Consider the following 72,089-nt stretch of genomic DNA (forward strand, 5'->3'; position numbering starts at 1 on the left):
GTGCAGTGAGGTTTATGGCTGGTGAGGCAAAAAGAAAGAAAGAGGCTTTTGGCCACTCCGGCGCTATGTCCGACATAGAGGCGGGACGTGTTCCGCCTCTATGTTGGACATAGCGCCGGAGCGGCCAAAAGCCTCTTTCTTGACAGTGGCTTTTGGCTTTTGGATGCATCCCACCTCTATGTCAGACATAGCGCTGGAGTGGCCAAAAGCCTCTTTCTTGACAGCAAGCAAAAGCGCCGGAGTGGCCAAAAGCCGCTTTCAAGAAAGAAAGTGCCAGCCCGCCAGCAGAGGCGGGTAAAAGACCCGCCTCTGCTGGCGGGCTTCCCCGACACAGAGAAAGAAAGCTGGCGGGCTGCCTTCCCTGCCTCTCCCTCTGAGTGAAGAAAAGCACACACACACACACACACACACACACACACACAAATTACTTACAATTACTTACAAATTACATTAATTTTGAATTCCTCCCCCTCCCTCTGACCCACATATCTTTTCCAGCTGTTTCACAAAGGATTTCAACTCTGCTCTTGTCTGCCATGATGAAAATGTAAAAATATAAAAGGAAAAAGGCAAGAGCTGTGGAGGTCAGGCTGGGTAGCTGCTGCCAGAGTCCCCAATGGATGACTCTGCTTAACTGTTTAAAAAAGCCTCTAAAAAACGCCCTCTACAGGAGGAGGCAAGAGAACCACGTGCCTCATCTACATAAGGAATTTTTTGGCTTTTAACCCTTGCTTAATTTTGCTCGAGTGATCGTAAAGTCAGACTAAATGAGGCACGTGGTTCTCCCACCTGCTCCTGTAGAGGGCACTTTTTGAGAGGCTTTTTTAAACAGTTAAGCACTAAGCAGAGTCATCCACTGTGACTCTGGCAGCAACTACCTCAGCCTTTTTCCTTTTAATTTTTTTTTATTTTCATGATGACAGTGGTGAGGCTCTGCGTCCCCTGCCTCCCCTGACTGCACGTCACTGATGGCTATACATCTTTCCATACAATCTCCCCTCCCAGTTTCCCAGAGTAGAATATGTTTGAATATGTGGCAGGCTTGAGGCCTACTGTAAAAGATGGCTTCCAAGCCTGACAATAGCATCATTACAGTTGTTGTTATGCATCTTATTGCTTTCCCTTATTATTAGTTGCCTTGAGGTTATAAAGCTGGAGAATGATGTTTGGAAAATATAAGATACTTGTGGTATTTCTGGAAGCAATAATGAAGCCAACTGAAAACCAGTTTGGGTTTGTTGTGAAAACATGTCTCCATATGCCTGTCATTCTTGTGGACTGTCTCAAGAAGACATTGAACAAAGCTAGCCTGTGACATAGGTATCGTGAATATAGAGTTCCACTTCATTACACTACTTTCTTTTATTAGCAAAATAGTCACCTTTTGAAATAGAAGAAAGCTGGTCTTTAACATGGCAGGGCCTGCCATGTGTAAAATGCTGTTTTTCAAAACAGGGATGGCTTTCACCTCCTGTTTGGCATAACTTTCCTTTTTTACTCTGAGCATCAGAAACAAGGTGTTTACCTTGACATGCTCTGATGCATATGACAGGCACAATAAATAAAGGAGGGCATCTTCTCTGTCCCTTAAATTTGACAAATATGGGACAGGAAAGAACTGGGAGTATGGTACATTGGTCTTCATGTGTAAATGCAAAATGAAGCTGAGATAGCTGTAAGAAGCAGCTTCTTTCTGGAAGACACAACATTTAAAAAGATCATTTATAATTAAACATTGAATGATCATCGCATTACATTCATTTTCCATTACGAGTGAAAGTTCATGTTTATTGTTTGCCCAGTGAAACTGTGGAATTTCCATTGGAAGTATTTAGGAAAAAAAGCTGTCAGGAATGATTTAAATTATATATTAACACCTCATCAGTTCTGGGTGGTTTTACTAAAAACACCTTTTCAATGTTAACATTGCTACGGTTTTTTTAAAGCTACAATCTTTTAAGCTCATTTGTTTGTGATTATATATTTTTCCAAGTGGGATACTCCAAGTCCTGAACTGTCAAGAGATAATCTTATTTCATTTCTTGGCTATATCAACAGAAGTACAATTTTTAAATTTCTAAATACCTAGACTTAACTGTTGTAGTTTATTCTGCTTTTAACATAACCCACTTCAAGTTCTATGTCCAATTTTGGGCACCACAGCTGAAGGATTCTGAGAAATGCAGACAAATTCAAAGAAGGGCAATCATGGCGATCAGTGGAGTAGAAACTTAGCCTGAGAATGGTTTGAAAGCTGGCGATATATTTACTTTATTTCTAGGTTTGAGAAAGGGCAACTGAGAAGGTTCAGATGGACGTCTCCCAAAAGAAGGCCTGCTTTCTTGCTCTAGGGTTCAGGACCCAAAACCACAGTTTTACATTAGAGAAAGATTGCAATAGAATATTTAGACAAATCTATAAGAATAAAGAAAGATTGACACTGGAACCAATTATCCATAAAGGTAATAGGCTCCCCTTCATTGGATTTGTAAAAAATAAAATAAAGTAGTCACTATACCTAGGGGTGGGCTTAAAAAATTTCAACAATGGGTTTTCTGCCTGGTTGCTGGTGGGTGTGGCCATGGTGGGCATGGCCTAGTTGACCTTCTGCACCATGGTAAGGGGGGGGGACATTTTCGCCTTCCCCAGGCTCCGGAGACTTTTGCTGAGCCTCTGGGACGGTGAAAACTACTCCCCCCAGGCTCCGGAGGCTGGAAATAGGCTCGTTTCTGGCCTTCCAGAACTTTAGGGAGGCTCATTTTCCCCCTCCCCAAGCCTCTGCATTTACCTTGCATCCAAAATGGGCTGCGTGGAGACTCCTGGGAGGGGAGGGGAGAGGCAGGTGGGTGGGGCCAGCCAGGGGTAGGATTTGGAGGTTCTCTCAACTGGCCATAACATTTGCTACAGGTTCTCCCGAACCCGTGAAAACCCATAGCAGCCCACACCTGACTATACCCACCCCCAATAGTATTGAATTTGAACTGAATTACATTTATGTGAGAGAAATTTTCAAGGGAGATTTGCTGAAGCCATATTAGCAAATGGTGAGAATGATTAATTTCTTGCTGCAGAAAAGAATATTATGTACATATTTGAAAATTGGTATGATTATCCCATAAATGAAAAACAACGAATTAGCATTAAAAAATTGAGCAAGTTTTCCAAATCTGTGGTGGCTTCTGTTTATCCAAGGTTTGCAAAATTTTAAAGGCTTTTATTGCTGTTGTTTCTCCTGCAGCTGTTTTGCATTTTTGTATTTCAGTGCATTAAAAGTACTTTTAACTGCAGTATTAAACTTCCGGGGAAGAAATGGCAGACCGAAGATGGTTCCATGAAAGGTGGAGCTGATGACCATGGCAGAATGAAGGCCTAGCAAGTAGACCGGCTTTTCAGAATTTATTTCCAGACAAGGAGAAGACTAAAGATTGCCACAAATGTTCCAGACAACTGCTTGTCACGAGGAGATGGCAAAGTAGCAGTCTCTGAGAGGGTTTAGATTTCTGGAAGATTAGGGTATAGCCATCTTGTTCAAACCGCCAGCAGTGCCTTTAAAAGGACACTAGGTTTGCATACTTCCTTTTCTAATCACTTTCAGAAATTGCTTATTAACTGCTTTTCAGCTATTAGTAATCTTTGGATCAACAAATTTTACAGCACTGGCTGAGCTTCCTTCAATCCTTAGCGAAAGGAGTTTTAACGACGTTTAAGAACTTTAAACACTTTTTCTGGAATAAACAGCAAGCGGGTGATTAAAACTTTACAAACAGATTGATGGCCAGATACATTTGAAATAAGATTTTGGAATTAATTATAGAGAATCCTTTCCATGGAGAAATCCTTTTGTTTTGAATTTTCCAAAAATCATAATAGGATAAGGCCTTAAAAACTGGAAACTAGAGGGAACTAAATATTATAATTAAAGGAGAAGAACACTCAAACCCGATTTACAATTACAGAATAAAGCAAAATATGTTAACATTGAAAATAAGATGAACGGCTAAAGGAACTAGATATGTTTAGCCTAACAAAGAGAAGGCTTAGGGGAGACATCATAGCAGTGTTCCGATACTCAAAGGGCTGTTACAGAAAAGAGGGTGTCAATTTATTCTCCATAGCACTTGAAGATAGTACAAGAAGCAATGGGTAGAAGCTTGTCAGAAGGAGATCCAGCCTGGAAATAAGGAGAAATTTCCTGATGATGAAAATGAATTTAGAATTTAGAATAACAGAGTGGGAAGGGCCCTTGGAAGTCTTCTAGTCCAACCCGCTGCTTAAGCAGGAAACACTACACCACTTCAGACAAATGGTTATCTAATCTCTTCTTAAAAACTTCCAGTGTTGGAGCATTTACAACATCTGGAGGCAAGTTGTTCCACTGATTAATTGTTCTAACAGTCAGGAAATTTCTTCTTAGTTCTAAGTTGCTTCTCTCCTTGATTAGTTTCCACTGATTAATCAATGGGCCAGTTTGCCTCCCAGAGTTGTGGATCCTCCATCATTGAAGGTTTTCAAGAAAAGATTGGACAATCATTTGTCCAGGATGATATAAGGACTCCTGCACTGGGCAGGCAGTTGGATGACAGGACCTCCAAGGTCCCCTCCTAGCCCTATGATTTCATGATAGTGAAAGATACTTTTGAACAAATGAGCCCAGAAGTTAATTTTGTCTTCCTCTATTGGTGGTTTAAAAGGTGTTATAGAAGAGAAACAAGTTTTACCTGACAAAACTGGTACTGAGTTGAAAATGGATATACAAATGACAGGCTATAAGAATCACATGGAAAAAGATGTTATACTGGACATAAAAAGAAACAATCTAATATCTTAATAATTTAAAGTGATATACAAAATAAACTGAGAGTGAATTGGTTAATTTTTCTATATTGGATTTACAACAGAGGTTTGTTAAAGTTTTGAAGAGTTTTGTGAGAAGAAACAAATAAAAAATGAAATCAAATTCTATAACAGCCAAATCGTTAGTTCTAACTGCAAGCTAAGAGCGAACCGGTTCTCTGTTTCCATGAAAGTGGGCCCGCCTGTCCCTGGGTTGTACTGACCTTTATTTCTGCTTCCAAAGCCCAGCTGATCAGTGGTAGCAGATTGAATTGCTGCCCCTCAGCTGTTTCCCTTGCTCCCTTCATTGTTTGCAATGCAGAAGTTCAATTTTTGCTAAACTGCGCACGCGCACACAGCACATATGAAGTGAACAGATTGTTCAGCTGTTAAGAACCCACCCCTGGATCTATAATAGAATATAAATAAAGGGACTAAGGAGCAAGATTGAGAGAAGTAAAAGGAAGGAATATAAAGTTAGTTTATTCTATCAATTTTAAAATAGATGTTTTTTTTAATCTCTGAAAACACTTAATGGACTTTTGCTGGAAAGTTTTTAAGGACAATTTTTCTCAGCCTTAGCAGCGTCTCGACTTCAATTTCCTAAATTCCCTAGCAGCATGCTAGTGGATTCTGGGAATTGAAGTCTACACATTTTCAAGTTGCCAAGGTTAAGAAACCTTTAAGGATTTGCTTCTAGATAAGAAATGGGATATGGGAAGAAGAGATCTACAGATAATGCCACTTCCCATTTGCTAACTAACCTGTTGTGGCTTGGTAGGAGCCTTTGGAGCTGCTAGCAGACTCTGACACAGAAACCTCCTGTGAGTGGTTTCAGGATGCTCACAGGAGAGGATAACAAGCAGCTGTGGCTCGTTAAGGATCTCCTCCTATGGATAAAAGACTGATGGTGCTACGCCCTAGTTGCAGAAGTCAACATTCCATTCTGTTCCATTCCGTTCCATTCCTGTTCTAGTCAAGTTCTCTGTTTGTTTGCAAGTATTGAAAAAAAAGCATTTGGATAAGTGATTTGATTTATGTAATTCTGTTTTGTATTAGTTTGAGTGAAGACTTTTGCCAGAGCCTTTTATCTGTGTTTATTTTGGGTTCGCAGCCAGCCCGAGCCGGGACTGATAAAAATATTTCCTTTGAAGTTCTGTCTGGCTGTAGTTTTTGAACGGGCAAGGTGGGGGTCAGAACAGTTTGACTTCTACCCAGACAAATCTCCATTCATAAAATTATGGAGCAACTTTACGCTGAGAATGCCAGACTGGCCCAGCAAATAACAGTATTGGCTGATCAAATTTCTCAGCTGCAGAGATCTGTAACCCCACCCCCACAGCCAAGGAGAAAGTGCCCAGTGGCTATGCCGGATAAGTTTGATGGAAATCAAGCCATGTTTGCCGCGTTTCTGGGACAATGCCAGCTGTTCCTGAGTTTGAGAGCAGAGGACTTTCCCACTGACCAGACAAAGGTGGAATTTATTATTAGTTTGCTCTCAGGCACAGCTGCCTGTTGGGCTACCCCCTTGTTAATTCAGCCTAGCCCATTGTTGAATGACTTCCAGGGTTTTTGTCAATACTTTAAGCGTATGTTTGAGGATCATATTAAGGGGGAAACAGCAACCAGATGTCTTAAATCACTGCAGCAGGGGAGTGGTCCATTGCAAGACTATGTGAGTGAATTCAGCTGCGTAGCCAGGATTCAGCATGGAATGAACCAGCTCTGATGGACACTTTCCAAGACGGGTTGTCTGATGCCTTGCAAGATGAACTGGCGAGGGTGGAAAGGTCACCGACGTTCGACGTGTTGGTCCACTTGTGCCTCCAGATAGACGCCCGGCTGGAGAGTCAGAGGCCTCGCCATGCATTCCAGGAGACCACTAGCATGCCGGTTCATCAAGAGACTCCAATGGAATGGGAGGAGCCCATGGAGTTGGGTGCTGTCAGACCTCGAGTGTCACGTCCAGAGATGGACAGACGATGTACTGAGGGGTTGTGTTTCTACTGTGGGGATCCTGGACAACTGGCGGGGAGTTGCCCCAAGAAGAATAGAAGTGTTGCGCGGACTGCGGCCATCCCTCAGCAACGAACTATCGTGTCAGACAACTGGCACGTTTGTGCAGCTTTGATACCCCGCTCAGACAATATAGTGTGCATTCGTGGAGTGTGGAATCCAAGGGCGGATGCCCTGCCTAGGAAATCGGAGAACTCTGACCCTGTGGATTCGCTTCCACCCCGGACTGTTCCACCCATCGCATCCTGCGCTGCAGTTTATCATCCTGTGAGCATAGAGTCTCTGATATGGGATGCGCAGCGGGGTGACGAATAGGTGGAGCGACGAAAGGAGGAAGTAGGGCTGGCTTCCCTGTGGACTTTGGAGGGGGATCTTTTGAAGTATCGGGGCCGGCTCTATGTTCCCGCAGAGCCCATCCATAGACAGGTGCTCTTCCAGGTTCATGGCACTTCTGCAGCGAGACATTGGGGGTTTTTTCCGGACATTGCACTTGGTATCCTGTACGTTTTGGTGGCCCCACTTAAGAAATGACGTGCGGAAGTGCGTGGAGTCATGTGTCCAGTGCCAAGGGGGCCAGGTCTGCGACGAGGGCTTCACCAAGATTCCCACCCTTGCCGACCCCGGTCCCCGTAGCACAGGACTTCGTTTCTAGGATCCCGGCGGGGCACCAGTATCTTGAACTGTGTTCCGTGGAGGCCGTCACCCACCCTTCCGGGCCGCATCCTGAGCGTCGGAACCAGGGGACGTGCCCTGCAGTGGGGGATAGTGTTGTGGGCTGGCAGGAGTTGTTGGAGCTGCCGACAGACTCCGAAGGCAAGGGGTCTTATGAGTTGGCCTTGGAGGAGGTGGAGGACCCTGGACAGGGTGTTGTGGCCTGGCAGGAGTTATTAGAGCTGTCGCCAGACTCTGACAGTATGGGGGTTGGTGGGTTGGCTTTGGAGGAGATGGAGAACCCTGGACAGGGTGTTAGAGCCTGGCAGGAGCTGTTGGAGCTGCCGCCAGTATCCGACAGTATGAGGGGCTGCTGGGTTGGCCTTGGAGAAGGTGGAGGACCCTGGACGGGGTGTCAAAGCCACACAGGGCTGGAAGAGACGTGGTGGCCACCGGATACCGGGGGAGCATTGGATCAAGTGGAATGTTCCAGAAGGTATATGGGAGTTATATAAGGAGGCACACCTGCTGAGGGTTGCTCAGCGTAAGAAACAAAGGAGGAAACACAGGAAATGATTGCAGGCCTATCTTATGGACAACCCATCCCGACCGCATCCCGACCGTCAGACCCGGGGGAAGGGCCCTGCGGTGAGGGATAGTGTTGTGGCTCGGTAGGAGCCTTTGGAGCTGCTATCAGACTCTGACACAGAAACCTCCTGTGGGTGGTTTCAGGATGCTCACAGGAGAGGATAACAAGCAGCTGTGGCTCATTAAGGATGTCCTCCTGCGGATAAAAGACTGATGGTGCTGTGCCCTAGTTGCAGAAGTCAACATTCCGTTCTGTTCCATTCCGTTCTGTTCCTGTTCTAGTCAAGTTCTCTGTTTGTTTGCAAGTATCGAGAAAAAGCACTTGGATAAGTGATTTGATTTATGTAATTCTGTTTTGTATTAGTTTGAGTGAAGACTTTTGCCAGAGCCTTTTATCTGTGTTTATTTTGGGCTCGCAGCCAGCCCGAGCCGGGACTGATAAAAATATTTCCTTTGAAGTTCTGTCTGGCTGTATTTTTTTTTTTATATATATAATTTTATTTTTTATTACATAGACAACATCACATAACAATAGAAAAAAAAACAATGGGAAAAGGAGAAGAAAAAAAGGGGGGGGGGAAACCCATCATCACATACAATATGTCATTTGATCACAGGTGCATCCCTACTACATTTATACATCCCATATCTCTCTGTTGTATATTTAATAAACACCACAATAAGCTAGGGTTTAAAAAGGGGGGGGGGGGAAGACAAAAAAGACAAAAAAGACAAAAAGGAAAGAATCTTATTTTTCTCTATTCTGCTGTCTTTATGTACGGTAGCAGTCCCCAACCTTTTCAGCTCTGTGGTGGGGATGGTTTTGCACAACAGTCCACCACTCATGTGGCCTGGGTTCCAATGGGCCATGGACCAGTACTGAGCCAAGGACTAGGGATTGGAGCAGGGCCATCTTAACAGCATTATGGGCCCCAGGCAAAGCAGTGTACTGGTTTGCCTGGGACCCATAATGACTTTGACAACTACTCACAGGAATAAAAATGTAAATGGTCGATAAAATTAAACATATATTTATTTTATTGGCACTTTCAACAAAATCAATGTTGAAACATTAAAAACATGTGGGCTAATCTCATCATCTATGGAAAAAAATCAGTGTTAGTATCTATTAATGCATGTTAGTATTAATAAAAATGCAGTAAAATGTAATAAATTTGTTGCTGTATTTATATGATACAAGGTCTATTGAAGGTTTAACTTAAACAGATTAGTCTGGACCCCCTATACTTGTGGACCCCATGGGCAACTGCCCTTCAGGCCCATGCATTAAGACAGCCCTGGGTTGGGAACGATATAATATACAGAGCTGGAATAACCAAAGACCCATCCCTTTGGAATTATTCATGCTAATTATTCCCTGTTTCCAGTGGCTCTGAAAAGTTCTGTACCTTTTGATAAAGATATATAGGTAATTAAAATGTTATCTGTTGTTTGTGTCTCTCTCTCTCTCCCTGTTCTTGCTTGCCTTTTGTCTCATTTTTGTCAGTTAAGAGTTTTGATATTTGCTGAGGTTGAATAAATACATTTCTGCTGGCTGACCTGGGTGACTTGATGAAAAACATGTGAATATGTCATATTGCAAATGATGCAGGTACTTGTGTCAAATTCAGGTCACGGGTGTAAGGTATGTGATGCTAGCACCGCAAGTGTTGTATTATTCTGGCAACACAGCAGCTTGATGTGGACAATATTGGCTCAGTAACATTCAGATGTGGAGGATTTTAGCAACTGGTTTTCTTTAAAAGAAGCAAATTTGTCACATTCAGATCTAATAGAAAGTTTCTCACCACTGCTGTTTAGATAATACTAAACTATCAGTAATTAGGCAATTAAAATTGTCCAACAACCTACCTTTCACAATGGATTTTCAAGTATTTGTACTTATATATTTATTTTGGCCTCTTGGTCAAGATCACGTCTGTCTGTCTGCTTGTATGTCTGTCTATCTTGCAACCAACCTACTTACTTGCCTACCTACCCAGATGTGGTATTCAGCAGGTTCTGACCAGTTCTGGAGAACCAGTAGCAGAAATTTTGAATAGTTTGGAGAACTGGTAAATTCCACTTCTAACTGGTCCCACCCCCATCTATTATATGCCTTGTGATTCCCAGCTTATCGGGAGGAAATGGGGATCTTCCAGTAACCTTCCCCTGGAGTGGGGAGGGAATGGAGATTTTACAGTATCCTTCCTCTGCTACCTCCACCATGCCACACCCACACCACCGGTAGTAAAAAAAAATGAATCCCACCACTGTACCTACCTAACTACTTTCCTGGCCTTTCAGCCCAGATCTCATCTGGATCTTATAGTTCCTGGGCTATAAAGGGCAATAGTCTTGTTTATGAATCAGGTTAACAGTCAAAGGTTAAGGAATCAGAGATCAAAACTACAGTGAAAATTTATATCATTTGATCAAACACAAAGAAATGCATCTGCTAAGATCAAAATAGAACGACCAAATTTATAGTACTATAGTACTATATAATACTATAACCTATAGTATAGTTTATAGTATATTGAGCAAAGATGGGAAATAATACTATTGTTTCCTATATCACATTTCAACCAATTTATGACATTCAACAAGTCCCAGAATTCAAAAGTACAACTATTTAAACTAAACAATAGAGAATCTGAGGCAGAAATGAATCACCTTGTTCTTAATTTAACGTAAACATTCCACTTTATGTTTTGATCATTTAAAAAAATAACAAAAATCTCTTTAAAAACCACATGCTAGACTCTTCAGCAGTCAATGAGATATTATGTAATACTCATATCTCATAAAGAAAAACTTGTAGGATACAATCAGAATTACTTCTGGCCTCCTTTAATTTTTTCATTATATTACTTTCTCAGCTTCTTTGTATGTACCATAATCCCACTGTTTTAATCAGATGAGGTAGAATAACTGTATCACTAGCGCCCTCCAATGGTAAATCTTGATTTCCCTCCCCCAAAGTGAAGATAAATTTGAGTAAAGAGCTATCCTTGCCTGACAAAGAGCTTGGTTCCACTTCCAAAATTTGCTCTGTCACCTCTCACTTCTTTTCATCAGAACTCTGTCAAACACCTTCCTAGACATGATTAACAAAATAATCTCCATTTTTTTTGCAGTCACTTTTTCTTTTTCTCCCCTCCATATAATAGAGCTTTCTCCATATAACAGCTTTCTATAAGTCATCAGTCATGGTGGAATCTTCCTAAATTAAATAAATTATTTAACTATAAGCAAGCCACAATCAACTTTTAACATTTCTATGCTGACTCCATGTATATATGTGGTCTTACAATTTTCTTTATTCTAACAATATTTATAGCATCTTTTCCTTGTACATTAACATTTGTAACACTCATAATCAAAACATTTCAACAGGAAACAAAATCACAGAAATAATCAGCTTAATGTTGGTTCAAAATCTGGCAAATTTATAATTCAATGCTAATATAAAATAAAGCCTTACTCACTGCCACTGATTTCTGTGATATGAAATGTTACATGTTTTATTATCTTATCTCAGGTTGTTGCATGTGTACATTCCTCTTAAAAATTCAAGGATGCTATCCATTCATATTTTTTCTAGATTAAACTATGGAAATTTCTCTGAATCTTACTGTGAATCTACAGGTGAAACTCAAAAAATTTGAATATCGTGCAAAAGTTCATTTATTTGAGTAATGGAACTTAAAAGGTGAAACTAATATATGAGATAGACTCATTACATGCAACGCAAGATAGTTCCAACCTTGATTTGTCATAATTGTGATGATTATGGCTTACAGATCATGAAAACCCCAAATCCACAATCTCAGAAAATTAGAATATTGTGAAAAGGTGCAATATTTTAGGGTCAAAGTGTCCCACTCTAATCAGTTAATTAAGCCATAACACCTGCAAAGGGTTCCTGAGCCTTTAAATGGTCTCTCAGTCTGGTTCAGTAGGAATCACAACCATGGGAAAGACTGCTGACCTGACAGTTGTGCAGAAAACCATCATTGACACCTTCCATAAGGAGGGAAAGCCTCAAAAGGTAATTGCAAAAGAAGTTGGATGTTCCCAAAGTGCTGTATCAAAGTACATTAATTGAAAGTTATGTGGAAGGGAAAAGGGTGGAAGAAAAAGGTGCACAAGCAGCAGGGATGACCGCAGCCTGGAGATTATTGTCAGGAAAAGGCCATTCAAAAGTGTTGGGGACTTTCACAAGGAGTGGACTGAGTCTGGAGTCAGTGCATCAAGAGCCACGACACACAAAGTCCTCTTTTCTGATGAGAGCAACTTTTGCATCTTATTTGGAAACCAAGGACCCAGAGTGTGGAGGAAGAATGGAGAGGCACACACTGCAAGATGCTTGAAGTCCTGTGTGAAGTTTCCACAGTCTTTGTTGATTTGGGAAGCCATGTCATCTGCTGGTGTTGGTCCACTGTGCTTCATTAAGTCCAGGGTCAACACAGCCATCCACCAGGAGATTTTAGAGCACTTCATGCTTCCTTCTGCAGACGAGCTTTATGAGGATGCTGACTTCATTTTGCAGCAAGACTTGGCACCTTCCCCCACTGCCAAAAGCACCAAAACCTGGTTCAATAACTGTGGGATTACTGTGCTTGATTAGCCAGCAAACTCGCCTGACCTGAACCCCATAGAGAATAAATGAGACATTGGCAAGAGAAAGATGAGAGACATGAGACAGAACAATGCAGAAGAGCTGAAGGCCGCTATTGAAGTGTCCTGGTCTTCCATAACACCTCAGCAGTGCCACAGGCTGATAGCTTCCATGCCATGCTGCATTGAGGCAGTAATTGCTGTAAAAATTGCCCAAACCAAGTACTGAGTACATATGCATGCTTATACTTTTCAGAGGTCCGATATTGTTCAATGTGCAATCCTTGTTTTATTGATTGAATGTAATATTCTAATTTTCTGAGATGGTGGATTTGGGGTTTTCATGAGCTGTAAGCCATAATCATCACAATTATGATAGATCACAGTTTGAACTATCTTGCTTTGCATGTAATAAGTCTATCTCACATATTAGTTTCACCTTTTAAGTTGCCTTACTGAAATAAATGAACTTTTGCACAATATTCTAATTTTTTGAGTTTCACCTGAAGGTATGAGTTGGCCATTTTGATCCCAGATTAATCTAGAAAGAAGGACTAGGAGTGACATGATGGCAGTGTTTCCTGACAGTTAAAACAATTAATCAGTAGAATGACTTGCCTCTAGAAGTTGTGAGTGCTCCAACAGTGGATGTTTTTAAGAAGCGTTTGGGCAATCATTTGTCTGAAATGGTATAACGTTTTCTGCTATACCGTAGAAGGTTGGACTAGAAGACCTCTGCCTCTTCCAATTCATTCTATTCCATCCTATCCTATCCTACCCTACTCTACTCTCAGCTGTTTCTGAATCAAGTCTCTAATGTAAATGTATGCTCACTCCTAGCTTGTAATAATTCAAGTTGTGATTAATCATTTTATTTAGTGCCAGAAGTGACAGTGACTGAATTATAGGATTTCTGCTATTATCAAGTATGATATAAACCAATGCAGAATAAAGCTACACTGCCCAGTCAATGTCCTAGATATTCTGTCCTGATGACCTTACCACCCATCCAAAATGCTGCATCAGATGGTGGACCCCATAAACAGCAGAACCTTTGATGACCTTTGGAAGAAACACTAGAGAGGCAATCCTTTTAATTGAGTTGTACCTGTACAAATTTATATTCCTAGATGAAACATGCAAACATTTCTTTTATTAGATTAAAAAAAATATTTAGGGTCCTTTTAAATTGAGAAAGGACCAGTTCTTAACTGTATCCCTTCCTCTTTCTTATTTCCCTATCATGACATTATTATGACATTTATGCAAGTGCTTTGTTCCTTTGTTGGTTTTTCAGGTATATCATTGTCACTTGCAACATACTCTGTTGAGTCAATCCATTTGTTGGCCAGTTACTTGGTTACTTCACTCCTCCTCCGGCCAGCCACCTGTGAGAATGCTCTTGGTTTCCGCAGGAAAACTTTATTGTTTTGGCTATCAAACTCCCATCTAGCTATTTCCCCCTTCCCTCTGTCGTGTGGCAAACCTGAAGCCTCCAAGATGGTCTTAGCCAGGTTCACTTCAGGGTTGACATCTGGACTATAATAGGATACATTAGACCAGTTGTTCTTTTCTTTGATAAGATTGCATTGAATACCACATTATCCAGTTCTATCCCAATTACTTGAATGCATATTCCAAATTTAAATTGGGAACTGATATAGGGTAGGGTTCAGAGTGGATTTAAATTTAACTTGATTGATCAGATTGATCATATTCTTGTATAGGCTTCAGGGAATAAATTTGCAGTCCTTTTGAATTCCTGTTTTTGTGATCCGGACAATTATAGCATAAACAGAAAAGAAACATTATTGAATTTTGCTCATCATTTCAAAATATCACTGTAATAGGAAAACAAGAATGTCTGAAGGGAAATTAAACCACTCACAGTACATAAAGTTCCCTGTTGCAGGCTCCCACAAGGAGTACTAGTGAGCAAATATTTATTTCCTAAATTTGGGTCAGCATGAGAAATATAAATATTTTTCATGTTACTTAGCATCAAAACATACCCACTTTCAGGATTTGTTCAATCATGTGAACAATGTGCCCAATATTTAATTGATACTTTTTAAAATAATGGATTTTTCTGTTACTTATAGAATGGAAGATCACATTAGAAATTGAGATACTCCTTCTGCTAGACTTCCTAAACACTTTGGCCCTTGGTCAAGGCCATTGATTAATTAGGTTAGCTTAAAACAGGCCTGTCAAACTGGCAGCCTGCATGCCTCATGCATAGGCCACGCCCACCCTGGCTCTGCAAAGGGGGGAAAAACATCTCAATACATCACGATACGTCATGTGACATGATCAAGTTTGACACCCGTGGGTTAAAAGATCAGAAGCAGGTTACAACTTTTAGAAGCGTTTTCTCTGCTGAATCTCTTTCTGACTCAATTTTATCACTATCCCATATTGTTATCTTCTAGCAATTCTCCTTCACACATAAGAACACTTGAATACATGGATACCTGCACTCCTGTCATTCATTCATCCATTCATATAGAAATACAATGAGTATTTCAAAATTAGCAATGTTCCAGCTAATTCATGCTGTCAGAATGGACTTCTCCCTCTGCTCCCTATTCTTCTCCTTCTTGTCTGCAAAAACATAGGGATATTATTTCAGTGTTGGTTATCCTTCTCACTTTAAACTCTGTGCAGTACTTACTTTGAGGACAGCTATGTTGCGAACACCATGAGGTTCCCTCCCAGCAGCAAAGACACAACATTTCAGTAAAAAAGGAAATTTGCAAGAATGTGGTGCATTGGCTGTGGAGGGGGTTAATCAGTATAATTGTATCCTGGAGATTAGATCGGCTAGTAAACATAATTAAAACAGTCAAGTTCAACTATGACAATTTAACCAAACAACAATATATCAACCTCACATAACTTCTGACAGTTTAAATCGTTATGACTTCTTAAATAGAATTAAGAATATGGGCTCACTGGGGCAAGCATGAAGAAGCCAATTAAAACTATCTAGAATCAGACACATAAAGGCTAAAAGGACAAGGGTGATTTATTAAGGAAGTAACATGCTGTGATCAAAAGTGGGCATCTCTGAACTTTCTTTCCTTGTGGTAGGGGAAAAGAAAAGGGGAAAAAATCAAACAGGATAAAGGGGAGAGTTTAAGCATATCAGCAGGAGCATCTCCAAGGGGAGCTAGGGGATAAATGAAGTCTCATGTCTAATAATATAATTATTGAAAAGCTGAAGCTTACATTCTTGCATTAGACATTGTGGTGAAAGCAGGCAATGTAAGTGGTATGTGGGAATATGTATAATCTTGAAATTAAATAGTCAAAAGCTAAAATAGCAGGGTAAGAGGCCCAGTTCCCCATTCAACAATGGGGTGATATTAATTTGGCTATTAATATTAAAGCATTTCTGCAGCTTTTGAAACATAAAATATTAACCTGGGTATAGCTTTTCCCAGAAATCAAAATAGCTGGTATGTTGCTGAACTATGAGCTCAAACCATTTATTTATTTATTTTTACTAACTGCATTCATGATGCAGTTATTTTACAATTCCTGCTCCCATCCAAAACAGCCCACAATTCTGCTGAATAATAATAAAAGGAGATATTGATTTGGAAATACCCTCTGTTGAGGTTGAACAATTATTCACATTTACATTTATGTCTTTTACCATAAGGTGGCAGCATTCATTCACAAAACAGTCCATTTATAACCTATTTCCAATGAATTCTATCTCTGAAGCTAGAAATTTGTGTAACATGAAAGTGAATGTATAGTATAGTGTATCACGGGTGTCAAACTCGTGGCATCACATTGCCATCAAGTGATGTATTTCAACATTTTTTCCCTGGGTAGATGAATAGAGAAATACAACTATGTATTGATAAAATATAGATGGGTAGCAATATGTACCATCCATATCTATGTCTATATGCATATCTATATCTGTGAGAGAGAGGGGGGGTGGGGGGGGGAGATTTTAAGAGAAAGTGACTAGCCCAAAGTCACCCAGCCAGATTTTATAACTAAGGCAGAACTTTCTAGTCTTAATCATAAGACTAAATGATAAGACAGCACAAGAATCTGCAGTTTTTCTTTATGTGTGTATTCCATTGTAAGCTCTGAATTCTTGATAATTGTTCTTATTAATAATTTACATTGGACTCCACTCCTACTGTAGCAGAGAGGATAATTGATTGACTGATTATATGCCATCATCTTTATCCATTTGTAGCAACCACATTATAAGATTTTCTCCATGAAGATCTGCCCCTAACCTGGTCTTTCAACAGTGAAAACATTTGTGCTGTAAATGAGTCCATACATCTGCCTGCTCTCCTCCTCCTCCTCCTCCTTTTTACCTTTTCCAGCATTAAAACTTTCTCTAGGTCTTTACATGTGGCATCCAAAGGCGGAAATGTGACACAACACAGTATTATGTAACAGGCTTTACAGCTTTGCAGAGAAATGAACTTGAGTTGCAAGGAATAGCTGTTTTGATTCACACTATCATGTATATTACATGGCATAAATTGTTTTTTCAGGTATTTCTCCCCTTGACTGTGTATGTTACACTGGTTACATTTTTAATGATGTGATTCATAATTAATGAACAGTTGATACCTGTCACATGTGGTAATACTCTTTAAGATGTAGTAGATTTCTTGGACATCTGATTTTGACAAACTGAAAAAAAATTATGTTTCCCTGAAAGAAGTAACGGTAGCTACATATCTTTGAGCAATATTAATTGAAATATTGTCTTTTATTACAGAACTGTAACAGATGATAAGAAAGTCTGGTACTTCAATTGACAAGATGTAGAAAAGCAAGCTAAAAAATTCTTGGAATTATGATGAAGTATCAACTAATAGATCCTCACTCACTCAACCATTTTCTTGGAAAGGTTCAATGAGAGAAACTCAATATATTTAGTAAACCTATAAAAGTAAAAATATTGTTAACCATGGTTTAAAAATGGAGGGCTCCTGCCTTCAAAAGCAATATGCCATTGATTACTGACTACAATTAAGCACCTACTTTGCTTATTAGTAAAATAATCCAGAACAAATAGAAAATACTGACCCTATAATTATCTATTAAGACCTGCATTCAAATTACTACCCTTTTGTGAGGTTCTAGCTTCTTTAAAAAAAATCCAAGAGTTTTGAAGACCAGAGAAATTGGACAAAAAAGCAAAAAATCTGATGCATTTTAAAATGAAATGAAGAACCCTGGTCTTCACAAGAATGTTTGCTTAATAATATATTTTTATCTTGCTTCATGTATGAAGAACTGGATGGATAAAAACATGTAAACTGTGGTCTTTCGAAGGAAACAAGACTCAATGCCAAGAGAAAATTAAAAAATATTAAAAATTATGTAAACCTTTTTTTAAAAAATTCTAAATAGGCAGGAATAGCAAATTGAGTCTTAGTTTTTAAATTTTTTCTTTTTGCATAATTTTATTTAAATAAATAGTTCATTTATTTTGCCACCTGCTCTCTATAATTCAGAGAGAAGATGACCTGTGTGAGAGAACCTTCCAGAGGTTCTTTGTTTTTCTATCAACTTTTCCATGGAAGTAGAGTGGTCACATTCCAATATCAAACTGAATCTCAATCATAAATCCCTTCCCTTATTACTAGTTACTACGGTACTATAGATCCAGCAATAACATAACATGGACTTTCAGCAGTCCATCATTGTTCAGTATTCTTCAAAACTCTTTAAAAAATTGCATTACATTGTTGAGTGTACAATACTCATGGCCTCTTCAATTTCTTAAGTTTGTTCTCCAGGAAAAATTCATTAGGAGACATTACTGATAGTTCTCATGTTTCTAATACCACCAGTACCAGTAACCCATTAACAAAGGTTAGACAGTATGTGATTATCTCTCTTTAAAAAAAAAAATCCACTCAGCCAATTATCAGATTTTTCCTTCCATTCCAAGAAAATAATGGAAGTTCTGGTCTCATGCCATGGAGACAGATTATGTCACACTGCTTTACCAAAATAACTCTGACAAGACTTTTTGTAACATATATAAATGCACTATTTCAAACAAAAGGCTCCTTGTTCTGATTGGTCATCCATCGAGGTTAAATGCCAAGATAGAAAATTGACCTAATCAGATGTCTTTGTGTGCGAGTGTGTTAGTACGATTTTGTGCGATGGAAGACTTCTTTCCTAAAAGGGGAATAAAATGAACACGTAACAAATATATATTATAAGAATTCATTGCTATTCAGCAGTTGTTGAGTTGAGCTGGGGTAATAATCTCCTTCTAACTAAACTTTGCAAAAAAAAAATGTTTTCTCCACTATTTTAAAATGATTTTTCCAAAGAGTAAGTTTCCCATGGGAACAGAAACAAAAAAAAATTTCTTTCTTTAAAACACCCAACATATCTAAATACTTTCCATTGTTGGAAACACAATAGAACTCTGAGTATAATTAGGACAATATACTTGCCAAGATTTTAAAAATTCCAAATAATAAGTCTCTATTTGTGGCCACAGAAACACACATTCAATCTTTTCATTCCAAGAGAAAATAAATAGATCCAGTGGAAAATCAGAAATAGAGAAATTGATCCTCTCCCTCCTCCCTGCCTTTTTATTATAAGGGGCATTAAGGTTTTACAGCAGGGCTGTAAAAATCCCAGCCTGCGGGCCGGATGTGTCATGTGCTGGCCATGCCCACACCCGGTTTAGCAAAGCGGGGGAGGAAGTCCTGATACGTCACATGACGCTGCCATGGCGATGTGAATTTGACACCCCTGTTTTACAGTATGGAGTCCCTACCATTAAAAATTATAACTAATTTGTCAATTTCTCTGAAATAGTGTGAGAGAAATTAACAAGAAATCACTCTCTGTCTCTGTCTCTGTCTCTCCATATACATTAAACATTTACATATACATATGCATTTAACAAATATAGGAACCAATATTTTTATACCACTCTATAGGAGATCCAAAGGAATGCCTGAACAGCCACATAGAGATGCTCTCGGAAAAAGATGGCCTATTGGGAGGGAATCTCAGCTCTATATGGCAAGCAGATCTTTTAGCCAGCCTCTCAAAATGAGAGCTTGACTTTCTGGGGAAACCACCAGAGAAGATTGCAAATGACAATCACATGATTTTGGGACACTTGGCAATTGGTCAAAAGTGCAAACAAGCATCCAGATGCAATCTGTGAGGGGGAGCGGCAAAGTGATGCTTTATGATGGCCAAAAGTACCTTACAGGCCATAAAGCACCCTTTCTGAGGCCATTGTAAGGGTAGATGAAAGGTAGTTAACAACTGGTCATAAGTCAAAGACTATCTGGAAGGCTGATCTGGTGAGAATCGAACTGCCAAATTGCAGGCAGTCGGCAGAAGTAGCCCACAGTACTGCATTCTGTACCACCATGGCTCTAGGTTTTCATAGCTGTTACAATAGTGATCCTAGTGATTTTACTTCTTGCCTTTCTCTGAACCTATTCAACTTAGCCAGAATTCTTAGTAATGTATGGTACTTATACCTAAACACAGTACTTACTAATTGAACACAGTAAAAGTATGGTTTGATCAGTGTAGAACACAGTGGACATATTCCACATTGTTATCTGTGCACTACTATAGTCTGTGAATAGAGACAAAAGTCCTCCAGCAGGAATTCTTGCAGGAAGGAATCCCCAGTAGAACTGTTAATATTTTAAAGTATATTTCAGATGAAATGAAAAATAAATTGACCTTTGCTCTAAAATGAACATTGAAATTATGAGTAGCAGGGCAGCCAAATAGAATATGTTGATGATACCCATTTCTGTTATTGTGTTGAAAAGTTAGGGTCGACATATTAAATTGGTGTGAGCCAGGAAGTAGACATTGTGAATGTTATTAATGATCTCTTTTTTCCTTCCATAAATTGCTACTTTAGTACAGCCTTTCTGTTCAACTATCTTCCTCTATTATTAACAACAAAGGAATTAAAGATATTCATTTGATAAATCAGGGAGAAACATGTTCTCCCTGATTTAACTTCTTTGGAGTGAAACCACAATTAGTTGTATTTATATTGTATTGTAGTTCATCATTTACAAGAGTTCTAGCTTCAAAAGCCGTAAAATGCATCACTAGTAGATTTAAAATATTAAGCTTAATCACTTCACCTATACAGCATCTGATACCTTTTCCCAAATATCAACAATTATGAGGTCATATTACATCACTAGTAGATATTTAATCTAAGGAAAGGAGATTTCAGAGAGACATAGGGGCTCCAGTTCAGACAAAATAGAACAATGAACAAAGGCCTTCCAAATGTGTGTGTTTCACATATCTAGAGCACAGGAATGTTGTAAAGATAAATTTCCAGAACTATTTGCGACTTCTATTGAAAAGACTAGGAATAATTTACATGCTCAGTTGGGACTGACAAAATACAACCTTATGTCATTTTGTAACTTGCAGGTCTCAAAAGCAGAGGCAAAATAACAACAGACTTCATGCTTAATAAGTTTATATAGATAAAGTTTAGTTTATTTCTTTGATACTGTATCTAAATACAGAGCAGCTTTTAGAATCATAAAGTGATATGTCAGAATGAAACAAATGAAACTATATAGCGACTAGTTTAGCTCGAGATTGCAAACCAGTGGACCTTATATACATAAAAGACAATATTTTTGAGATGAACACAGGATTTTTTAAAAAAATGTTTATTATTATGTAAAAAAAATAAATCTACAAGAGTGACAGTGCAAACATTTGAGGACTTGCATGGCACAGATATCATACATGAATATAATCTACAATTGTACAAAAGGTTCGTGATTCCTTGAAGCAATGGCTGAGATATGCACTACAATCAACACAGTTAAAAATAAATTGGCATTTAATCGGGAAGATGAGCTACATATAATTGGTTCTGCAGTATAAGGTCTTTCAATTTCAGGTGGTAAAGCCATCATTCCATGAATCTGAAATATAAATGAAATGAATTATCTACTTGTTTAGACACATGGCTAGTTTGAATTTAGCTTCCCTCTGTTCAAATACATTTATGCTACATTTTTCAGGTAGGCATTATCCTTATAAATATCAACAAATGATATAAAAACAAAAGAATAGATAGCAATGTTTAATAATTGTTTGATTTTTTCAATATGATTAATGTTATCAAATTAGAAGGTGTAAGAGCAGACACCTTCTGCTCTTACAGGAAAGGTAAAATCTGCTAGAAGGCACGCATAGGAGGCCACTGAAGCCCCACTCCTTTACTTGAAAAGAACAATTGAAGGTATTAAGTACATTTAAACCGGAGAAAAGTAGGCTTTGGAGAGAGATGACACCTGTCTTCAACTATCTGAAGGACTGGTTTGCAGAAGACCAACAGAGTAGAAACTGTCCAGAAGATTGGACAAGAAAGTGTAAATTACAAGAAAATCGATTTCAGTGGGCCATTAAGAACAAAAAACAAAAAAAATCCTAACAGTAATTGCCTCAGGCAGTGCTGCACTTTCCTTCAGTGGTGGTGCTTAAAGAGACAAAAGCTTGAAGATGCCACTCTCCCTGCTTTCATTTCTATATAACAAAATAAGCAGAATTGTCCTGTCATCCACATATATTTTGCTTCTGTTAACAGACATTCATCCTGAAGATTATAAGCCACATATTACCCATTACATTTTTACCAGTATTTGCATATCTTAAATTTTCTCTATCTGTTTCATCATCTGTGGTAAACATTCTACCAAAATACAGCATTCATCTATGTGCTCTATCGTTCCATTATTTAAACATAACATAAAATCATTTACTCAATTTTGCCTATCAAACAGAATTATCTTGATCTTTGATACATTAATTTTTTAGGTCCACATACCTTGTTAAATCATATGATCTACTTAACATTTGCCTCAAATGAGTTTTCAGTCAAGATTACAGTTTCGTCTACATTATTCTATCTTTCAAATATGCACAATGGTTACTATGGTAAAGCCTTTATTTGGAATGATTTCTGCTGCTAAATAAAACAGTTAATTCATCTTTTTAACAGGGCTTTTTGGAATACACATGTCCTACAAACCATGCAATCGATCTCACAATCACAAAGGAAAACAGAGAAATCAACTTACAGTCCACTCTGCATTTTCTGTCTTGGTACACCTTACATTTAATGGTAACTTAAGAACATAGTCATTATAGGAGTGACCTTGTTCTCTGGACCATTTGAATTTGTTCATTGCATCAACGAAAGACAGATTTTTGTATTGTTTTGGACTCTTGATAATGAATGGCCAGGTTCTGCATATAAAAAGAAAAATACTTTTCAAGTATTTTCAACTTTTCAATACTTTTTACTGAGGTGTTCATACTTATTGGGTCTATTCAACATGTGACTGCAAACTTTCCCCTTTTATGTTTCTGTCCCTAACATCTTTTCTAGTGTTTTGGAGAATGAATCCCTTAGAAATAGATTTGCTAAATACACGGGAGAATCAAGATAGAAAAAGTATACACAAGCTGTAACATGCATATTGGGCATAGCCTCAGATTTGTTCAGATTATGAATAACATTCATTTTCATTTATCTAAATAAATAAATATTTTTCAAGATGAAACATAATTAATCTACTATTTCCTCTCCTTCCCAAAGCAATCTATTAGCAGAAGGAGTTATGCAAATCCTGTACCAAAAATAGTCCTATACATATCTGCTCAGAAGTCTAATATCATAGTGTATGCTATCTTGTCCTATGATATTGCAGGAAGACTGAGAGAGGAAAGAAAAGAGCAAAAAAGCTAAACAGGAAACAGGTACCCAACAGCAAAAACAGGGATGAAAACTTGAATTTTTAAGAACAATGCACATCAAAACAAACATTTGGAAAAAAAATCAATCTGGATAGAACTTCTCAAGTTAACACATTCTTTTTTAAAAAAAGTACATTTATGTAGACCTCAAGTAACTGCAGACAGGTTGCACATTGTGTTTTTGTTAAGTACATTACTTAATAAAATAGATATACAGACATGTCACAAAATAAAATTAAAGCATTAAGCTTTACTTTAAACTGCAACTCATGAACTTTGTAGGAGTGCAAGCTTGAACCATTACTAATTTTTTATATTTATCTTAAAAGCTATATTTCCTTTTTTTGAACTCCCTAAGCCATTTGTCTTTTCTTGGGTCAAATGTGCATTTTTGTTAACAATGGTATAAATGTTCCTTTTGGAGAGCGATTCACTTATTACTCTGTCTACTTGCAGAGATTAGAAAGATTAATTGTAGGCTCTAAATCAGAACATGTGTTTTTTTCCCCTTAGCTGTCAGGAGAGATTATAAAAAGATAGAAAAAGTCTGCAAGTATTATTCTCTGAGGATGTAGCTCTCTGAAAGACTCTGGGCAGATCAGTCTGTAGTACAAGGCTCTTGGGAACAGTAATATAAAAACAGCTGTAAGAGTCAACTGTATATTTTATTCTGAGACATAAAAATATCAAAACTTTAAATAGTTAAAGAAGCACTGCTGAGCTTCTTGCTGCTGCAGCTACTAGAAACTTTCATCACGTAGTTCAGCCAACATTTATTATACAGATAAATCCTGATGAATATACTTCCTCTGGCTTGATTCAGAATAGACCAGAACCATTCAATAAACATGTCAGCCTGTCATGCATATTGTTTCCATTCTGAGCCTGTTCCAAAGTGAAGGTCTTTTTATAGCCCATTCATCAGAATCAGAATGAAGTCTGTTCCTAACCCTTCAGGAAGCTACTTGATTAATGAGATGCCCAGTTCCTACTCCTTGTCTTCCTCACCCCTGGTTTATGGCACAGATGCACAAAGTGTGGTCAAGGGCCATGACCAGGGAAAGGCCTCCATGTTCCCACCACCAATTTGATTATGAAAAGCCACCAATTGGTTTTCCTAAAGATAGACCATTATCTTTTCATAAATGAGATACATAAGGAGGGATAATCCTTCCCTAGAAAGTAATATCAAGAACAATTTTCAGCATTTATTCAAATGACAGTGAATGCAAGTATTAGTTCTGTAGTATGCTTACATACCTCACTGGTCTGTAAATTTGTTTAACACCAATGAACTGGAGTTGCTCCATTAAGTCAGGAATACTTTCACACCGAGTAAGGTTTATTTTTGGATAATACACGAGATAGGATAGGCACATTTCATTTCTGGTGCTAAAACCACCCTGGGAACAGAAAAACAAATCAACAATACAGGCTTCAGCGATTGCTTCTGAACTCAGGCCTAAAACTACACAATGCTGCCTCTTGCTGTTTTCTGCATTTAACGGAGAGTGCATTACCACTATGAACAAATGGCAGAAACAGATTTGGTTTCTGCCTGCATGGAAAAAAAAACTATATAGTGCAATACATTTACCACCATTTGAATTAAGTTTTGCTTAGCTTGTACAGTTGTAATTCTCAGATTCGGCTGATGACATGTTTTAAAGTAAAAGCAATTCAAATGTTTATGAGAGATGGGATAGCATCTTACAGAGAAACAAACAGGTATTATCTATGCAGAAATCTTGTTTGCTTTCTTAAAGTTTATATATGCATTATTTGAAGGGAAATAAAGTTTTGGTTTTAACATTCCTTTTAAACCAAGATTGTGTAGGACTTGGAATGGCATGGAATCTCTGCCTTAAAATTTAGAACCCTTAATGTGAAAGCAAACTCAAATTTTGAGCATGGTGAATAATGATAAAAAAATAAAAATTGCAATGTTCATATCACTTAAAGTAGCTTATTTAAAGGAATATTAACTAACTTTCAGTAAAATTGCAATCCAATCTGAGCATAATGCTATGTTTCTAATGCATGCTGGCTAGGGAATTCTGGGAGTTGAAATACACACATCTTAAAGTTGTAAAGATTGAGAAGCACTGGTTTAGTGGCTCATTTATTTGATTTTGTTTCTCAAAATGTGGCTTTAATTAACTTGGCATCATAGGCATCTTTCTCAGTTATTTGAATGAGCTACTCCTAAAGTCTCCAGTAGGGGAGGGATCTGCCATGCTATTATTGACCTACCGGAAGAAACTGGATGAAATGAAATAGTTCTAAGTTTACATAAAAATAAATCTTATTTCTTAATAATAATGCTTACATGTTAACAATATACAACATTTACTTTAAACATGTTAATTTTATGCTATTTTCATTCCACATAGTCAGGTCATAAAATTTCTTACCCAGGTCATATCCGATCGATTGAGGGTGCTGTAGTGGCATTCAGTGACTAAATTATCTCCCTGAAATGCAATATCAAGAAATACACTCTTACAAATTTGAGTCGTTATAATTTAAGCATACATACATGCATGACATGGTCATATTATTTGCTATGAAGTAATACAAGTTAAAAATGCAAGCCTAAATGATCCATTATTGATCCATATGCACATTAACAATTGTGCTATAAAAAACACTTTTAGAATTCCTGCTTCTTGTTTTCCGTAGAAGCCAATATATTAAAATAAATTCACTTTTTTTTCCCTATATTAGCCTTCCCAACTCGGATATTTTGGATTCAATTCCAACAAACCCAAAGATTTCCCCCACACACACCCCACCCAAGAATCCAGCATTACAGCCAAGGCACACCACTGCCTGAAAACAGTAAGAAATATTAGCACTTAGACAAATAGCTTTAAAATCTGATTCATATGATCATTTGAACCGTTTTTGCCTGCTATACAAAGAAATAAGGTTTGGTGGATCAGATAAATGCTTATAATCATGGGTAAAACATTGTTATACTCTGCAAAATAGCAAAAGCAGCACAATTTTCATTATTCCAGAGCAAAGAATAGCTCTTAAAGGGTTATAAAATTTAGGTTTAGGCAGACTTTAGGCAGAGATTACATTCAACAAATAATTAAAGACAGGACAAAGAGAAGAAGCAAAACAAGAAAAATTAATTTAGTTTAAATTTACAGTTTAATTTAGGTTAAAATATTGAATATGAATATCATCTCTGTAACAATTTATTTCTTCTACATTGAAAATTATAATTTATATTTTTTTAAAGGCTTCTGGGTATGCACTTAAGGACTTGAGAAGATACATATGGATTCCCGGGCTACTTTGTACAAATCATTATGTGAATCCACTTTCATTGTTTCACAGAATAATAAAATCCTGGAGTTGGAAGCCTTGGCTTCTGATATAAACTGTGAAGATGAAAAAGTGAAGAAAACTGTGTCATGACATCACAATGCAAATTTCCCCTTATATTTGCACCTCAGCATTAAGTTGTGGAGTTTGCATCATGACATCACAAGGCAAGTTTTATCCCTTAGAACATGGGTGTCAAACTCACGGCATCACATAGCTGTCACAAGCTGGGGTGGGCGTGGCCTGTGCATGACACATCCAGCCCACAGTCCATCAGTTTGACACCCTGCCTAGAAATAACATTTAGGGCCATCCAATTCTGTGCTGAAATACAAATTAAAGCAGCCTTGATAGACTGCCTTCTATATACATTCTGGAATAATACAGATAGTCCTCAATTTACCATTAAAAGTTACAATGACACTGAAAAATGACCATTTTTCACACTTAACAACCATTGCAGCATACCAATGGTCACATGTTCAAAATTTGGATGCTTGGCAACTGCTTTATATTTATGACAGTTGCAGGGGTCAAGTGATCACCTTTTGCTACATTCTGGCAAGTAAAGTCAATGGGGAAGCCAGGTTCATTTAACAACCTTGTTATTAACTTAACAACTGCAGTGATTCACTTTACTATAGCAAGAAAGGTCGCAAACTAGGGCAAAACTCACTTAACCAATGCCTCACTTAGCAACATAAATTTTGTGCTGATTCAATATCAGAAATAATACTATCATCAGTAAATACACATATTTTTTTAAAAAAATCCTGTTTCTGAATAATCTGTTGGGGTTAAAGGTTTTTGAAGCAATAATTAATGTTCTTAACTCATATCAATAGCATTGTTGCAGGTGATACATTTTCCACTTTGCAAGTACACAGCCTTCTTCTCAGCCCTGGACATCTTGAGAGGCTTATAGATGACCAGGCAGGGTATAACTGACTAGGGATGACAGATTGATGTGGAGAAGAGATTCCTGTCTCTAGTTCACATTTTATTTAGCAAGCAAATAAAAACTGTTAGCAGCAGAAGTGGTATTCAGCAGGTTCTGACCAGTTCTGGAGAACCAGTAGCGGAAATTTTGAGTAGTTTGGAGAACTGGTAAATACCACCTCTGACTAGCCCCACCCCTAGCTATTCTCTGCCTCCCGAGTCCCAGCTGATTGGGAGGAAATGGGGATTTTGCAGTAATCTTCCCCTGAGATGGGGAGGGAATGGAGATTTTATAGTATCCTTCCCCTGCCACACAAACCAAGCCATGTCAGGCCCACCAAGCCATGCCCACAGAACCAGTAGTAAAAAAAAATTGAATCCCATGACTGGTTAGCAGTAACAAAAACAGAAAATACCAAAGAGAAATATATCCTTTAAACAAAAATCAGATAAAAATGTTGGAGGGGGAAACGAAGTACATATAAGTGTATGAACTTTTAATTTCCTGCTAGATCATATTCATAATAGATGAAAGAAGTGTTTCATTCTTTGTCCACATGTCCTTTAGTTCTGATGCTTCTTCATTTCTTTTTCTCTCAGAAAGTGTAAATATGTATGTCACACAAGAATGAATATGGGTATTTGAAACTTTGAACCCCAAAACAACCTAAAATAGTGACAATTGGCCTGAAGAAACAGAAAAATGACAATAACACTAGGAAAAACAGGAAACAAACATCATACAGGCAAGATGGTCCTTTCTTCTTTCAAGTACTGAAACTCCTGGAAGTTAAAGTCAAATTCATCATCATAAGCCAGCAGTTGTAGTTCACTGCCTTTGCGGAAATGGCGCATCCTTAATGCTCTGCCAGCAAGATGTGCATGGAGAAGAACAGCAAAAACATGGATTCCGGTTGGCTTCTCAGCATCAAGAGCCTGGAAAAGACCCATGAGAGAACACGTTCAATAGTAGCAGAACACATGGACTATGGCTGGTCAGCATTGTGGTACAAAAGTAACTTGTCTAAATCAGCCAAACATATTTTTTCCCCTGGGGTCATGCTAAAGCAAAGAAAACAGTGGTGTGGTATGAGAAAAAGAGGGAGTTGTTTTTTAAAAAATATAATTTTAGTGAAGAAATCTTTAAAAAGATAAAAACAATATAGATATTAGCAAAGAAGCGAAGAAAATAAGAAAGAATGGTGAATAAGAAAAACTATAGAAAGAAGGAAGGAAGGGAGGGAGGGAGGGAGGGAGGGAGGGAGGGAGGGAGGGAGGAAGGAAGGAAGGAAGGAAGGAAGGAAGGAAGGAAGGAAGGAAGGAAGGAAGGAAGGAAGGAAGGAGAAAAGATTATAAAGAAACAACCTCTGACCTTTTTGGCAGTGGTTATAAATGCATTTATATTTTACCCTGTCCCCAAGGTTACATACAATTTCCTTCTTTCTATAAGCTACTCTTTCTAATCCTCAAACCTGTAAGTCACAATTTCAGCAAAACAAAAATCCACAAAGTTTAGTCTATATATTTACAAGGTCTTCACTTGGATCTTCATATTTACAGATAGAATGTTAAAGTATTTATTGAATGAGTAGATGTGATTCAGTTCTATCTACTAAATTTTACACAAGAACAAATGTATGGCAATTTCAAATATGAAACAAATATTTTTCAAGTGCTATAAAATTGTATATCTTAACTAGAGAAGAAGGTATGTGTAGATTTATTGAGAAATATTCACATGGCATTTGAAGCATTCTGCTATCATGTAGCATCAGGCACAATCATTTTAATTCTCTTTGGCTTTCATAAAGCATCCTCTACTGTACAAATACCACAAAATATTAGATTTTAGGGTTAGATGAAATAAAGAAACCATGTCTTTCACCCGCTTATTAGGTCTATCTGATAAATCAATTCCATAGTCTATGATGTTTCATTTTCTCCCACCTGCTCTTCATTTAAAACAGATGTGAGTAAGATGGTATTGGACTCTAACTCCTATCATCTCTAACCACATGAGAAATGAGTCCCTTTGGTTTTCATTTTTTTAAAAATGATATTGTCCACTCATTGTTTTCAAATTTCTTAGATGGAACCTCCCCCACCAACACAAAATGAACTAGCAAGCACTTTTAAACAAAAGAACACAGTCACACACTCACACTTGTTCCTGGGTTATTAATATGTGTTATGCTCCCTTTAGAGACATTCAGCAGAGAACCTTCTCCTTTCTTAAGCTAAAGAAAGCTTAGCTAAGTACACAATAAGTACACGCTTTGATTTAAACAATGAAAATATCATAACAATGCTTACTGCATCTTACAAATATAAAAAAATGTTAATCACCATTTGTGTTAGGCTTAAAAAAGATTTTTGAAGCTATTTATAATGGTTCAGTGACAATAAAATAAGGGGAATAATTTTATCACTGTTTGAATAAGCAGATCTAATTTTTCCTCAATGGAATTAATTGCCTCTGGTTCATACATTAACAATGGATGCTCATAGGTAAATATTGAGGGAACTTCTGAGCAAAAATATATGCACAGGACAGGGGTGGGTTTCTCGCCCCGTTCCAACCGGTTCGGTTGGAACGAGGCCGGCGGCGTCCTTGCGCACGTGTGCGGCGTCCTTGCGCACGTGTGCGGTGCACGCATGCGTACTAGCGTCTGTGCGATGCTCCAGCTGCTCCTGGAGGATCGCGCAGGCGCTGTATGCGTCCTGCGCATGCGTGGAAGCGCAGAATTCATCAAAACCGGGTAAGGAGCGGGCGCAGGTGTGCGGGCGTGCACGGGGGGGGCCCTTCGCCGTTCCCGGAAGTTACTTACTTCCGGGTTCGGCGACCAACCGGATCGCAGGGACCGCCGCGAACCGGTCAAAACCCACCCCTGGCACAGGAAAAGGTATATGAAAGAACAAATTTTGAGAGTGCTTTTTTTCAAACAAGAAGACTAATGCAGAAATTGAATCTAATATATTTGTGAGCATTTATCCATCTTTACTGACAAACCAAAGAAAATAAATGGCATGCTCACACATAATTTGCCTATTCTTATTTGCTATTTTTCAAACCAGATTGGTATTTTCAATTGATGGCACCATCGTTGTTCCAGATCCCTTTCTGAACAAATTCCAATTGTTGATCCAAGACCACTGAAATAATACACACCATTTTTTTTTACAAACAAAGACATTGAAACTGCCTATTTTCAATAAAAGGCACATTTGCATTAGTAAAAAAACATACTTCTTCTAGACACTCCAGTGTGCAGTGGCCCTCCGACACGAATTCAGGCATGCCCGGTGGGACGTTATGGAAGAGGCTGACCCAAAGCCCTGCTTCAATAACTCCAGCATCGTATCTCCTTAAATTTGCAGTATAAAATAGCCTTAGTCCAGAATTATCGATCATCCCTGGAAAGAAAAGAGCAATTGCCTGTTATAACTCAGCATAAAATACCCTATTGATTGAATTTAGTTTTGGAACCTAGTTGCCAATTTGGCCCATTGCTATAACACAGAGAAAGAGGAATTAGAGTTAAGATAGATCAAACAACAGGTTTTTAATTTTTTTAAAAAATGGCAATAAAGCAAAAAAAAAAAAAAAAAGCAAAATCTCAAGAAAGCAGTGAAATAAAACGAATGTCTAGGCTTTTTTGATCAGTACAAACATTTATGCTCAGTTTTATGCCTCTGTTGGGGATTTTCCAGATAGCAGCTTTCTAATACAGTCTATAAGCTAGTTGTTGTACTGTTCCTGTAAGAAGTCTTTCAGTATAGAAACATAGCTCTGCAGGCAGAGCTCATTTGCAGCAGACAGACAGACAGACAGACAGACAGACAGACACACACACACACACACACACACATATGAATCATGAGAAATTAATTTCTGTTTTGTCCACTCAGTTTTGGAAATCTGGAAATTTGCCATGCCATTCAAGCAGGAGAGGTGAGGTGCCTTGGAGGGGGAAAGGAATTCACTGTCTGCTGTGATAGAGATCTGGGTACAGATAGTTAATCAAAGCAGAGAAGGTAGCATTCTTAACTAAAATATCTACTGAAAATCCCACCACTGTTCAAGGGCAAACAGTGCAGCCAATTCTACCCTTAAATAATAACACATCTATTTCCATAGCATAGGTATTAGGTAATGCAGCATTCGGTCCTATCCATTTTTCCCTCAAAATGCTCATTTTTACTATGACCTACACACATATAGTATAAACATACACATAAACTATGATAAGAGGCGGGGGATGAAGGCATATATGACTTTTTATATTTACATCCTAGCACTGGATGGAAAAACATAAGTCGTGGATATGCATTGTGACATCCCAAGGCAAATTCCCTCCACCTGCATCCCCTGTGAACAGTTCAGTACAGTTCCCAAAGAACCAGAACGAAACAATAGTTTATAACAACTTTTATAGTTTTGTGAGTGAGAGCCATTTTGGGGGTATTGAACACTACATGGATTTTTCCTTGTTGCTATCCGAAAGGAAGAAAGACTGAAAGTAAACAAACAAAGCAGACTTGCCAGATTGCAGAGCCTAAAGATAACTAGCTAACTTAGAAAATAGATCAATATTCCTGACTTCTTTTGAAATGGAGACTCAGTGCAAAAGTAACTATTTTAATCTTAAATATCCCACTTAAATCCTCATGTCTAGGATTTGGCATTAAGGAAGTACAATTGTACCAGATGTAGATAACTGGCAAGATACATGCTTTTGTAAGGAATATATACATTCAACACATTTTAACAGTTGAGGGAACATACCTTCCAAATATGAAGGGTTATCATAATGGACTTCCATGAGTACATATTGAGGGTCTAAAGCTGTTCCAATGGATAAGCCAACATGAGGAGGGTAGATAAAACCCTGAGATTGGAAACATATCAACATAAGTAAATGGATTCAATGGTATAAACATTTAAATTCTTATTTTAACTATGTATTTATAGCTTCACTGATATAATTTTAGAGAGAAAATAAATCTCCTAGAATTGGCTCATATCACAGCAAGCATGTTAGCAGTTTTTTTTACCCTAAGCACATATTTAGCTCCAGTTTGATAGAATTATTTATAATATATTATAATATGTTAACAATTCTATATTAATGTATGGACATGCTTTTCCGTCATTCAACAGAAAACAATTGGTAATCATGCATTACTAGTATTTTAAAAATAATTTATTAAAACTCTTATTAAAAGGTTTTATACAGTAATAAAAACAAAGAAAGAAAAGAAATAGAATAAAGAAGAATACAAAACAAGTGAATAAACAATAAGGAAATTGAAAAGTAATGAAAGAGCATTATTATTCTACTTAAAAATGCATATTTATTCCTAGCAAAGATGAAAATTAAGAAACAGTTTCTTGTATCAAGGAAAAATACTAAAAGAACAAATACAGGGCCAAGAAAAACTAAGAATCTGCCAAGCATACCTAATATTTGTTAGGTATGTCCAATTAAAATAAGGATATAATAGTTCTATAATCACTCAGCTGATTAAAAAAAACTTTAAAAGCATTTATTGTAGAGAATGTATTCAACCTTGTGCCAAATTTGGCTTAATTTTAGAAAATAAACAGGGCTCCTCTAGCTAGCTCTCGGCTGTGGAAACCACTTCAGAAGTTCAGAGCTTTTGCCTAACTAGGAACTCAAACTAGGAACTCAAAGAGCCCCGGAAGAAGAGAATGGCAAAATCCTGCCAATAATTCTACCAACCCCACCCCCTGCTGCAATTATGCACTCCCCAAAATTAAAATGTGAATTAAAGGAATCTTTACATTATTTGATGAAGACATTTAAATAAGAATTAATCTTACCTCTCCTCCAATAGCCCAAGCAAATATGACTGTTTGACAGGTGAGAAATGAATCTGGCATGTTTGGGTGATAGCACTCATGGCCATAATCCAGAACACTGTCGTTTAGACTGCTACTACACTGATAGAGAAGCATATGGTGCACTATACTCTCATGACCCTCCTGAATGAGTGGTTCAACCTGTCAATATAATAAGGGAATATTAGAAGCATTTGAAGCATTTCAGTTTCTAATTAAAATATTAAGTCATTCATTCATTCATCATTTTCAATTATAATTGTTCAAAATGCTTAAATGGTGTTATGAAGAAGCCAAAATGCAAACTGCACAAACATCCTTGTTGTTCAGTCACTGAGTCCTGTCAAACTCTTTGCAACATCATGGACTGTAGCATGCCAGGCCCCCTACACTACATTGTCTGCCAGAGTTTGCCCAAATTTATATTCATTGAGTTGATGACACTATCTAAGTTATCTCATCCTCTGCTGTCCCCTTCTCCTTGGGCCTTTAATCTTTCTCAACATCAGAGTCTTTTCCTATCTGTCCTTTCTTGTTAGGTGGCCAAAGTATTTGAACTTCAGCTGAAGTATCTGTCTTTCAAAAGAGCAGTCAGGATTGATTTCCTTTAAGATTGACTGATTTCATCTCCTTGAAATTCAAAGGACTCTATTTATATATTAAGTCAACCAAACCTGATCTAATACTTTCCGTGTGTTTTTGATTACAACTTCCACAATTCCCATTTTTGGAGGGGAAGAGCCACAACTGGTAGTCCAAGCATTGGATACAACCCTAACTCTAAGACAGAGTTGCATGCTGAAGTGGTATATCAAATACAGGTAAGATACTATGATGATGTCAAATTGTGCAGTTTTTAGAACTGATAGCAAGACCTTTGTAATATTACTTAATAATACTCAGCACTGGGAAAGGATTTAGACTAAGGCCTCCCAGATCCTTCAGTTTGATCTGTCTGAACTATTAAAGTTTAAAATTTGCTTGCTATGTAGGCAAAACAACACTGCAATCTGTGTTTAATGCAGAGTTTTTAATTTCTAATTGCATCTCAGGATGCAATATATTCATATTTTCTAATCCTTCATGTTCTCCTGTGTAAAATAAAATGTGTGAGAGGGGGGAGAGAGAGAAAGAGAGGGGGGACAAACTTAGATGAAAGCTGCAGTCAAGCTGCCATAAAATGCATGGTGCTTTTGTTACTGAACGCTATGGTGGAGGAAATATAAACAAATCCACCCACACATGATGTGCAATAGAATTTTTTGAAGGGTGAGAATCCAAAAGAACTCAGAACATCTAAACAAAATAAGAAATGAATCAGTGTGAAGGTTATGGGAATGTTCTACTGATCTCTGCTTGAAATAAAAGGGACACTTGTCCAAACTTGTGCAACAGCCACCTGCCTCTTTAGGACACTAACACTTGTTATGCTTTTCGCCACAATTTTTTTTTAAAAAAAACAATCTTCAAAGTGATGACTCATTACTAAAGTTGGCTATTCATACACTTTCATTCCCAGTTCCTTGAACACCAAGATTCTAATCATTATTTGTCTGCTCATATTTTTATTAAAAGATAAATCTCCTTCCCTCCCACCAAATACAAAGATTTTATGAATCTCTTTCTTTGAGATCATTTTGTAGGTTTTATAAGTTAGCAATATTGATTGCTAAATAAGCATTCTAGATAATAAATATATGAATTATTGAACTACTTGGAACACTTGGAACAAGTAGCAAAAACCAAACTTCCTATCTTAGGTTGCATAAAAATATACAGTTTTTTAAGTGACTTGCAAAAATGGAGAAAAAAAGAAAAAATGGGAATTTTTCAGCATATACTATTAAATCTTGTAGGTCACTTTCATAATCACTCTTACAAGTTATAAGGGAACATTACTCATATTCATCATTATCCATTTTTTTAAAAAAAATTAAAGAACCATTATCTAGCAAAACTCTGAATAACATAGGAACATCTATCTGTTCTGTCTTCATAGATTTAAAGGCAATTCAATAGCAGCATAGAATGAAGTGAAGGGCAACAGAAAGGCATGTAGCTCTCACAAATCTTTGTTACCTATGTGTCGATTTTACTATCAAACAATACCAAGTAAAGCAACTCTTGCCTTTTACCTAATTCATATTTGGGTTAAAATTGAATATCCCCGATGCACTTTTCATATAGGCACTTGATTACATTAAACTTACATGCATTTCTAGTTTGTACTACCTGTAGAATAAGCCATATGGGGAAAAAAGACTTAAGGTCATCAACATTGGACATTCTCCAGATTATATTTCTGCATTGCTTCTCTGTTTTCATTCAAATATCCAAATTAGATATTAGGGACAAATTTCTGCATTTAGAAAGCAATGTTGAAAATATTCATAATTCCCCAGGAAAGTTTGGTCTAGTGGTTAAGGCATCAGGCTAGAAACCAGGAGACGGAGAGTTTTAGTCCCACCTTAAGTCATGAAACCTCACTGGGTAGCCTTGGGCTAATCATTTTTTTCTCGCACTCAAATCCATCTAAACATGTCGTGGAGAACTCCACTGAAAAGCATCAGATGTATCACTCTGAGCAGGTTCACAAAAGGAGTAGCCATCAGCTCAATCTCACTAGGTATTTCATTTATGCAGAACAACTCACCATACTGAATTGGACAGATTCAGGGCGACAACAGCACGGAGACAGAAGCACGCTGTAAACGCTAAACCTAAAATTAACCCCTAAACCTAAACCTAACCCCCCTAAACCTAACCCTAAACCTAACCCTTAACCTAACCCTAAACCTAACCCTAACCCTTAACCTAACCCTAAACCTAACCCTAACCCTAACCCTAACCCTTAACCTAACCCTAAACCTAACCCTAAACCTAACCCTTACCTTAAGTTGAATCGGCTTGCTTTTAAAGCGCTATTTAAAGCGCCCTTCTTTCTCCGCGCTCGCTGTTGTCGCCCTGTTGATGACGTCAGTGATGCAGTTTAATCGGGCGCTGCTTAGTCGAGCGTGGTTTTGTCGTGCCACGGATTATGTGGGGTTGATACATACAAATGCATGTGTGATTTAAGCAGACAGCAACCTAACAGTCCCCAGATTTCTTTCTGTATTACACTACATCTCTTGGGCTATTTGTAATATGTACAACAGGATCTTCAGATGTTTGCTCCTCAAGTTTCCTTTTTACTTTTTTAATAGGATGGGCCACCACAGATGATAGGTAGTCCTCAACTTATGAGTGCCACTGAGACTGAAAATACAGTCATAAGTCATTACAGTTGTAAATAGAGGTGTCCACATGACCAGAAGTGATTTTATTATCTTTTTGGCAGGTGTTTTTAAGTGAATGCAGCAATCTTGACAAGAGAGAAACGGCATGACTGTTTACAACAGGTAGGGAGACGGTATTCTGGCCATAGCCATCATAAATGCAAATGGTCATTCATAAATCAAGGACTACTTGTAGAACATTCACCTGTAGTTTCTGCATACTTAGTCTCTATCCACTAGGTGGGTGACATAATGTGTGTAGTTCATGTATATTCATAGTTGAAATAATGGTAAAAATCAAACCCCACATTTAAACCCCACTTTTGGCCTTCACAGCTACATTAGGCCTGGTTTTAGATTTACAAATAAATTACTAGATTTTCCATTCCCACATAGACCAACCCCTTCCCCACTTTCTCAGATAAATATTCAAAATAAAACATTGACAATTGGTCTTGCCAGCTTGCATTTCCAGTCACTGAAAATCGAACTGTTACTTTTTGTATAACACTACCCTTTAATCATCTCAATTATAGATGGTATGTATTCATATGGAAGACCATTGACGTGTGTATTTCAGATGTTTTTGCAAATATTTTCTTAATTTATGCAGCTAGGATCTTCCTCTCTTTGCTGAGTTGTGTTTCAGTTGAACTAAAACTCAAATTGTGAATGATTTCTCTCTGAAATGTTTTTGAGCCTGTATTTGCCTTCTCAGTAAGCATGTTTTCATAAGTAATTAAGACCTTTGATTAATTAACTTGTTTTTCAATGAGAAACCACTTATATTCCTGATATTTATAGTACTTTACCACACGAGCTAGGATAGTTGATAGAAAAAAATTAATTTTAAGACAGTAACTCTAAACGTTTTTTACTAGTGTGCTCACACAGATTTCAGACAATTTAGTATACAAGAGGCAATGATAATAATGACTTTGGTGGCCTGTAACACCATGAATTAAATATGTTAAATGATGTTATACCACAGTTAAGTTCAAATCTAGGAATGAATGTACATGTGAAGAAAAACTAGGAAGAAGTAAGAGATTGCAGCAGGGCAATTAATTCATATTTGAAAAGAAAATTATCAAGATAAAATTTAGGAAGTGGTGAGAATGGAGAGCATAAAAGGAGGAGGACCTGTGCACTTTAAGATCAGTATATTCCTATTTTAAGTCTGAAAATGCAGAGTCCAGAAATTCTGGAAAGTGGTTCAACCCTTGGGATGGAATGAATGCTTCTCACTGTTTTCTCCTAGGGTTTCAAGTGTGTGCACATTTATAATTCTTATAGCACCAGGCAATATTTAGTGTCTTTCCAACACTCCAATTAGATAAAGAATGTGTTCCAGAACAAAATTGCACAATAACATGATTATGACATAGGAACATTAAGCTGAGTCAGCTCATGATTGCTGAAAGCCATATTTTTATATAAAGTCAGAGTTGGAGGAGCCAAGAGTAGTAATAGATCATTTACAGAATCATTAATGCAAAGTCATGTCATTTTGTAAGATTGTTTGTTAACCTGTTATCCTTGAAAATTGTTAGATTGCATCTTTCATAGTCCCAGTTAGCTGGCTGGGAACTCTGAAGATTCATTTTTCTAAAAAGCACCAGGTTGGTGAAGGCTGCCTCAGGTTTACACCTCTTGATATGAAAGTTGGTACACAGTCTCTGACTATGAAGTTAAAAAATGTTGGACAACCTCTGTACAATTATAATGATCCAGTGTATTGAATAAAATGACTAAAAAAAATGTAATCTCTCGTTCACTCTCTCTCTCCCTCTCCCTCCCTCTCTCCACTGTTGTATTCCCACTACTTAACTAGTGTTCTACTTAATAGAACACATATAGAGTCAAAGCCTGTTCACTGCTAACAATTTTATGAATGTTAGTACTTATTTTGCTGTTTGCATTATCACTCCTTTGCAATGAGGTTTCTACTACTGATGCATTTTCATGAATCAACTCACTTGCAGTGAACACGGATTCATGCAGTGAGGGAAGGCTGGCCTGGGAAGTTGATTGGAAATAAACATAGAGAGGCCATAGAGACTTCACATTGATCATTTGCACATCACTAGTCATCAGTCTTTGAGAATGTCTATTTTAATAAGAATAATGCAAAGGACAACTATCTGAAAATCATGTTTACCTAGAGTGCCTGCTTGCTTAATCAATTACCTATAGTAATATTTTGATACATCTTGAATATATTTTGATAATCTTGAAAAAAAACACATTTTAGCACTGGTTTACCTATTGTGAAATACAATTATATATTCAATTATGAGGGATTATGATGGGTTTTTTTGCAAAACTGACAACTCAATAGCACAGTATCTGTTTTATGCTGTATTGCTGCTCATTGATAACCTGCATCTTGAAATATATAAGAAATATATACATGTAATAGATCTGCACAATGGAAAGCAAAACCACTAAAACAGTAAACCACAAATATAATGCAAGTATTGAAATTCTTATTAAAATCCATGGAATCAACCAACTTGGTAATTATTTTATTTCATTTCTGTCAGAAAAAGCAAGCACATTTCTGTTAACAGTATAGAGACTATTTAATAATTGGTCACCGCAGAAGTTTAAATGGGTAAAATACAGATCAGTTATATAGATTATAAATGAAAATTTGGGAGTTTCTTGATGTTGGTAGGGTATACAAGGGAAAGCTCATGTAATCAGTGCCTTTCCATCCCAGTATTTATGTCATTGAAAGAGTTATTCCAGCTGCAAAAGAGTCATCCATAAAAACAATGGTTCCCACAAAGCTAGGGTAACATGCAAAGGGCCCCCTATTCCAGCTGCATTTACATTAGAGGAAATTGATCCATATCAAGTATACAATATATATTACATGATTGACTGCCCACTAATCTTCTCACAGGGAGAATCTAAATAGCCATTGTTTGCATTATGATTCACCCCAAAGCATTAAAAATAGGGACAGTTGTTGTTTCTTTTCTCTTTTGCTCCTCTTCTGTAATTCAACACTAGGGTTGGCATCATTGCACATTTAGAAGAAATTGTTAGAGACACATTCTCACAAGCAGTAGTACGGATAAGGTAGTAAGGCAAAGGAAATACAGAAGCAGAAACCAAAAAAAGAATGAGATAAAGCATGAAGAACAGAGTCCAGATTTCTTTCTAATGCTTTGTCACCAGTGGCCCAAGGTTGATATTTACATTTCTATATTTTCTTTTTTGACCGAAGACTGTGTTGCATCTCTGAGTGATGTGTATGTCTGTTCATGTGTGTATGTACACATGGAGAATCAATAAGTATGTGTAACACTGGGAAGGAGGGCTGGGAGAAAGGACTGTGGGTAGTGTAGAATTGAGCAGTTGCCAATATGCTGAACTACTTCCCCAATATCAGGATTCTAAATATCAGGATTTTAAACCTTTTGCCATCATAACAATCTTTAGTGAAATATTCATATATACATCTCTCTCCAAAATCTAAATACCAAAAATGAACACAAATTAACAATGAAAATAATACAATGAAAACTTTGGGGGAGGTGGATATAGATTCTTTACACCTTTCCTGGACTCGGTCTGTACCTCCCCAAGGGCAAAACACCCCACAGGAAGAGTAACCCTCCCTATGTGTGTCAGGGATGGGTTCTGGCCGGCACTACTTCGGTGCATTCATGTGCATGCTTCACTGCACGTGCAACTGAAAAACAAGATGGCAGCACCAATGGTGCTAACTGGGGAACCGTTTCAGGGACATGGCAAGCCAGGGTTGCTGCTGGTTCCAGTGACCCAGGGCACCAAACCACTACCGGTTCGGCCGAACCAGTCCAAACAGGTAGGAAACCAACACTAATGTGGAAGCATGAGAATGGTTGGGAATTTTTCAACCCTTGCAACCTCTGGTCATTTTCTAATTAAATCATTCATTTGCCAGGTTTGTCCACTATACCAAATTTGGTCCTATTTTATTCTGTTTTCAATGGGTTGTCCTGTTGATGGGCAGGCAGGACCTAAGACTATTTATAAAACGTCTTTGCACTTCTTTTTATTGAGTTCGAAAGAATAAAAGTAGAAGCTATGGATAAGAATGAGAAGGATGGAGCAGCGGTGGTGCACAAGGAAGGCTAGGAAACAGCATTTGCTATATTAATGGTCCAAGTACTTTTGAATACCTACCTGAACTAACTTACTCTCAAGAATTATTTGGCAAATTTGGATAGGGTCAGTTATTAGATGGGAAACAGAATCCAGAGGAGCAGAATAATTATTTAAGAATAATTATTTAACAATAATTTCCAAAAAATCTAAAATAAATTGTACTCAAGCAAAACATATTAATGTCTTCATGAATTTATCAGAATTCAATCTATACTCATAGTCTAGTTTATTATAATTTGGGCAAAAATGCACTGAACATTAAAGAAAAAGGTGAGAATTAACTGAATTAGAGAAAAACAGAGTCTTGTGGCATTGCATGAAGATAAATTACCACAAGCTGATGAAAAAGCAAATATTAAAATGTAATAAACATTTTAATTTTTAATGTATCAGGGAGTAAACTGGTCACAAACAGTTTGAATTGTGTAATTGATCTATGAGTAATCTAACCTAAAAGAAAATTAGTTTTCATTTATGTATTTTTCCATGGGGTTTATTTACACTCAATAAAAGGTAATGCAGAATGAGTTTGAATAGATTATGAAAGAATAAATAACATAATAGAAAGTCAAAAGAAAATAAGGATTTTAGTGATTTCTTTGAAGACTGAAGAATAATAAATATTTGCAATTTCCAAAACTTTACTAAGTAAGTGTAATTAGCATGGTTACAGCATAGGACCAAGAACAATTATGCTCTGTTGATTTTGGAAATTTACCAGATCTAAATAGGTATCAGTTCTTGTAAGCTATGTAAACTTTGTTAGATTTCTGTGATCCGATTGTTCTGTCATGGCACTTTTGGGTTATAAAATTAATTTTTTGATAAATGCCTTTTTACTGAATCATAATACATACATACATACATACATACATACCGTATATACTCGAGTATAGGCCGACCCGAATATAAGCCGAGGCACCTAATTTTACCACAAAAAACTGGAAAAGTTATTGACTCGAGTATAAGCCTAGGGTGGGAAATGCAGCAGCTACCGGTAAATTTCAAAAATAAAAATAGATACCAATAATGTTTTTGAATATTTATTTCAAAGAAAAACAGTAAACTAGCGGTGTATTCAATGAAATACTTCACTCACCTCATGATGCTGATGTCCCGCTGTGATGATGATGTCCAGCCTCCTATGACACACGGCACAGTGATTCCTATCATTGGATCACTGTACCAGAGGAGGTGGGACATCGCTATGTGGCTGCTTGCCATAACAAGGAGGAGGTGGGACATTGTTGCAGAGCGGCAGGAGGGGGAGGAAGGGGAATCGTAAGACAGCCCTGCATTACATTAGAACGTGAGGAGGGGGGATGGTGCAGTGCGCGCTGCGCGGCAAACTGACACAGAGGGAGGGGAAACTCACAGGGGCACTGGGCCATTCACGAGTGTCACCCAGCGGCATGGCCCCGCCCCTTTTTCTCCTCCATTTCGGGCAAATTTTTCACTGACTCGAGTATAAGCCGGGGCGGCTTTTTTCAGCCCAAAAAGTGGGCTGAAAAACTAGGCTTATACTCGAGTATATACAGTACATACATACATACATACATCTTTTTCTTAAATAAGAGAAAGGAAAATAGTGTTTCTTGACTTGAATCACTCAATCTGAAATCAAGTGCTAACTGAAAAAACTATTTGAAAATGATCTAGCAAGTCAAAACATTTCCTTGAAACTTGAATTCCTCACATCAGAATGAAATTGTGATTTTGCTTTTAGTATCCATTGTCGTTTTTAAAAAAAATATTGATTCAACAAGGTGATGTAGACTGGCAAATTAAATATTAAATATTTTAAAAATGATTTTTAAAAAAAAAAACTTGTTAAAACAGAAAAACAATAAAATCTTTAATTAAAGATACAGATTTCAAATTATTGTTCCCATTTATTTTAAAGACTGGGAGTTTTTAGATAGTGTATGTATGAACATGTATTTAAATGAATACTATATATTTATTTAGATGTACACACATACACACACACACACACATACCAGAGAGAGCTTCTTAATCTTTAACAATAAGCATCTCTTCTTAACCTTTAATTAACTTGAGAGACCGCCTTCTGCAGATTACCTCCTACAGACCCATTCAATCCCACAGATTAGGCCTCCTCCGTATTCCATCTGCCAGCCAATGTTGGCTGGCAACTACTCGGAGGAGGGCCTTCTCTGTGGCTGCCCTGGCCCTTTGGAACGAGCTCCCCGTGGAGATTCAGACCCTCTCCACCCTTCGGGCCTTCCGGATGGCCGTGAAGACCTGGCTGTCCCAGCAAGCCTGGGGTTGAGTCCCCCCCACTACTCGAATTTGCTGTGTCTGTTGTGCTTTTAAATTGTTCGTATTGTCTGATTGTCTTTGTGTTACTTTTTGTAATTTCCCCTCCCTTGGCTTTTCTTCAGCCGCCCTGAGTCCCTTCGGGGAATAGGGCGGCCTACAAATTGAATAAACTCCAAACTCCAATTATGGTTATCTCTTTATTCCTGAAGCTTGATTAGGGAACTAAAAATCTTTATGCTTGAGGAAGCGAGGAAAATAAAAACCTTTCAACACAAAGGCCTTATGTGCCAAAGACACAATACCATTATTTTTCCCAAAGTTAGAACATCACAAACAGGAATCAAAGCTTTTAAAAATTGTTCATACAGGTATTCAGTTGATTCCTATGTATCCATTCCATCTTAATGAATTCCCTTTGTCTATATCTATAAGAATCATGCAATTATACCTTCCATATGTTTATTTAAATAAACAGAGATCCAAGAAAGGATTTGGAGAGCCAATCATCCTATTGCAATTATGAATTACTTTAGAGAAGAACAATAAACTCTCCAATCATGAAACGGAATCAAAGGCAGCTTTTTAGGAAAGTTTGAGTTGAGTGTATAATATATATAGGCTTGTAATTTCTTGTCTTTTAGAACACCTAAGGCTTTAATACTATGTGTCAGCAAAAATAATATGCAAGGAATTTTGCCTCTGGCATCAGTTATATAAACAAAGCAATATGATGTAAAACCATACTTAGCCACAAAACAAATTTCCCATATAGAGGTTTTGGCTACTATGTTAAGATTGCATATAGCTCAGATCTAAATTTGTAAAACTTCATAATCTACAAAAAGAATGTACCTAGCAACATCTTATCTTGGGACTATTCATTCAAAATGAAAGTGTATAATTAAAATAATTCTGAAAGATATCTTATATCTGCTTGAATCTCATGTTTTTCTCCTCCTTTTTGCATGCTGGTAATGTTTCATTGATCATCTATTCCTTAAACCATTGTTGCTGAAATAAGGAATAATAGCATAATGTTTTTAATATTTACTATTTAAAAACCAGTTTTTTAAAAAAAATCAACAAATATGCTCTAGCTCTTAAAGTATATTTTTCCAAGATTATGTGTTAATCACATCATGAAAGAAATAGAATTACGAACAGAAAGTTCTATATCAGAGATGGTATTCAGCAGGTTCTGACCAGTTCTGGAGAACCAGTAGAGGAAATTTTGAGTAGTTCGGAGAACCTTTAGATACCACCTCTGACTGGCCCCACCCCACCTATTCTCTGCCTCCTGAGTCCCAGCTGATCAGGAGGAAATGGGGATTTTGCAAAACCTTCCCCTTCCATGCCCACCAAGCCACGCCCACAGAACCAGTAGTAAAAATGTTTGAATCCCACCACTGCTCTGTATGCATCACTAGCTAGCTCACATACCTTTATCACATGATGCTTTTCATGCAGGATAGGTATCTTAAACATTTGACACCAATAGGTCGTGTCCTGTTCTGGTATAGCCACCTGTCTTAATAAAATGGAAAGAAAAATCTAATATAATATGAAGTGTGTTTTTCCCAAGACAATTCAGCATACAGTTCTGTCCCTCTTACACTGATACTTAACCCAAGTAACTTACGTTTTGGTTTGCCAAGTCAAAATATGGCAGGGAGGGCGGGATTACAGCATTCTTCTCGGGATTCAATAAACGAAGACTCTTCGTTCCCCGATTAGAACCATGGTAGTTTTGACCTCCATATTTAAAGTCTCTCTCATGATAGGCCCATATTACTCGTACTGTGCTTTCCTGGAAAAAAGGAAAGCTGCTGCTGAGTTATGTAAAAACAAAACTAATCCTATGATCACAGCCTACCTGAATATATTTTCCATCTTGCAAAGATTTGGGGAGCATATGGCCCTCCAGATGTTGCCAAATTAGAATTGCTTGTAGTTGCTATCAGCATGACCAAAGTTGAAGAACACTGGTTCAGAAGTTCAGAAACCTCTGATGGGTCACATGTTTCAAATACTCCTGATCACACTTCTATATTAATATATGTTGTAAATGTATATTATTTCAACTCTGAGTAGGATTATTAATTCCCTTTTTTAATTTTACATTTTGCTTTTGTATTTTTACTGTAAATATTTTGATACAAAAGTAATTTGTCCTTAGGTAACCTTACATTTGCTTTACTATAGCATACTCTACACAGACTAGTATGGCTGTCAGGCTGTTATCTAGAATAGACTTCAAAGGCCCTATAACTTTTATTCTTAACTTGCCACATCATCTATATATTCAAATTCTGTCCCAGAAAATTCATCAGCCCTCAGCCCAATTCCCTTGTCCAGTTGTTTCCAACTCTAGTGGGCTGTATTCATCTCCATTTCTTAGCCAAAGAAGCCAGGGTTTCCTGAGGAAACTTCCATGGTCATGTGGCAAGCATAACGATACGCCAAGGCACATGGAATGTTGTTACCTTCCGACCAAAGTGGTACCTATTTATCTATTCACATTTGCATGATTTTGAACTACTAGGTGGGCAGGAACTGAAGCAAAAACAGGAGCTCATCTCATAGTGCAGAACTCAAGTCTCAAACCTGGGTTATCAGGTTTTCAGCTGGCAAACTCAGTGTCTTTAATCACTAAGCCATTGTGCCCACACAATAGAATAAACCCTCACTGAATTACAGATCAGAAGAGACACTTACATTGTACCTTCCCTAATCAGAACATACAGCAAAACAGACTGTTTATTATGGCATAATCAGCATAATGATTAGATTGAAAACAAGAAGCTAATATTAAGCTCTCTCTCTTCTTCATTCTTTTGTCTAATTTAGATTCATCATTAGGTTTAGCATTACCCTTTACCTACCGTTAGGCTCTTGTCATTTGGGTCACAAGTGTGAAGCTGCCGACTGAAAGCTAGTATTGTGTGAGTATTATTTTCCATAGCATACTCCAGATGGTAATCCTGCTGAGAATCTTTTTTCAGTATTCTGTCTGCATTTGTGAAGCAATCCTGTTCAAGATAGAAATCAAAACATTATCCTGCTGCTCTTCTTTTTAAATGTTCTGAACTCCACAACATTTTCAATTTTGTGGGAAAGAATGTGTTGTTAATTTTCCAAATAAATACTTTATACTAATCAATGAGTGAAAATTTAATTATTTTTAATCTAGACTTTTGAATATAATTAACATTGCATAAAGTCCACATTCAGTAAGTATTGTATAATAAAAGACCCTTATCTAAAGAGGTATCTATTTTGCAAGCATAAGGGTATTAGTGGACTTACATATATTTGAAAAAAAAATGATCCACAAGAACAAATTGTAAAAATAGCGTATCTCTGCATTATACACTTTCAACATGACTTCATAGTGATTTTCTCTGGCTACTATATAATATATGCACTATTTTTGTGTGTGTGCTTTTTTACTGTTGTTCCCTATTGGGTGGTGAGTAAAATAAAGAAATATGATATTTCTACTGTAACTGTAAATCCATTTTATTAGTTCCCAGGCACTTATTTATAAGGGGATAAGCATACCACTTATTGTGATCCTAATATATACTCTCTAGAGAGGAAACATTAAAATGGAACATGATATTGTATACCGCCTCATTTTGTCAAACTATGGAAATGTTTTACAGAGTCTCCCTGCTGTTTCAAGGACAGATTATCCTAGTCCTCATTGTAGCAAAAAATGATATTATGAATAAGCTGCGTTAATAATGTACTATCATTAACCTCTTCACCTCTGAATTCTGTGTTATAAGGTGCAGCTGCTTTTTTGACCATCCAGGTCACCACAATTTCAGCAACTCTTGTGATTGCCATTCCAAAAACACATTCCATTGAGATTAGGATGATAATATTGCTTAATGTTCTTTCTAAGAGTTTTCAAAGAACTTTATGCAATTGTTTCTAGTTTGCATAGTGACTACACAGAGATATAAAATTTGCAGATGTTTTAAGGAGGTGGCAAAGCTACCATTTAAAGAAGTGTTTTGTTTTTAATGGAAATTTGCATAAAATTAAATAAATATCTATGTCTTATTTTTAGATTTAAATAAAAGGAAACGGCTGTGAATGTCTCCACTCCCAAAGGTTTTAGGCTAAGTGGAAGACAAGAAAAGATAGGCAAGATCAATCCCCAAAATCAAAAAAATGGAAATCTATGGGCAAAATGAAATTTCTAGCAGCCTTTTGTGGTAAGGAATTTAGTTTAGCAATTGTATTTCAAGTTTGTTTTTATAAATAATAATGTGACATACTAACTGTACTAATCAGAAATAATATGATACTACTGATTGGTAGAAGTTCAGAGATGCAACTATTTATCTTGTTTGAAATTTAGTCACTTCCCTGATAAGCAACCAATTTATGTTAGATTATCTATTTTAACCTACCTGTAATTAGGCAAAATTAAACTCAATTTACATATTATCTTGAATGGAATATTTATTGTCACCACCATTTTGGTGCTCAATAACATGGTTCCATGACATGGCAATCTGGGTCACTGCATTCCAGATATTTTGAACAATTCTCATTCATTGCAGTCCTTATTTTATAGGCTGGAAGATAAAACATCTGGAAGACATTGGGCTGTCTATTTTGCAAGTCAGTTATCTCTATTATGGTAAAGTTAACATGTTGTGTAGCAGTTATTGAAATCAACCTATATACACACATTCACATACAATCACAGCCTACTATAGGCAATTCTAGGCTGCTGGATAGAATGAATGAATCAGATATGTTTCATTCAATAGACGTCATTTAGAAATTTCAGTAATATACAGTAAGATGATTTTACAGATCATAAAAATTGTGGTGTATAATTTCTTATAGATGAAGGCATTGAGGCTGAATTGCTTCTCATATGCTGTGACCCTGAACTTGTTCTCTTAAAAAGGATTTGCAGTTGATATGGTTTCTGATTACTGCTATACAAAACGGCAGGGAGTAATTTCTTAAGGATGTTGCAAAAAGATGCAAATAAGTTTTATTTTATCCCTAAAAAAATGAGAGCACAGCTGCAGAAGAAACCTTGAGGAAAAAAAATGACAGCTGTCTTCATAGGCCTGAACAGGTGTTTTATACAGAACAGAAATCCTCTATATCCATGCAACCTACTGCAGATTTTGCCTTCTTTTAACAATGAAATCAGTAATTAGAAAATACTGTTTAGGGGTCTTAGCATAAAAGCTTACCAAGTTTATCTGAAACCTTGATTAAATCAATTGTATGCTGCATACAAGCTTTTATGCTAGCAACATTTCAATTATTGGACTGGTACAGTGGCTACTATGTTGGATACGGAAGTAAGGAATCTTTATGAATGTAAAGAAAACTATGTAGCATCATACCATCCACCATCTCTGTAAATCAGCATTCTTTTTTGTAATGGTGAAGCAGATCCTATTACTGTAAGCTCAAAACAGGCTGTAAACTGAACTGCTTTTTTCTTCTGTTTTCCAGCAATTGATGAGTAACTCTGGCATGTTATTTTTAGCTTCCACAACTTGTAGACCATAGTGCATTTCCATGAATATAAATGAATGTATATGGAGATTCCCAATCATCCAGAACATGGTTTACACAAAAGTGCTTTTCAAAAGGCAACTGGACTTTCTTGATTTTTTGCTTGGAAACATTTCATTTCTCATCCAAGAAGCTTCTTCAGTTCAGTTCTTCTGACCTGAAGAAGCTTCTTGGATGAGAAGTGAAACATTTTTGTGAATATATATCCATTTTAACTTTATTCAAATTTAAACCTCACTGTATAATCTGGCAATAAATTCCATATTTAATGCACTTAAAGAAATGTAACATAATTTCTTTTTATTTACTGGGAATCTTCCATTCAGTTTCATGTTTTTACATGCCAGTATTTTAAATCAGATAGAAAATTTGGGTATACTAACTTTCTCCACATTATGCAAAATTGTATGTATCTTCCTATTTAAAAAAAAAATAAAGTACTAAACGTTTTTGAGAATGTAGGATTTATAACAGAGCTAAATGTACATTAAATGGCTACTGGGATTTTACACATTCAAATAATCTATCAAAAACATAAATAATATACAGGTGAAACTCAAAAAAATAGAATATTGTGCAAAAGTTCATTTATTTCAGTAATGCAACTTAAAAGGTGAAACTAATATATGAGATAGACTCATTACATGCAAGACAAGCTCAAACCATGATCTGTCATAATTGTGATGATTATGGCTTACAGCTCATGAAAACCCCAAATCCACAATCTCAGAAAATTAGAATATTACATGCAATCAATAAAACAAGGATTGTACATTGAACAATATCGGACCTCTGAAAAGTATAAGCATGCATATGTACTCAGTACTTGGTTTGGGCAATTTTTACAGCAATTACTGCCTCAATGAGGCATGGCATGAAAGCTATCAGCCTGTGGCACTGCTGGGGTGTTATGGAAGATCAGGATGCTTCAATAGCGGCCTTCAGCTCTTCTGCATTGTTCGGTCTCATGTCTCTCATCTTTCTCTTGCCAATGCTCCATAGATTCTCTATGGGGTTCAGTTCAGGCGAGTTTGCTGGCTAATCAAGCACAGTAATCCCACGGTCATTGAACCAGGTTTTGGTGCTTTTGGCAGTGTGGGCAGCGCCAAGTCCTGCTGGAAAATGAAGTCAGCATCCTCATAAAGCTCGTCTGCAGAAGGAAGCATGAAGTGCTCCAAAATCTCCTGGTAGATGGCTATGTTGACCCTGGACGTAATGAAGCACAGTGGAGCAACACCAGCAGATGACATGGATCCCCAAATCAACACAGACTGTGGAAACTTCACACTGGACTTCAAGCATCTTGCAGTGTGTGCCTCTCCATTCTTTCTCCATACTCTGGGTCCTTGGTTTCCAAATGAGATGTAAAAGTTGCTCTCATCAGAAAAGAGGACTTTGGACCACTGAGCAACAGACCAGGTCTGTTTTTCTTTAGCCCAGGTAAGATGCTTCTGATGTTGTTTGTTGTTTAGAAGCGGCTTGACAAGATGACATTTGAAGCCCATGTCCAGGATCCGTCTGTGTGTGGTGGCTCCAAAATCAGTCCACTCCTTGTGAAAGTCCCCAACACTTTTGAATGGCCTTTTCCTGACAATCCTCTCCAGGCTGCGGTCATCCCTGCTGCTTGTGCACCTTTTTCTTCCACCCTTTTCCCTTCCACATAACTTTCGATTAATGTACTTTGATACAGCACTTTGGGAACATCCAACTTCTTTTGCAATTACCTTTTGAGGCTTTCCCTCCTTATGGAAGGTGTCAATGATGGTTTTCTGCACAACTGTCAGGTCAGCAGTCTTTCCCATGGTTGTGATTCCTACTGAACCAGACTGAGAGACCATTTAAAGGCTCAGGAACCCTTTGCAGGTGTTATGGCTTAATTAGCTGATTAGAGTGGGACATTTTGAGCTTAGAATATTGTACCTTTTCACAATATTCTAATTTTCTGAGATTGTGGATTTGGGGTTTTCATGAGCTGTAAGCCATAATCATCACAATTATGACAAATCACGGCTTGAACTATCTTGCTTTGCATGTAATGAGTCTATCTCATATATTAGTTTCACCTTTTAAGTTGCATTACTCAAATAAATGAACTTTTGCATGATATTCTAATTTTTCAAGTTTCACCTGTGTGTCAAATATAAATGGAATGTACGTCATTATGATAAAATCTGCATACTGATTCTTAATACTGAGTCATCAAACAACAGACACTGCTCATTGAGGAAAAATTCAAATTGTGGGTTGGAGACTGAATGAAAAATTAATCCCATCAAAAATCTATTTGTTGTAGTAAAAATTCTTTAGGCATGATCCAGAGCCTCAGGTGGTGGTAGTAGCAATGGAAAACTGAAATGAACCTAGCAGTATGTCGTCTATTCCATGAGAATAGAAACCTAGTCAAGTAGAAGTATTTGTTTATTTTATTCATTTCTACATCACCCATCTTACCTAAGCAACTCTGGGCAGTTTACAACAATGTACAATATATTTGTTTCAGTTATTACAATGCATTCTACATACAGCTGCTTCTGAAACAGTAGTCAAAAATTCCCGTTTGCCCAAAATGCAGCAATTTTTGTGCTAACTATACATTCCATACAGAGGTGGTATTCAGCAGGTTCTGACCAGTTCTGGAGAACTGGTAGCAGAAATTTTGAGTAGTTCGGAGACCCGGTAAATAACACCTCTGACTGGCCCCGCCCCCATCTATTCTCTGCCTCCGGAGTCCCAGCTGATAGAGAGGGAATGGAGATTTTGCAGTAAACTTCCCCTGCCATGCCCACCAAACCATGCCAAACTTACCAAGCCATGCTCACAGAACCGGCAGTAAAAAAAATTGAATTCCACTATTGATTTCACCTGAGGAAAATAAGTTACCTCAATTGCAGATACAATCCAAAAGTCAAGATGTCATATTCATGTGGTTTTCTTGGTAAAGTACAAAGTACCTTATTATTGTTCTTTTCCTGGACTAACCCTTTACTCTACAGCCTTGATCTTTCTGGATGGCCCTTCATACCAATCATGTCAACTTAGTTTTTCATGATCAACCAAGAAAACTCTCTCTATATATCTCTATGTAAAGTACCAGAAGTGATCCTCAACCAAAAAGCAATTTTACATTACTTGCACTAAATAGTCTTTTGGGTGATGGCATTTAAAGCACTGAAACATCTACGACCAGGATATTTGAAAGACTGATTCTTATTTATGAATTGGTCCTTGTTTGTTCAACTTCTGAATCAACTTATTTAAAGCAGGCATTTTGGTATTAGCACTTAAATGTGAAATTTGTTTAGTGAAAAGCAGTTTTCATGTCTTCCTTAACTGTCGGGAAGTTGGTTAAGAGTTTCCTTTCTGGCATATGTTCAATCTATAATCTCTCTAATTAAGAGGTTTTTAAAATATATTTTTTTTGTTTTTCAAATATTTTTGTCCTACTTGTGTTATTCACAATAAAACTGCTAGAAATATGTGGAGAATAAATGGTGATATTCAGAGTTTTATTTTACATTTTCTCTAATAATCTTCAATTCAGAATTTGCCATTTAATTTCACATTAGATTGATTTTTTTCCTGAGCAATCCAAATTATTTTCTCTCATTAGTTACTAAGAAACTACACTTCTAGCAAGTATTTTCCAAAGTTGGCATCATTTGCTGACTTTTAATGTCATCATTTTGAAAGATTCTTTGTTTCACTGTGCAGTTTTAAAACATCCATAATTATTTTATTTCAATGTTATGTGGATTTTGTTTTAATGAGCCAAGATTGTTATTGATTCATGAATAATTAATTATCCTGAATAGAACTATATGAATGAAAATAGAAAGATTTAAGCCCACGATATTTATTTGATTATTTTATTAAAATATTTTGGTAGAAAAAAAAGGCTGGCCTCTAATAATAGATTAGCAGATAATTTTTAAGATTATCAATGTCTATAATTGAAATGAGTTACATAATACTGACACTTTCTTACACAACAAAGGTTAATTTAATGGACCTAAAGAAAGAAAATGTGGCCATTAAATCTGAGTTTAGATCACTGTTGCTGTTTTTTTAAGTTTTATTTAGCATCATTTTACATAAATGATGTAAATTAATGCAAATAATATGAATTAAATCAATTGCCTGGCCAGAGTTTGGAAAGTGGTTGGGCCATAACCTCTTAGACATGATGAGACAAAATAAAAAATGAAAAGTGTTTTTCTATTTTTAGCATAACAATAGGCATCAAACTGACTTTTTCTGCCAGCTAATTATGCAAATAGAATTCAGCTAAGGTACGCAAATAGAGATTTACTCTTTGCTTGTTTCTGTATTCAAAGGAATGTAGTGAATTGCCTTGTGGACTAATTGCTCTACTGCTATGAAATTAACTTTCTGCTCTGCAACATTATTGCTTCTGTTAACATGACAGCCAAACTTAAAATGTAGCCACAACTAAATTCCCAAAAGAGTTAATCAAGAGCTTTGACTAAACTTAACTGGCAGCCTTTCACAACTACTACAACTGTGAAATTCAGACCCGCTTCTCCCCCTGGATATCTACACCACGTAGATAGAATTGTGTCTTCTTTTCATTCCAGATATCCCCACCAAGTAGATTGAATTGGGTCTTCTTCTCCCTATGGAAATCTGCACAGATTATATGGATGATTCATTGTATCATTCTCCTCTTTTGTGATTTTGCATCACCATGGAACATACAGTAGCATTCTTCAGCAGTGTTCCTTAACTTGATCTTTGGTTACTAGATGTTTTGCTTCTTCTCTGGTTCTGAATCCACTCAAGTTAGCTCATTTCCTCTCCCTCCATGAGAAACTCAATGCATTACCTGCCTTTGTCCCAGCTCTCAGTCTCTTCCATAAATGCAGTTTGTATGTTTTGGAGAGCATACAAAGTAGATGTAGATATAGATACAGATTAACAGCATTGGAAGGGACCTTGTAAATCATCTAGACCAGTGGTCCCCAACCCCCGGTCCGCGGACCGGTGCCGGGCCGTGGAGTACCTGGCACCGGGCCGCGGAAGCCGGGTGTTAGCTGTCCCAGGCGGCCGCGCTGCGGGGAAACGGAAGCCCCGAGAACAAAACAGGCGTCAACGCAGAGAACGGGAGCCTCGCAGAAACAGCCCTTCGGGCGCTTCCTCTGCAGCCGGAAGCTTCAGCGGCCAAGGCGGCTCCGCTTGAAGAGGCTCTTCGAAGCTTTTTCCGGCGCCGAGAGGAGGGCTAACCCGCCCTCCCTAGCCAGGGCTCCGGCTTCGCCACATGCGATGCTCGGCGCATCCCCCGCTGCTGCATGGCCTGCGAACCCCGGCAGCTCCGCTTTCCGGCTGCAGCGAAAGCGACAAGGCACCTGCCGAGCGGCCCCAGCCCAGTTGGCAGCGGGCATACGGTCCCAGCCCAGCCAGCCTCATCGCAGCGAGGGGCTCTTAGGGAAGCCGCCTTGCTCGCCCCCCGACCGGCTAATTTGCAGGGCGAGGCTTCCCCGGATGCAGTCCCGGTGACTTCCCTTCGGCTCGTCGGAGCTGCCCCGCGGCCAAGAAGTAGCCGGGAGGGCGGCCGCGGCTCCCCTGGGTGAGGCCTGACTGTGTCTCAGGAGGCGCCCATGCGAGCATGGCTCAGCCAGCAGCCGGGCGGGCCTCCGGAAGCACTGGCGTTCCTCTTCAGTGGGATCGCCGAGAGGCCGAGGGCAGAGCCACTCCCTTCCTCCCCATGGAGCCCACCTGGGGAGGGGGCGAGGAGGGAACCGCCGCCCGTCCCGGCAGGTGGGGGTGGCGGTTCACCGGGGAGATGATCCGGAGGTAAGCACGGCTGACGACCACGCCCGCCCACCCACCTCCTTGTGGGCCACTTTGGCCTCGGCGTGCCGGAACTTGGACACCCTGAACAGGCTCATGCACCTTTCCCCGCACCTCTGAAGGACGCCGACCAATGACCGCCCTCTGGGCTAGTGCCCAGAACCGCTTCGCGGGAGCCCTGTGGGCGGAGGTGGTGGGCAGGCAGGGGCGCAGGGTCGCGAACAACATCCCCCCACCCCTGCGCGCGCTCAGCGGGCCACGGTAAAATTATCAAAGGCTGACTGGTCCGCGGCGATAAAAAGGTTGGGGACCACTGATCTAGACCAACCAAGCAGGAGACCCTACACTATTTCTGACAGATGACATCCAGATTCTTCTTCAAAGCTTCCAGTGATGAAGCTCCCACAACCTCTGAAGACAAGGTCATTAGTTGATTGTTCTCATTGTCAGAAAAATTCTCCTTATTTCCAGGTTGAATCTCTCCTTGTTCAGTTTCCATCCATTATTCTTTGTCTGGCCTTCAGGTGCTTTGGAAAATAGCTTGACTGCCTCCTTGCTGTTACAGCCCACCTCTCAATATTGGAATCCTGCTATCATGTCACCCCTGGTCCTTCTCTTCAGTAGACTAACCATGTCCAGTTACTCCAGCCATTCATCATATGTTTTAACCTCTAGTCCCCTAATCATCTTGGTTCCCCTTCTCTGCACTCTTTTACATTTTCCATTCTGTTGTAGATCTTGGTTATTTCTGGGGTGAGATCTGAATACAAGTTTTGCCATTACGTCCAAAATCCATTACATGGATGTCTGGAGAACCACAATTTTACTATTACAATATTACAAATATGAAATTCTACGTAATTCTAATATACAGTAGATAGGGGTAAGGGGCTGATGCAGTGTATTGAATTGAATTGACAAGAGGAAGAATTGTGTGATTAAGGAATCTCATCATGTTTAGAAACATACAAGGATACATTTAAATTAAGCAGAAGACAGAGTCTATCTGCCTTTGGGGCCAAAATGCCCAAGATATCTCACAGGTTAAGAATGATCTGTGCATGCATGGTATTTCATCTGTTCTTCAAACATCATGTGCAGGGAAGCATAACAAATGATGACTTCTTCTAGAAAGACCCTTGCACTAGCAGGAAAAAAAAACAGTAGCTAAGCAGTGTTTACATGCCTTAGCTGGTGCTTGGTTGTAGATATTGCATGCCTTTGGGGAACACGCTGAATTTTTAAGAATCTTTTTTTAACCTCACGCTAACATGCCAGAAAAGATTCCTAAAGATACAGTGAGTTTCCCAAAGGCGTGCAGTATCTGCAACCAAGCACCAGGTGATATTTAAAATGTGTGCCACTGTGACATTTCTCCTTGTTGTATCTTTCTGTTTCTTTGCTAAAAACTTCTTTGTCAAGAGTATGTTTAAAAAACAGTAAAGAGTTCCATTCACAGCTTTTCACTATTTAAAATCTGATTACTCCTTAATAACATATCAAAATGATTTCCATGTGTATACTATATTTGATAAGCAGATGTTCTTTATTTGGGGTACCAGCAAACTAGTGAGTGTGATGAGTACAGCATTTTTCATATACCAGTGAAGAGCTATTCACAAAATAATCCTTATTTTTATGTTAGAGTTCAACAAAAGGCCCTTACAATGCAACCTTCTTAAATAAATCACACAAAACCCGCATTCATAAAGAAGGATTACTCTCTGAAAAATGGGAGCTACAGTTAGGGATGCACAATTCCAGACCAGAAGAAAGAGGATTTGACAATGAAAGAGAAGGTTAAGAATTGAGCTGCAGAATGGAAACTCAAGGAGTGTGCAAGTAAGTCCTAAAGGCTTTTTAATAGTAAAAAAAAAAAAAAAAAAGATGCAAAGTTTAGAGCTGCCTTGAACATTCTTGTGGCAAGTAGTCTGAAAAAAATTACTTTGGCAATATTGCATGCATAATATAACTACAAGCCTGAACAGATTAAGCAATTTCTCTGAGGCAGCACCCATATTTATCCAGCCAGCATCTTTCCATCCCTGCACTGTTGGAGGTTGGATTCCCCATACTTTAACATATTCACAATAACCTCATCAGTCTGCATCACATAATGACCTTAACACGTGCTCCTGATTGGCCTTAAAACAGTACATCGTTCTATAAATTTTCACAGTATTTTCCTATTTGCTCAGCTCTGTATTTTCCTTTGTTACACAGTTCACAAATCTATGAATCACACATTTGACAGGCTCCTGCTATTTAAACATGGATCTTACACTTCCCAAGTAGTGCTAGGTTCCTATTCAGTAGTCCAGAATGCTTATAATTAATACACCATCCTCTGCTCACTCCGTCTCAGCCGTAACTTTGTAGAATATGTCAGCCCTTTAGAAAGATCCTTTTTGTGTTTCAGTCTTTACAACGTAATTGCACCTTTCACCCTGATTGATCTATTTGCAGGAGGCAACAAGCGGAAGAATCCTTTAAGTTGTACTCTATCCTAGCAAATTTTAAGGCAGCAACCTCAGGTAGGATATAGTGACAACAGGAAAAGGCCCCCCAAAAGTATTATTTATATTTTTATCAGAACTTTTGCTCATACCTGGGAAATAGATTCCTTTTAAAAGAACATTCTGGCTTGTTTATGTAATTGGTATGTATCTATTTGTGTTTCTATGTGTGAATCAACTAGATTCTTCTTGTGTAGCAACTCATTATCTGGTCATAAATGACCAAAAATTACAGACACATATACACATTTATGTATTTATTTATTTATATACCACCTTTATTATTTTATCGACAATTCAGGGCAGGAACATAATTAATATTCCTTGCTCTTCATGTTCTCCCTATAAAACCCTGTGAGGTGAATTGGGCTGACAGAGAATGACTGGCTCAAAGTCACCCGGCTGGCTTTCATGTCTAAGGTGGGACCAGAACTCATGGTCTCCAGGTTTCTAGTCATATTTCTGTACTAACTGGCTGCAATGAAAGGAAAAGTCTCTTCATACAGTATCACCATGAACATTGGAAAGAAAACATTTTCTTCTATTAGTAAATGGAAGCTGTTTTTTAATTTAAAAAGGTAACTTGCATCTCAGAAATATAAATTGGCCATCTCAGTGATATAAATATTTTATTTCAGAATTGATATGACCTGCAATTACCTTGAGCCAGAGGTCTGCCTTTTTTTAATTCTACTGAAACAAGGAAAACACATGACATTATAAATAGCAATTACAACTAGTTGCTTGACTTAAGGATAGAAATAAATATATAACTAATGAGAAAATGTGATTAAATATTTAAATAAAAAGACACTATATTTAGTGTCTTTAAATAAAATATATTTTAATATATTTAAAATATATTTTAATAAATATTTAAATAAAAAGACACTATAATCAATGCCTATTCTGAAAACATCTAGAAGCTTATTGTGAGCACTCAGTGCAGAACTGAATCACTGAAGTAGATGGACTGAAGAACCAAAATTCACTGCTGCATTGTATCAGTATCTGACTTTAAGATGATATTTCTAAGGACACAGCATATATTTTCTTTAAAAGTTAATTTTCACAAGTCTAGAATTTAGTTTCTATGCCATAGGTCTTTTAAAATGCTGTAGCTTTGGAAGAAGCTTGTACCTCCTGGTTTATTATTTGTTCAGTATTTTTAAGAATCATTAATATCACTGAAAATGTAGATAAATTTGCAGATGCTAAATAGAAAAAAATGATGTATTACTGCCAACTAATATACATCCTAATGCTGTTAGTCTAAGTTAGAGTTGTCATTATAGAGCTAAGCAGACAAAATGCTTTTCCAGGTAGTTATATTTGCTCAGTGTATGTTAGGAATTATTGTGAGAATCTCACTTTTTAGAAGAACCATATATCCAATCAATCAGCTCTTCCCACTTAAAACTATGAACAAAAATATATATTTAATTACTGTATGGAGAAAAATATCAATTAAAATACATAGCCATCCAACTGTCTTTAAGGTGGGATTACCTTAGTGTTAGTATGGTTCTCTCATTTTGATAGAACCTAGCTGCTAACTGAGCTATAACCACAGATCATTGAACTAAATATGAATTGGTCTGAAGTTGTATCTATATTTGCTACATTTCTGCCTAGAGCCATTTAAATAAATACTTAGAGATTACATGGTACTTTATATTATGACCTCAAAACAGAGGTTGGACTAGATGATATTTGTAGTTGATTCCAACTCCACAGCTACATGATTCCAAGATATTAAATTATGCATTAACTCAGTCCACATATGTGTTTACCATATAATGTAAACATTTATAAGTTTGAATGCTAATTAATTATTAAATGAGAAAGGCAGACATTATTCAATTAATTTGCTCTCACCCTGGGGCCACTACCAAAGACCTGGCAAACAAGAATATCTCAAATTGCACAAACATCTGGATAAACAAAGACAAATATTATTAACAGTACCTATATTCATCTGTTACTTCTGAGAACCTTGCACATGAAGACAATATATATATCAGCTAAATGCTGAAGTGTGTAATTCAAGATACTAAGATAAGGCTGAAATTCATCTTTACTGACTGAAAACACAAAAGGGACACAATTGTTGCCAGTGAAATGGACAGGAAACCTTCCCTTGTAATTGTGGCTTTGCTAGGTGGCATGCTGGCCACTTTGCAATTAAACTTAGCCAACTCTGAAAGGCACCCAAGGATAAAAGGAAATGATAAAAGAAGCCAGTTGTTATTGTTAAAAATGGCTTTCACGTAGGATTTCAAGATCTTGCCTGCAGAGAGAGGAGGAGGGGGGAGAGGGAGAGGGAGTGAGAGAGAGAAGAGGAGGAGGGGAGGGAAGGAAGGAAGGAGAGAGAGAAGGAAAGAAGGACAGAAGGAGGAAGAGAGGGAGGAGAGAGAGAGAGTCATCATAATAGTCAAATGTAGTAGTTGTGTTGTCTTTTTATTGACCATGCAAGAAACTTATTAGATTTATATACATGTGTGCATTTAAATGTCTCCACTGGAAATCTGCTTGACACTAAACGAATAAACATACTGAGGGAGGATGCTGGAGCAGCCCACAAACTCGAACGTCGGAACTGAAGGCTGTCCCACCACCTCCGTTGTTAGCTGCTCCGAGTCCAATAATTCAAGTATTAAGCTTTACGAGAGAACTTCAGGTGGAAACAGGAGTTATCTCTGAATATACTCAAAATGCTAGCAGGGTAATAACAAGCCAAGACCGAACGACTGATTCTTCCTTCCCGGCTTATGCTCACCTGGAGAAGAGGAGGTTGACCTCCAACGGCCCCTGTCTTCCCCCCCCCCCCACCCCCATCCTCGCTGCTCACCTGCAAATAGGGCTTGCCACGGTCGAGGCCGCCCACCACCATATCCGCCGAAGTCATAGCTCCTGTGGAGGAGAAGCCGAAGCCCACGTAGCCCCTAGTGCGCACCTCCAGGCGGAAGGCGATGGTGTCGCCCTGGTGAGCCCACGAGAGCCGGTAGCGGGACGAGCCGTCCAACACGGCGCTATGCGGGTAGTGGCGCCCACCGGGTACGGGCGGCATAGCCCAAAAGAAGAACAGTAGCAGCAGCGGCAGCCGACAGCAGCGCATCTTACCCTCCGCGCGCGCTCCAGGACGCAGAGTCGGACTTGGCGCCAGCGCGCCTTTTACTGAGGGCCCGGGCTGCGCTTCGGCTTGAAGCTGCCGCTCTTGCCCGTCGCCGCCTCTTCACGCCTCCCCAGTCGCTGAGCCTCCTCATTGGCGGGAGTCTCTCCTGGCCTCGAGGGCTGAGCTAGGGAGCGGGTGGCGCAGCTGGAGGTGGAAACCTAGACGTGAAGCGGACGGGATGGCGAGCGGGAGCCGAAGGACTCAGAAGCTACCTTCTGAGAGCGGGAAAAAGCGGGCAGAAGCTGAAGATGGGACGGATAGCCCACCGCGGGAAAGGCTGGATGACCGTCCTCGATTCTGGAGAGAGTCAGCAGAGATATTTCATGAGAAGATATATTCCACTCCCCTGCTTGCAACAGAATACCTTATGCCACCAGACTTGAAATTTTGGGCTTAGACAATTTAGATCTTCCCCCTCTTAGATCCGACCTAAGCGTAGCACATAAAATTATCTGCTACAATGTCCTACCTGTCAATGAATACTTCAGCTTCAACCACAACAACACATGAGCTCACAATAGATACAAATTCGATTGCAGAAAATACGACTTCAGCCACAGAGTTACCAATGCCTGGACACTGTGGTTTCTTCCCCAAACCACCAAAACTTTAACCTTAGACTGTCTACTGTCGACCTCACCCCATTCCTAAGAGGTCTTTAAGGGGTACCAGCGTGCTTACTGTCCCTGCCCTAATATTCCTTTCTATTCGTATTCATTTCATGTATTCATAATCATGTCTATACTTATATCTGTTATCTACTCCATGGTTGATGAAATAAAATAAATAAAAATAAATAAAAATAAAAAGCTTCTTCAGCAAAAGAAGCTTTCCCCTTCTCCCGACTCTGGGAACTCTTATTTTGCTTCTTAAAGCACAGTGCAACAGGGCATCTTTTATCATTTACTCCTGCACATCACAGGGCATAAGCCTGATCCCTGAGTAAGGCGGCCAAGTTATTTTGGCACCTGAGGCAGAAAATTCTAAAAGCTCTTTTCCTGTTGCCTGGCAAGCAAATAATAAAAAAAATTAAAGCAATTTTCTGCCAATTCAAGGGACAGCGGCTACCTGTTGAACAATCCTGTAAAAAGGTGAAATTAAGCAGAGGGGAGGGGGACAAGAAAGATAGGCTGAATATTATTTTTTTTTTACAGAATGAGGTGAAAGATTCAGGAGATTCATTGCCTCTTGAAAACAACATCAGTCTTCATACTGAATTATAACAGATTGCCCAAGCAGGAGACCCTACACCATTTCTGAGAAATGGCAGTCCAGTCTCTTCTTGAAAACTTCCAGTTATGAAGCTCCCACAACTTCTGAAGGCAACTTCTGTTCCATTGGTTGATTGTTCTCACTGACAGAAAATTTTCAAGTCCCAGGGCTACAAGGAGGGTGCAACGGCATGTGGGAATGATTGTCAGAGACAGTGGGAAGAGCCATAGCTTGTGGCCATGGTAAATATTTCTGAAGAGCCCCTTTCTGGTTTCTTGGGCTGTAAGGGTGACAAGGAAAGAAATACACCTTCAGACTTGCAAGATTCTATGAATAAAGTAGAATTCATTCATCTGGGTTTATTTCCTATCTGGACTTGACAGAAAGGTCAAGAGGCTCAGAAGAAACAGATCAAGGGCCTGCAATGGAAGAAGACAATGTAACATTACTGTGAAATCGCTCTTAAGTTTTGTGCTGCAAGGAGAAACTTTCTTCAGATGTTGGGTTTAGAGATTTGGCATGCCAGATTCCTTCTGTGGAAACCCAACAAGCTGATGAGCAGGTTAGGGCATAATCAGTGTGATTCAGAAGAGGGACTTTAGTGAAAAACAAATAATAAAAAACCTTAGTACCAAAAAATGAATCAAATCATGACCACTACCATTTTTACTGGCTGGGCTACCATCCAGACTGTTTACCACTGTTCTAGCATTGAATTAACAATGAGGTAAGCTGCAGTCTGGACAAGTTACAGCAGATCGTGCAATTACACAGGGTGGAAACATTTGTTATTTTGACATTTTATGCTATTGTATCTTGAGAACTAAAGACAGGTCATAACAGTGAAAGCTGCATCCCAAAAGATTTAAGTAAAAATCCTGTGAAAAATACTGATTATGCATACTCATCTTAACTGCTAATTAGGTGCTCATTTCTAGCTTTACCTACCTAGTAAAATGGATACCAAAGTGTTTTATTCATCACTGTTTTTTCTATGCAATGTGTATAAAATATATGAGAATCTTAGTGCAAACACACTGAGAGAATTTTTAATGTAACCATACTCTGAATAATGTTAAAGGTTAAGAATGATGAGTGTTCAGACACTATATCTGACTACTGGAAAATTCAAAGGATGAAATCAAGCAAAGCAATGTTTATTGCAGAAAATTATGTGGTACTGCTATAAATTCTATGAACCAGAAAGGGCTGCTATTTATAATCATTTTTTTTATTGTCTAAGACATAGAAGGGTTACCTTAAAGTTATTTTTCCAGTCATTCAAACAAATGTTGAAATCATAACTGATAGCATCTTGGAAAACTTCTAAAGCAAATGCTGAACCCAAGGGCTAGCAAGCTGTTGAAATTCACAAAAGCACCAATTGTGTAATAGAGGTGTAGTTTTGATTAGACCAGATGGAAAAAGAAGAAAACAGAAGGTTAACTGCAACCATTGATTTTTCCACTGTATGTTGCTCCACCAGACTCCAAGTAGGATTTTCTTCTCTTCTTCTAGAGCAGGGGTGTTAAACTCAAGGCTCAAGGGCCAGATGCGGCCCACAGGGTGCTTAGATCTGGCCCGCGGGCCTCTCTGGAAACAGTGAAGGGCCAGTCCGCGGTGCCTCTGCCAACAAAAAGGAGCTTGAGGAGGTCGCTGGCAGAGGGCTGCAGGAGGCCATTGCAGCTGATAATGGGGCCTAGGAGAATTGTGTGCAGCCCCCCACCCCTAAACTCTGCTTTCACTGGCAGAAGACTGCAGGAAACTGTTGCTGCTGAAAATTGAGGTCAGGAGCCCATGTCCTCTGGCAGAGCACTCCGGTCACCACAGTGAGGTCAAGCTGGCTACTTCCACCCTGACCACGCCCATCTCCCCCCTCCCCCCAGAGGTCAAACACAACCCTGATGCAGCCCTCTATGAAATCACACCTATTCTAGAGACCATCAGGATCAACTGCCTTGTCAGAAGGAGGAACAAAACAACATCTCTATCACCACATTAAATAAAGCTTGTTTTAAGAGCACATTATTGAGTTACTATTCTTATGATAACATTCTGTAAATCTTGCAGCTGAACCTATTTAAAAAGTTGCTTTATGATGACTTAGCCCATCCCATCTAGTGGAAGCTGGACTGTCTGGAAGTGGCTTTCCAAGGTTTTAGTTTAGAGATGTGAGTGGCAATATCATATCTAGGCACCAGGATAGCAAAATGATAACACCAAGATTCAGCAATATTTTTGCTTTGGGAGAAAAATGTTAAACTTAGTACTCAGGTCTTGTCTCTAATGTTTACTAGTACTCTGGCTCAAACAAGCAAGAGCATTTAATGAGGGATTTGTTTTGCTCTCAATGGGGAAAGAGGAGGGATTCTTGTGATTCTACTTTTGTGTAAACATTATGTTTTCATATTGATCCTAGTTAATATGAAGTGTGAGGTGTGATGCTAGTTCGCCTCGTGGGGCATTTTGAAGATCGGGCGGATGGAAGACACAGGAGCCGTAGGATTACTAAGAACAAGAACTTTATTCGTAACAGTGGTGACAGTGATTCAAAATAGCCGAGATTGCGCCAAGGTATTTATACTAGGATTGTAACAAGTTAAGCACCAATCAGGGGCCGAGTACTGTACAGCAACCGCTGACGCAGTACCTCGGCCAATCAGGAAACACTAGCTGGTTAGCAACAGACTATGCTGCATCCCAGCCAATCAGGGCGCAGCATAGGCTGTTGCTGTTGCTGGCCCTTTTAGAATAGCTAAGAATATTCTACACCCCTTCCCCCCAGTTCTGCGCATGCTCCATGACCCCGATCCCACCCTCGTCGCCAGTTTTGAAGATCGGGCGGATGGAAGACACAGGAGCCGTAGGATTACTAAGAACAAGAATTTTATTCGTAACAGTGGTGACAGCGATTCAAAATAGCCGAGATTGCACCAAGGTATTTATACTAGGATTGTAACAAGTTAAGCACCAATCAGGGGCCGAGTACTGTACAGCAACCGCTGACGCAGTACCTCGGCCAATCAGGAAACACTAGCTGGTTAGCAACAGACTATGCTGCGTCCCAGCCAATCAGGGTGCAGCATAGGCTGTTGCTGTTGCTGGCCCTTTTAGAATAGCTAAGAATATTCTACAGGGCACCCTGGATAGCATGGAAGTGTGAACCAAACACACTTAGCAGAAATTGTCAGCCACACTACACTGAAGAATTGGCAGTTAATGACAGTTGGCAGTCAGACAACTTTGTAGAACTCCTGGCTCTCTAAATACATGACAATGGAGCCTGAGCCACATTGCACCATCAGCTCTACGAAGGTAGGAAGCCTTAGTGAAGGAGTACAACAAAATTACAACTCACTCAACAGCTGTCAACACACAGTGGAAAGCCAAATGGGCTGCTGAACGCCCAGATACAGGCAGTTACGTGGACCAGTGTTTTTCAACCACTGTGCCGTGGCACACTAGTGTGCCGTGACATAGTGTAAGGTGTGCCGTGGGAAAAACACTTTATATATAGTCAATATAGGCACAGAGTTAATTTTTTTTAACATTTTCTAATGGTGGTGTGCCTTGTGATTTTTTTCATGAAAAAAGTGTGCCTTGCACAAAAAAGGTTGAAAAACACTGACGTAGACGACCCTAACACAAAATATGCCAGATTTTGACCTCCCTTGCCAGCATTGGTCAACTCTGTACAGGATCTGTATCCAATGTGGTGTCTGCCAGTACTCATTGTTTAAGTGGGGTCTTGTCTCTACCCCTCAGTGTGACTGTGGTGCTCCTCAACAAAATATTCATCACATTGTGTCAATGTCCATCAAGAGCTTACATCGGTATCTGATTTTTCCGGCATAGATCACCCCGTCCTTGAATGGCTGTGTGGACTGGACATTAGCATTTGAGCTACTGTAAGTCTATGTGTTTGCCATACACCAAATAAATAAATAAATATGAAGTGTTTTTTATTAAGTGACATGCCCAGTTTTCTTCCTCTATAATGTATTTTTCAGTTCAAGTTATATTACCTGGTCTTTTTCACAGCAATCAATTTTTGTAATTGCTTATGCAACCACATGATATTAAAGGGGTGGGTGAACTCTTATACTTCTTTTCTTGCTGTCTCCAAAGTCTATTTCAGTTAAGCTTATCATACACTTCCAAATCAAACAGGTTCAATTTCAAGGAACATTTAATGTTTTGGAGGTGGGGAGAAAAATTACTAAGACATCAAGAATAAAGGCATTTTTGGCAGAGAAGTCGTAGACTAACCAAATAAGTATGGAAGGAAAAATATACATCTCATTTGAAGTAATGGATTGTTGCTATAGTTCAATTCAACGTTTGAATTATTATTTTTCTAGAAAAGGAAAGGGAGTTTTCTTGCAATCATTTTTTTTAAAAAAAACCCGTTTATTTATATATTATAATTATAGTTCCCTAACTATACAATAGAGTTTAAAACAAAGTAATCAAAACAACTCAGAGAAATCAAACTCTCAATGCTTGTTCAGACAAAATTATCTTAACTACCTAGCTGAAGACTGGTAGAAAAATACCAGGTTCATTTCCAAGAAGACCACAACTGGGAAGGGTTGCTTTGAGATTTGATTGTGATTGAATTATCCTAAGGAATGGGATCTTGCAAGTACCCATTGGCCAAGCATACTCTATCTGGACAATAGCAATAGCAGTTTGATTTATATACCGCTTCATAGGGCTTTCAGCCCTCTCTAAGCGGTTTACAGAGTCAGCATATTGCCCCCAACAACAATCCGGGTCCTCATTTTACCCACCTTGGAAGGATGGAAGGCTGAGTCAACCCTGAGCCGGTGAGATTTGAACAGCCGAACTACAGAACTGCAGTCAGCTGAAGTAGCCTGCAGTGCTGCATTTAACCACTGTGCCACCTCGGAATGACAAGATGATTCCTACAGAACATAGAGCCAAGGAATATAGGTCAAAACCAGTGCTGTGAAATGTTAATAAAATTTTATGACTCTCCCTCTTGTTGATATCATCATCAACTTTGAAGTTACATTATATTGTAAATATCAACAAATACATATATACACTTTTTTCTGCTAATTAATTGGAGCAGTAAAATCTGTCTACTAAACAATGGAATTTTAGAGTTACCAAACTCTTTTTTTATTTACCCCAATAGAATTGGATGGCCTCCAAATAAGTTCAAATCATTTTTGAAATTAGGACTCAAAGACAAGTATATATGAAGTACCATATAATTTTTTTTTTAAAAAAAACCCTTTTAAATTCATTTCTGCTTTTGTTTCAACTGGTAAAAGCATTTTATGAGATGCCAGCATCCCTTGCCAGCATTGGTCAACTCTGTACAGGATCTGTATCCAATGTGGTGTCTGCCAGTACTCATTGTTTAAGTGGGGTCTTGTCTCTACCCCTCAGTGTGACTGTGGTGCTCCTCAACAAAATATTCATCACATTGTGTCAATGTCCATCAAGAGCTTACATCGGTATCTGATTTTTCCGGCATAGATCACCCCGTCCTTGAATGGCTGTGTGGACTGGACATTAGCATTTGAGCTACTGTAAGTCTATGTGTTTGCCATACACCAAATAAATAAATAAATATGAAGTGTTTTTTATTAAGTGACATGCCCAGTTTTCTTCCTCTATAATGTATTTTTCAGTTCAAGTTATATTACCTGGTCTTTTTCACAGCAATCAATTTTTGTAATTGCTTATGCAACCACATGATATTAAAGGGGTGGGTGAACTCTTATACTTCTTTTCTTGCTGTCTCCAAAGTCTATTTCAGTTAAGCTTATCATACACTTCCAAATCAAACAGGTTCAATTTCAAGGAACATTTAATGTTTTGGAGGTGGGGAGAAAAATTACTAAGACATCAAGAATAAAGGCATTTTTGGCAGAGAAGTCGTAGACTAACCAAATAAGTATGGAAGGAAAAATATACATCTCATTTGAAGTAATGGATTGTTGCTATAGTTCAATTCAACGTTTGAATTATTATTTTTCTAGAAAAGGAAAGGGAGTTTTCTTGCAATCATTTTTTTTAAAAAAAACCTGTTTATTTATATATTATAATTATAGTTCCCTAACTATACAATAGAGTTTAAAACAAAGTAATCAAAACAACTCAGAGAAATCAAACTCTCAATGCTTGTTCAGACAAAATTATCTTAACTACCTAGCTGAAGACTGGTAGAAAAATACCAGGTTCATTTCCAAGAAGACCACAACTGGGAAGGGTTGCTTTGAGATTTGATTGTGATTGAATTATCCTAAGGAATGGGATCTTGCAAGTACCCATTGGCCAAGCATACTCTATCTGGACAATAGCAATAGCAGTTTGATTTATATACCGCTTCATAGGGCTTTCAGCCCTCTCTAAGCGGTTTACAGAGTCAGCATATTGCCCCCAACAACAATCCGGGTCCTCATTTTACCCACCTCGGAAGGATGGAAGGCTGAGTCAACCCTGAGCCGGTGAGATTTGAACAGCCGAACTACAGAACTGCAGTCAGCTGAAGTAGCCTGCAGTGCTGCATTTAACCACTGTGCCACCTCGGAATGACAAGATGATTCCTACAGAACATAGAGCCAAGGAATATAGGTCAAAACCAGTGCTGTGAAATGTTAATAAAATTTTATGACTCTCCCTCTTGTTGATATCATCATCAACTTTGAAGTTACATTATATTGTAAATATCAACAAATACATATATACACTTTTTTCTGCTAATTAATTGGAGCAGTAAAATCTGTCTACTAAACAATGGAATTTTAGAGTTACCAAACTCTTTTTTTATTTACCCCAATAGAATTGGATGGCCTCCAAATAAGTTCAAATCATTTTTGAAATTAGGACTCAAAGACAAGTATATATGAAGTACCATATAATTTTTTTTTTTAAAAAAAACCCTTTTAAATTCATTTCTGCTTTTGTTTCAACTGGTAAAAGCATTTTATGAGATTCCAGAAACTGGTCAAATCCTTCGTACTGAAATGAGAGAATTCTCATCCAGGCAGTCTGAAGTCTGAACGCTATCCTGAGAATTTTAAAATGTACTAGAAAAGGGCAATGGGATACTGCTTCTATACTGAAAGAAACTTATAAGGGGATGCCCAGGAAATAATCAGAAATAAAGCTGACGTGAAAAAAATTGTACCCAGAGAGCTCTAAACAAACTGTTTATTGCCCTAGTTAACATTCTTGAAAATTGGATATCTGATAATAGGAAATATTATTTCTCATGTAAGAATTTTGCATGTCAAAAGTAATGTCTCATTTTATTTATTACAGGCAGGGAGGAAGACTTGTTTAGTCCCTTTCTTTCTTAGTTTCCATTATAAAAGAGAATTATGACAGACCATCACTAGGAAAACATCTTGACACACTCTAGGATATCTAGCTGAGTTCTTCTACCATGAAAAGTAAGGTATTTTTGACTTCCCAGCAGCCTGAAGAAATAATAAACGTAATCTTTGGCCAGGTCATAGCTGCGTAACCATGCAATCATAATCAAGAGGAAGGTTTTAATAGAAACATATCTTATTAAACCAAACCACTAGATATAAAAATAGATTTGCTGGAAAAAAAGGAAACAAAAGAAAGCAGAAGAGACTTCCAAATAAAATAATATAGTCAATGGGATGAATCAGTTACTTATTATTTGCATTGATGAGATTTTGGATCTAAGTGCACATTTTAAGAGAAGGGAATAGTCTGTAGCTGAATAATGGGTAAGGATATACAAGTAACCAATCAGTAGTGTCATTATACAAATAAAAAGATGAAACCATTGCTTAGAAAAATAAACCATGAAAAGAAGACAGCTTAGAAATTAATAGGAATTTTTCTGTTATGTACACGATTCAAATATATACATGCCCAAGTGCTGGAATCAGACACAAAATCAAAATTTTGCAATTGGTCTTTTAGGTTTCCATTTGGAAATTGTCCTAAGCTGTGCTGCATAGACATTTTCACCTGAACCATTTCCTATCCCAGGTCCTCATGACTTCATCTCAAACACCTTCATCCCCAGATCATAGTTCAATGGAGCAGATGTTCTGAACATGTTTCTGAAACTTGAGTGTCCCCCGAGAATTTCAAAGAGCATTGCCTTCAAGCCAGCAGGCTTTTTCCACGCACTTGTTTCCTAGATCTAAAATGTGTATTTCCATCAGAGGCTTATGTGCTAATTTGTTTAGATGCTAGCAAGCCTTGCAGAACTGTATCCACTGAAGAGGGAAAAGATCTCTGAATAAAAGTGAAGGGGGCAAACTTCAAAATAATGAAAGGAAACTCTTTAAAATATTGACTGGATTAGAATGCTGCTAGAAGTAGAAGCAATGCAGAATTCTGGGGAATATGTTTGACCCATTAAAGAGGATATACTGAACGGCTACTTAAATCTAAATAATTGAAAGATATTCTGAGTTCATTTATCTGCAGTAACCATAGTTTCTAGAATACACTATATACATATATATGAGGCATAAGGAAATTGTGCACACACAAAGAGAGACCTATATGCATACATATACGGAGAAATCTAAAGTAATTATCTGAAATATGTGTGTGTGTGTGTGTGTGTGTATTCAGGAGATGCCTATCTATATGTGTGTGTGTGTGTATTCAGATAATTAATATAGATTTCTCTATATAGTATATGTATGTGCACTGCACACATATACAGAGAAATCTATATTAGTTGTGTGTATACACAAAAACACACATATACATATATAAACTTACATACATACACACACAATTTCCTTATGGTTCAAATCTGTTTATATTGACTACTGAAGGCAAATAAATTAGAATTAGTCTGCCACTAAGACCTTTCTCCCCAATCTTTCAGGCATTTCTTTGCCTTAAAATTGTCTGAAAATAATATGTCATTGCTATTCCAAATGGAAAGAAAGAAGATTGAGGTTGAACACCTCTGCCTTTTTGAGTAATCAATTCAACTTTTCAACCATGTTAAAATTGTTTTTCTGATATTCAAATTACCATTTTCTCCCTCTATCCTACGCAAGGAAGAACAGATGTTCCCCTTCTGTCATGGAACACCTTTTCAGGCACCTGAAGATAGCTGTCATAGTGTCCCAATTCAATTCCATCTTCTCAAGCTTAAACATCACCAGTTCCTTCATTCCTCCTGAATTACGTAAACTTGATCAGATTCCTCCAATGTTCCAATCATAATGTAGGAAATCATAATGTGATTCTCTACATTACCTCTCTTCATATCTCACCTCATCCTAAGCATCATGTTCAAAGACTGCCTGATTTCCATTAGCAGGGTTGTTACGTGTCTTCCAAGGACACTGCTGAGGAAGAGAGCTCTCTCTGCCTTGGGAAACAAATATTCTAAAGCCAGATTACTGCAAAAATAAGAATATTGCTTGGAGCCTGGCAAATGAGTTTGACAGGTATAAGACTATGGACGAGTGTGTGCATGCATGTACATATCCATCCCTCAAAGGCACAGGCAATGTTCATCCTACCATGTTTTTACCTGTTTAACTGATAATATTTATGGCGGGAGGGGAAGAAAAAGTTGCTGTTGTTTTTCCCCTTGAATATATGTCTGAAACTTCCTTTATATATGGAATCTGTAATCTTACCCATACTGTAGTGGAAGTTTGAATAAGCAGAGTTGCTGAATGCATAGTTATCTCTTATAGACTCAATGTATGTGTATATGGAACCTTGCACAGCTGAACTTTACTTGAAACTCATTTATTTATTTATTTATTTAAAAAAATCCAGCTACACTAAAAAAGTGAACATAGGTCACTCCTGGATAACATGAGACTGAGATACCATTTTTAAAAAATTAAGTATACAAATATGATAATGGATGCGTTTTGGCCAATTAACATGATCGTATTTCAGAGGTGGGTTCCTACTGGTTTGGATTGGTTCGGCTGAGTAGGTAGCAACTTGGCCTGCCATGCCCCCAAACCGGTTCTATCGTCGGTGGCACTATCTTGATTTTCGGTTCTGCACATGTGCAGAACAATCTGCATTGCAAAAATGGAATTTTCCTCCTTTTCAAACGTTGTGCACATGCACAAATCTTTTTAGGTACGAATGGACATGTGCAAGGAGTGCATGTTTGGTGAAATTTGGCAAAAAAAAATGTACGCAGAACCAGCAGTAATGCCAACAGCAACCCACCCCTGCCGTATTTTGCTCAGAATGCAACCTGAAACAATATGTACAGACTTCAGCTAGTTGGTTGGTTTTTTTTTTACAGGCTCAGTTTATAGTTCAATCTGTAATTTTGCCATTTCGTAAGTATGCCAATTATTTGGGTTAAGATGCACAGCTAAATAATCATATAGTTTTGTTAGGAATAGCAAAACCTAGACAATATGCTAGGCATTATAGATATGGAATCAGTGTGTGTGTGTGTGTGTGTGTGT

The 72,089-nt window shown here is 38.1% G+C and overlaps 1 protein-coding gene across 1 annotated transcript; it reads right to left on the reverse strand.

Annotated features, from left to right (window-relative positions):
- Positions 1 to 21,503: 21,503 nt before the first annotated feature.
- On the reverse strand, positions 21,504 to 60,378 carry MOXD1 (monooxygenase DBH like 1). Its single transcript, XM_032216477.1, has 12 exons — positions 60,112 to 60,378; positions 46,257 to 46,403; positions 45,014 to 45,181; positions 44,815 to 44,898; positions 33,635 to 33,814; positions 32,576 to 32,678; positions 31,037 to 31,203; positions 28,534 to 28,725; positions 25,926 to 25,985; positions 24,772 to 24,914; positions 22,833 to 23,001; positions 21,504 to 21,674 (listed from the first exon to the last, which is right to left on the reverse strand). Exons 1-12 carry the CDS (start codon positions 60,376 to 60,378, stop codon positions 21,504 to 21,506), a joined length of 1,851 nt encoding a protein of 616 aa, XP_032072368.1.
- Between the last annotated feature and the right edge of the window lie 11,711 nt (positions 60,379 to 72,089).

This window comes from Thamnophis elegans, chromosome 4 (genome assembly GCF_009769535.1).
Source record: "Thamnophis elegans isolate rThaEle1 chromosome 4, rThaEle1.pri, whole genome shotgun sequence".
In the NCBI taxonomy this organism is placed as follows: domain Eukaryota; kingdom Metazoa; phylum Chordata; class Lepidosauria; order Squamata; family Colubridae; genus Thamnophis; species Thamnophis elegans.

Coding starts and splice junctions, on each gene's coding strand:
- MOXD1 (XM_032216477.1), bottom strand. CDS start 60,378: ATGCGCTGCTGTCGGCTGCCGCTGCTGCTACTGTTCTTCTTTTGGGCT. Junction 46,404..60,111: donor GTGGCAAGCCCTATTTGCAG/GTGAGCAGCGAG, acceptor TATCTTGAACAG/GATTGCTTCACAAATGCAGA. Junction 32,679..33,634: donor CTTGGGCTATTGGAGGAGAG/GTAAGATTAATT, acceptor TTCCAATCTCAG/GGTTTTATCTACCCTCCTCA.